The sequence below is a fragment of the Diabrotica virgifera genome, chromosome 9, assembly GCF_917563875.1.
Source record: "Diabrotica virgifera virgifera chromosome 9, PGI_DIABVI_V3a".
Lineage (NCBI taxonomy): Eukaryota > Metazoa > Arthropoda > Insecta > Coleoptera > Chrysomelidae > Diabrotica > Diabrotica virgifera.
Window position 1 is genome coordinate 34,383,716 of NC_065451.1, and position 72,089 is coordinate 34,455,804.

Here is a 72,089-nt window from a genome sequence, read left to right on the forward strand (position 1 = left end):
GCCGTCGATATTTTCCGAGTTATGGGGGAAAGAGTGACAGTTACAGCATAATTATTGAATTATCTCGTTTATTATTAGTTTTATAACAAAAATGTATCTATACAAAAATGAAGAAAATTAAATTTTATACAATTTTGATCTCTTTCATGTTTTTGCTAAAATCAATATTTCAGGTAGTACGTATGCTGTAAAGGCGCAAGCATAAGCCCTGATGGATTTGATAGCAGTGGTTTTTGTTCAATATCTCTTCAATCTCAACTTTTCGACAAAAATGGTAGGAACTGAAATTGATCCAAATAAATTGTGTTTACAATCATTATTATAATTTTCTTAACCATTTTTTTCGTATGGTCGATATTTTCCGAATTATTTGTACTTATTACAGTAGACGCCTGTATTTTTGACTCTGATGTTATTCCACGTATTTTTTTTTGTATTGTAAAACGACACAAATTCTTTTAACCACTTAAACTCCTGTGTTTTGGCTATCTGTGGGCAAATTTTCAGTCAAATCGAAAGACACGTGTTTTGGAAATGGAGGAAAATGTAAAAAACGATATTTTAATGTTTTCTATCCTAAAATTTGATCAAAAAGTTGTTTTTAATCAAAATAACTTGTTATGAATCATTAAAATAACATTTCTGAGTCACTACTATTAAAATATTATTTTTTCCATTGATATTTTACAATAAAAAAATGCAAATTTGTTTAAATAAATACCAAATCGCTATAAAATTTTCGTGGACCTCTACTTGTAACTTGTGAACCACCATTTTTATTTCACGCCAACGTGGACCCCCGTTGAGTACTTGTGGACCCCTGGGGGTCCATCTGGACCACTTTGGGAACCACTGCTCTAGTGTATTATTTCTCATTGCCTAAAAATATTATCAACAAATCGTTCATCCAATCCACATGGACGTCAATTTTTTTAAACCTGACAAGTTTTCCCTACCACAATTCCCACACCAGAAACATCTAAAATCTACAAACAAGTCAGGGTCTTTATAAATTCTGGATATATAGGCCGATAAATTCCCCATGTTATATTTTCTTTTCTATATTTTAGCAGTTTTCAGTTTTTTCATGGGAATCAACGTCAATATTTAATAAAGTCAGTATATCAACAAACCAACGCAAATGTTTGTATATGGCGGTAGTTAAAGTTTGGAATTCGCTGTGGGGTCATTAAAACTCGACTTGGTCCATTTTCAAATACCAAAAGTTGTGTAAATTTGTCCAAAAATGAAATATACGGTGACTCTTTATACGATTAATATTCAATTTAATGGTCACATAGTTTATTTAGACTGGAGAAACAAGACAATTTGACCACGGATGGATATATTGAAAATTAATGATGTGGTATAGAATTTGATAGCTAAAATAATTTATTTACTTTTCTGAAATAACTGTTTTTTATATTTGAATACATTCTATTATGGTATAACAAAGGCAAAAAAGAGAAAACGGGTTCATTTATTACCTTTTGTAATTTGCATTACAAACAATTTTATATTAAACATTTTTGATTGATTTTCTTAACTAATTTTTAGTATTACCATTTTTGACTAACTTTTAGTACCTACTATTTTATGACTCGTAATTTTTAGCATATATTATCTAATAATATATTATTTTTCTTACTTTATTGTTGTTGTTTATTTTTTTTTGTTTTAACTGAGATATTGGGTAATTAGTTTTATCGCCAACCGACACTAAAGTCATTCATTATTGTACTTATTTGCGGCAGTAAAGTACCACTTTATTGTAATGAAAGAAGAATTTTATTTTACCTGCCGCGGTTACCTAATCGATATTGAATGTAAGGGGCCGATGCCAATAATCGACTATTTATTTGAGTTAACTTACAATTTATTTACTTTACGAGGAAAACAACGAAAAACCCTAGATACGAAGTTACTACTTTTTAAACAATTAAAATAATTGAAATAAAAACATAATAAACAATATTTTAAATCCAAAACTTTCCCTTAATAAACTGCTTTCTGGTTGCATCCTGTATATCTGGCTTTTACAATATTTAAGTACAAGGGACGACGAAAATAGGAAAAAGCAAATGGGACACTTTGGCCATGCATTTACCTTCTCTCCGTCAAGGAAAAAGACCGAAAACAGTTTCTAAATAGTAAATTCTGAGCAAAGATGAAAAATAATAAAGGCAGTTTTTGTTTTTATTCGATTCAGAGTTGGACCACCATCTCCATATAGCTATATCAGCATCCCATGCATCTTCAGTGAAGCTTGCTTTCTCCAATTTTCGTCGTCTCTTGTGCTTATATATTGTAAAAGTCAGAGATACAGGATGCAGCCAGAAAGCAGTTTGTTAACGAAAAGTCTTGGATTTAAAATAGTGTTTATTATATTTTTATTTCAAACATTCTAATTGTTTAAAAAGTAGTAAACTTTGTCTCTAGGGCTTTTCGTTGTTTTCCTAGTTTTGCGAGAAATGTCGCTAGATTGCGTCTCAAAAGGTGGAATCGTTGTATCGCGATGGTTTCCCTTAAATAGGCAGGGTTGTTAATGTTCGCTTCAGAGTTGTGACTGCATAGCTTCACTAAAGATGCATGGGATGCTGAAATAGCTATATGGAGATGGTGGTCCAACTCTGAATCGAATAAAAACAAAAACTGCCTTTATTATTATTTACTTTAATTATTAAAAATATTGTACAAAATTTACCACATTGTTAATTAAATTTATGTCAAAAAGTGAAATTCTGCAGTACCTATTTTGTAATTATATTCATATAAAATAAATCAAGATTTTACCGATTTAGTAATTATTCAATATTGATAATTATCGATTAAAAATCGAAAGCGGCGATCATGCAGAAATCACCTGTCATCACTGTCATGAAATTTTTATTATGTCTAAAATTTAAAAAATTCTTAAATATCAAATTGTAAGTAAGTGTTAAAACCAATATCAAATTGTTGGCGATAAAATTTTGTATGCACCACGTCAGTAAAGACTCTTTATCGAACTCGTCTGTTATTCTTTTCGCTCGCTAACGCTCGCTCTGCTCATAATATCATACTCGTTCGATAAAGAGTAACTTTACTGACTTGGTACATAAATAACTAATATTCAATCTTTTATCAAACTTTTGTGCTCATTCTATACGTATTTCGTTACTATTTTTGTTTCTTCTTGCTTTGCTATCTAATACCTTTTTTACTAATGTTTTAATATTTTTACTTGTTAGCGAATGACGTTGTCTGAAACCAAACAGCGTTTCTCTCTTCTTCAAAATATATAAAGGAATTCTTATATGTTTGATTTGTTTAATTTTGTTTGTGCTGTCTTCTTTTTGTTATTACTTCTTTTTTATCTCACAATGACCAGCGAAATAAAAAAACAAACTTGTCATACCAAACGGTTGTTTCGATAGTCGACGACAGTTTAGATTGAGGATACGAGATATGTAGGCATTCAAAGACCAAGAGATGATACTATCAAATCATTATTTTTAGTAAGAAAAGAGAAAATCTAAGCGATTTATCGAAATTTCCAGGCATCTGTCAAACTAATCATCGAATTAATAACGGATGATGAATTAGGGCAAGGAAATTTGGAGCAGGATAAGGTTAAGGTGGCCACTGATCAGGTATATTACGAAGAAAATCCATCAAAAATGACCATCAAAAATGACTTTTCAAATAAGGATTCGTCGTCTTTTTTTTTCAAATGTATCCTCACAATCGAATCCACCGTTTTCAAGGTTAGTTCAGAGAAATAAGGAAAAAAAATAGCCTGTTGGTGACACAACCCCCTCCAGGCCGAAACTAAATTTTTTGAGTAATATGGACATCTATAATAATAACCTAAATATTTACTGCAGCCTATTTTGATGATATACATAGTTATAAACAAATGAAGATCAAAAAACGGTAAATTTTCGCTTTTTTCGTCTATTACTAAGAAAATTGTCATTTTAAACAAATTTTAGAGTAAGAAACTCATAAACGGTATAAAAAACTTCAATATGGCGTTTGCTTAATATGTCTATCCTTATTGGTTGCTTGGAAAATTGCAAAATAAATCATAAATTTTGAGTTTCTATAAATATTTATAACTTATGTAAAAATTAACTTAGAACCTTCTTATTACACGGAATGCTGAGACTTATGGTGCTTAATTCATACCCTAAATTTTGAAGAAATTGGTCAAATAGTTTAAAAGTTATTTAATTTGTTTATCCCAAATTTATTTTTTTTTTGCAACACTGTAAGTCAGAAAATGATGAAGCTACAGTAATACTTTGGATAGTTTATGGAAGAAGGAAATTTACAGTATTAATTTAATTAAAAAAAATTACAAGAAATAATCATAAAGATTGCAAGATTATTTTGGAAAAACATGTGAATTAAATAAATGGGGGGGGGGCTAACTTTGTCCCTAATTGTCCTAGGACAGATGTTTTTCTTTCTAAATGTGTATAAAAATTTAGTCTTTCTAAATATGGAAAAATAATTTTTCTACAAGTAACGGTTAAAAAGTTATTCTAATTGTTTATAAGTAAGCAAAAAATCGACATTTTTTCAAAATAATTTTACACGGTTTAAAATTATTTTTTGTCTTTTATTTTTAATAATGGTAATAGTATAAATGTTCTTCTTTCATAAACTGTCCGAAGTATGATTGTAGCCTCATAATTTTCTGACTTGTAGTGTTGCAAAAAAATGAATTTGGGATAAACAAATTAAATAACTTTTAAACTATTTGACCAATTGCTTTGAAATTTAAAATATAATTTAAGTACAAGAAGTATCAGCATTCCGTGTAATAAGAAGGTTCTAAGTTAATTTTTACATAAGTTAAGAATATTTTTAAAAACTCAAAATTTATGATTTATTTTGCAATTTTCTAAGCAACCAATAAGGATGGACATATTCTGCGGACGCCATATTGAAGTTTTTTATACGATTTATGAGTTTCTTACACTCAAATTTGTTTAAAGTGCTTAACTTTTTGGTAATAGACGAAAAAAGCGAAAAGTTAGCGTTTTTTATCTTCATTTGTTTATAACTATGTATATCATCAAAATCGGCTGCAGGAAACATATAGGTTAATAATATAGATGTTCATACTACTCAAAAAATTTGGTTTCGGCGTGGAGGGGGATGTGTCACGAGAAAAATCTTATTTCTCTGAACTAGGTCTACAGATAGACTTCCAAAGTTTAACGTACTCAAATTTTCAGTCAGTTTTCGAGATTGGCCTATAGTCCAGGAACTGAAGCTTTTCACCTCGCAATTTTTACAGAATGGATAGATTTGCTTGAAAATTTGAGAATGAGTAATGGATAGTGCAAGGATCAAAATGTATATAATGCCGCAAGGCGCTTTTACCATGGTGGTGGTTGCCACCTATCTCGGGGGTGGAATTTTTTTATTATATTTTGACCGGAAAAGTTGATAAACACATTCATTCTAAGCAAAAAATGTTTCATACATTTTTTTGATAAAATTAATAGTTTTCGATTTATTCGCTATCGAAAGTGTTAGTTTTATATCTAAGAAATCAATGTTTTTTGGTATAGGTTTATCATTTACAGTTTAGTCAATTTGTGCCGCAGAAAAAAAAATTTCAAACCAAGATCTTGACAATTAAATAATCTACAATTTCATATTGAATCATTTTTTCATATCTCTGATGCTAATCTTTCTATTCTGAAGAAAATGGCATTTTTTTTCAAACTACATAAATTCGTTATTCGCTTTTAACTCCAGTTTTTTAAAAACTAATCATTCTAAGCCAGTCTAAGCCAACTTTTAGAATCTATTATTAACACATAAATAAAGAATAATGAATAAGGCTAATGAATAAAAACACCGCTAACTTACATTATTATGCTTCCAATTGGATTCCTTTTTTATTTTTTCAAAAAAAACATATTGATTTTTTACCCGTAACTTTTTAATTTTTTATCTTAGAAAGTTTGGTGTTAAAGAATTTTATAAAGGTTTTTATGAGGTCTATAAGGCTATTAATATGAAATCTTTTTAAAATCCTTAGTCTCAAAAAGAAGTGACTTTGAAAGGTTTGGTAAAGGTGATTTTTGCATGTTATTACAAGTTTTAATTGTCAATAGCTCACTCAATTTTTGCCGTAGGAAAAATTTTGGTAAACCATATTCTTTGGAATAAAATAATCTACAATTTCATTTTTAAACATTTTTTCACATCTCCGATGTTAACCTTTCTATTCCGAAGAAAAGGGCATTTTTTACCAAACTACAAAAATTAATTATTCGATTTTAATTACATTTTATTAAAAACTAATAATTTTAAGCCGATTAAACTTCTAGAACCTATTAATAATACATAAATATAGAAGGCCAAATAGGGTCAATGACTAATGTTAATTAGGCTGGTGATAAGGGGGTTGTTTCCGATAAATTTTTTGCTGAAAAAATAGGGACTGACATTCTTTTCATTATAAGTTACTTAATTTTTGAGCTAGAGACTTTTTTTTTATTTCTGGAGATAGATATTTTTAAATATTTTAATATTAGTTTTAACGAGTTATCATCGAAAAATGCATAGTTTTCCCGTCGTTTGACTTTGAATCTACAATATTTAGCATTTGACGACGAAGAGCTAACGTAAAAAAACAGATTTGTTTATTTTTTGAAAAGGTACATTTTTATTAAGCAAAGTTGTTTTGATAAAACGAAAACTTTTTGAGTTATTAGCAGAAAACTGATTAAAAACATTGATTTTTTCGATATAAAACTAACACTTTCGATAGCGAATAAATGAAAAAGTATTTACTTTATCAAAAAAATGTATAGAACGCTTTTTGCTTAAACGGTGGTTGGAAACCACCCCCATGGTAAAAGCGCCTTTCGGCATCATATAGATTTTGATCCTTGGACTATCCACTACTTACTATCAAATTTTCAAGCAAATCGATCCATTCTGTAGAAATTACGAGGTTTTGTTCTATTTTAAGCTTCATTACTTGGACTATAGTTTATTTGATTTATTCAATAGAATTTACAACAATCACGACAATAATTTGCAGAAAGGGTCATAAACAAAAAAAAAGCAAAGAAGCATTCTGGTGACCGAAATGGAATACTGGAAAAGATACTATGGTCTGGAGAGGAGAAGAATGAAAATGGAAAAAGATTCCCTGCATGCAGTACACATTGAGCACGTAAAGGTTGGAATAAATTCATTTTCTCGAGAATGGACGATTTGGGAAAAAAATCCCGAAACAGGTCAATTTTTATTTTTAAATTACGACTTTTTGTCATATATGTCATACTAGTGACGTCACCCATCTGGGCGTGATGACGTCATAGATGATTTTTTTAAATAGGAATAGGGGTCGTGTGATAGTTCATTTGAAAGGTAATTTAATTCTCTATTCAGTAATATAAACATTTACATAACTATTTACACAGGGTGTCTAAAAAAAATTTTTTAAATTAATTTTATTGACAAAAAGAAGAATGCATGTAATTTTTATTTAGTCCAAAATACATTTTAAGGTTCTTAGAACACAGAAAAAAATGTTTATTTGAAAAATAATCATTGCTTTTCCCTTAAATCAAATGTTCAAATGTAAAAAAATTAAATGTTCAAAAAGAGGAAGGCGAGTGGGCGGCTAAAATGCTAAAACGATATTTATTTGTTAAATAAACTTTATTTCCTGTTTTCTGATAGCAGTAAAATGTATTTTGAGTTAAATAAATTACACACATTCTTCTTTTTATGTCAATAAATTTAATTTATATAATTTTTTTTGGACACGCTGTATAAATAATTATATTAATGTTTATATTAGTGAATAGAGAATTAAATTACCTTTCAAATAAGCTATCACACGACCCCTATTCTCATTTAAAAAAATTATAGATGACGTCATCACGCCCAGATGGGTAACGTCACTAGTATGACACATATGTCAAAAAGTCGCAATTTAAAAATAAAAATTGACCTGTTTCGGGATTTTTTTCCAAAATCGTCCATTCTCGAGAAAATGAATTTATTCCAACCTTTACGTGCTCACTGTATAGATGAGAGAAGACTAAAATGGTACGGTTACGTACGCAGAGCGGAAAACATGGATAAACAAGGTTGAAGAATGGACCCGATGATGAGATGATCTTGGATCTTGGAAAAATGCAGTCGACGAAGCCATCTCAAAGAAAGGATTGGAAGACGGAGGCTGGAAGATCGTAAAAAATAGATAGAGACCTCAGACAAGGTGGTTGTGTGAATAGAGCTATGTGGAGGACCAAAACGGCGCACTCGTAATAGGAAAAATCCGAAGAAGAAGAAGAAATTAGTGGACTAATGGAAATCTAAATAGTATTTGTTAATTATTGGTGTATTAAATAAAATTTTAACTAATTTTTTAAACGCTTTTATTTAGTTCAATAGTTTGCGTCAAATCTTTAGACGTTAATTTGAGTGCCTTTTCTCCAATGCAAATGAATGAAAATTTGCAGACATATGCACTTGCGGGAACAATACACGAATAATCAATAAAAACAGTTTTTATGTTTATTAATTGTTTAAATAAATGGAAGATGCTTAAATTCTCTTGTTTTTTACAATGTAAAAAGTTAAAACTTTTACGTGTTTTAGCTAATGATATGAACTATACATAATTTGACTTTTTACGTTAATTGTTTACGTTATGTTTCATTAATAAACAATAAAGTTTCAATTTTTTTGCCGATTCTGACTACTTTTCATGTTAGTACATCATATGTTTTATACATATTTCAAGAAATATGACGCTATATTTTAATGTTTGAAAAGTTTAAGACTAAAAAGTAAAAAATAAAAAAATATAAAAAAAAAAATTTAAGAAACGCTTTTCTTTAGTTACGAGTGACTAAAATTAAAAATATTATAAAAAAAATCAACTAAAAAGCAAAAAATAAAAAAAAAATGAAAAAATCCAACACATTCGTTAAAGAAAAGCATGGGGCGAAAACCGTTTATTCGATGAAGACGCGCCACGCTTTTCTTTGACGAATGTGTTTTTTCAGTTTTCTTTTATTTTTTGCTTTTTAGTTGATTTTTTTTTTATAATATTTTTAATTTTAGTCACTCGTATCCAAAGAAAAGCGTTTCTTAAAAATTTTTTTTTCATATATTTTTTTTCTAAATGTTTCTTAACATATAGATGAAGCAAACCATCTAGACCAGGGCGCAAAATATATTTGTAATTTATTTATGTATTAGACCAGGGTGCATCTGTAAAAATATTAGTACATTTGGACGTTGAGAGGTGACTCATATTTTTTGCAGAAATTGCTTGAAAATAACTCATATAATAATATTTGAGTTATCCTCCCACTCAAAAAGGTCCGGAACATTGTTTAAATAATCAAAATGTCAAAAAATGAAGGAAAAATTCGATTTTTTTCTTGGTTTTTTGATTATAACTTTAAAAGTATTCATTTGCGAGAAAAGTTGTACTGACATAAAAGTTGCGTATATATATTTACTACAATATAGAATTGGTTAAAAATTTAAACAATAGTCACCCTTGTTGCAAAATAGCAATGATTGCGAAAAAACCATACAAAAACAAGTATTCGCATTTTACGTTTTTAAACCATTTATGCTACACTTAGGACCTTCTGGTAGGGGAGCCCAAGCGGGGATTTTTGCAGTTACTCCAGCGCGTCAGATTAGCATATGGGAGAAACCTGATACCCTGCAGATGTACCTCTACCATATATTGGCTCTTAACACAGGGGAGTTCGTTAAGGGGGGCCCGAAAAAAAAATCTATCCTTAAAAAAACTCGAAATTGTCAGATTAAGATAAGGTAAGTTAAGTACATGCAAAAGAGTGTATATTTCAAAAATCTGACGATTTGAGCCTGGCGTAAGGAAATGGGTGAGTCCCAAAATTTCACAAGAAAAAAGCGAATATTTCGCGAAATGAATGACAGATCGAAAAACTAAAAAATATGTGCCCAATATTTTTTAAAAATCTATCGAATGATACCAAACACAACTTCCCACGGAGAGGGGTGGGGGGTAAATTTAATATTTTAAATACGAATCCCGCGATATTTCGCGAAATGAACATGAGATCGAAAAACTGTAAAATACACTTATTCAATATTTTTGAAAAATCTATCGAATGGTGCCAAACACGACCCCCCACGAAGGTGGAGTACTTAAAAATCTTAAATAGGAGCCCTCATTTTTTATTGCAGATTTAGATTCCTTACGTAAAAATAAGTAACTTTTATTCGAAACATTTTTTCGAATTATGGATAGATGGCGTTATAATCGGAAAAAACAATTGTTGGAAATGGAAAATTAAATTAAAAAATGGCAAGCGCCCACTAAAATGGAAAACTTTACTTAACTTTTTTTGGTTTTAGGACCTACTTTTCACAACCCAATAGGTCCCCAAAGCGCTCGAGTGACTGCACATTTAGCATACTTTGCTCCCCTACCATTCATATTTCACTCAGAAAAACTTTATGATACAGTAAAATAATGCGGTAAATTTCAGTAAGATCGGTTCAATAGATTTTGCAAAATAAATTCGAAATCCAGCTTTCGCAAAAAAAATTCATTTTTTCAAAATGTTACAGGACTGAAAATAAAGCAGATAGCAAGTTGATTTTTTTTTGCTTATAGAAATGTACTGTACCTTTCATTTGCAATTTTGCAGAATTAAAATCGATTAACACCACGGCGTCAGGAATTTTTTTAAATAAACATTAATTATTGGTGTTACGCGCAGGACAGCGGATAGTTTGCTCTGATTGGTCATTCCAATGACCTTTGATAATGATTGATACATTTTAATTTTTATTACATTTCGATGTAAATAAATAAATTTGTTTATTGCAAAATAAAAACACATACTCTATCCTTTGAAATAACACTTTTATTAGCAAAAACTTTCTTTGTTCATATATTTTAACTTAGAGAATAAATGTTTATTATTTTTAAACATATGCAATTGTTTAAACAATATTTCACAAACAATAATAAAATTAGTTTGATTTTTGTGGAATTAAAATATTAAAATACAACAAAATATAGAGTAAGAAAATAATATATTAGATAAAGATTGGAAGAAACTTTGGTGGAATCAACTTGTGTGAATCGAACACCGCTGTCCTGCGCGTAGCACCAAAAATTAATGTTTATTTCAAAAATTTTCTGACGCCGTTTAATTAATCGATTTTAATTTTGCAAATTGCAAATGAAAGGTACAGTACACCTTTATAAGTAAAAAAAAATTTTAACTTGCTATCTGCTTTATTTTCGGTCCTGTAACATTTTGAAAAAATGAAATTTTTTTTGTGAAAGCTGGATTTCGAAATTTATTTTGCAAAATCTATTGAACCGATCTTAATGAAATTTACAGTATTGTTTTACTGTATCATATAGTTTTTCTGGGTGAAATATGAAGGTCCTAAGTGTAGTATAAATGGTTGAAAAACGTAAAATGCCAATACTTGATTTTGTATGTTTTTTTTTTAGAAATTATTGCTATTTTGCAACTAGGGTGACAATTTTTTAAATTTTTAACCAATTATATATTGTAGGAAATTTAATTACGCAAGTTTTATGTTAGTACAACTTTTCTCGGAAATGAATACTTTTAAAGTTATAATCAAAAAACAAAGAATAAAATCGAATTTTTCCTTAATTTTTTGCCATTTTGATTATTTAAACAATGTTCCGGACCTTTTTGAGAGGGAGGATAACTCAAATATTATTATTTGACTTATTTTCAAGCAATTTCTGCAAAAAAATTTGAGTCACCTCTCAACGTCCGTCTCAAAACAGATGCGCCCTAGACTAATCGTCAATATCACGTTGTTAGGATTGTTGACAATATCACTTGTCACTACTAACTCGTTGAAATAAGCAATTTTTGGATCCCTTGACTAACGGTGTTTTTCGATAATTCTATCTTTTATTACGTAAGATATTTGATATTAGAATCATTTTAAAAAGAAAAAAAAATGCGTAAATCTGAGAATAATGTTTTTACAATTTTTTCGTTGCTCTTGCTATCACGGATATTCAATGATAACTTTTACAGATCTGCGTATTATCTTACCGTATGAATAATGCACGCTTGGATGACTACCAGAGGGAATATCGATTTATCAAAGTAATTCCTTTCCGATAGTATTAATTCATGAGACTATTACACCATATTGGCTTCAGTTTCAAAGATAATGGATTCCATTGTGAGTTGTCAAAAGGTCAGATAACTAGTCTCGAGAATACAAGAGGTTAACAGTTTAGATCTATTTTAATGGAACATGTCTACTAGGTAAAACTAAAACAATAGATGGGCTTTCAATAGTAAAGTAAACAAAATAAAAAAATATAAACCAATAGAAAAATATACACACAAATTGTCTGTACGAAGCTGGTTAATTAAGTTGATTAAATAAATTCGGATTAGTGGAATAAACATATCAAATTCTAAATACGAAGTATGCAAGAATGAACATGAAAGAAATAATTTGGCAGTTCATAATTTATTTTCGGTACAAAGAAATTACTTACTTTTTATGAACTTTTTAGAAACTTGAAACTTTTACAGATTGTAGCTAATTATATGAACTAGGTATAAATTCACTTTTTACGTTATTTGTTTACGTTATGCTTCATATATAAACAATAAAGTTTCAAATTTATCCAGTTTCTGTCCGATTTCTATCCAGTTTTCAGCGAAAATAATTTATGGTACCGCAGAGGGACGAATGCTGCCCTTAATATTATCGTGGGCTTCGACTGTCCATAAAACGCAAGGTTCGACTGTTGACTACGCTGCGCTGTCGTGAACTTGGGCCCGAAAATGTTTGCGTAAGGACAGGCTTAAAATCCTGCATTGAGCCTGCAAAGCTTACGTTTCATTGAGTCGAGTATTAAGGTGCGATCATTAAGATACGTATCCATACAAGGGTGAACCCCGCTCGGTGTAGCTGCTCAAATGGATACAGCATGCGCTCCCTTACATATAAACCGCAAACCGGTTGAAACGAAGAGTGTACGCGCCAAGCGGCGATCACCGACGTATCAACTAAGTGGAGCTACCACACCGAGCGAGGTTTGACCTTGTATGGATACGTACCTTTAGACGGCTTGCGCATCGAAGAACTGCATTGCGAGAAATTAACAGCGTCTACACCGTGCAATAGTCATTACAAGAGATGGAAATACTGCGAAAACTGTAATAGTCGTAAATAATGATTTTGATTTAAGAAATGTATGAAGAAATTAGAGAGAATGTAGAATGTATGTATCAAAAGTTAAAATAAATGCAAAAAAAGGTATTTGTCATATACCTACATCCTTTTTTAAACATGACGATATATTTTAATGTTTGGAAAGTGTAAGACTAAAAAGTAAAAAATAAAACAATATGAAAAAAATTTTTTTAAGAAACGCTTTTATTTAAAAGTAACATTTAATAAAAAGTTTTTGTCTTGGTAAAAGGTACATTAGTTTAAAAAGCCCCTATAGGGCTACAAACATGAAAACAAAACGTTTTCGCTCTGTAACAAGAGCATCATCAGTGTTACAAGAACATAGTGGGCCAACCAAAAAATACAAAGGTCAAAGCCTTTCAAAAACAGACTATAAGTCTTATATAGATGCAAACATTGCAAAATCCAAAGGATGGATAAAATTCCAATAGCTACGACCCTAGGGCAACATATGACTCCCACACGTGGTAAGCGGGTCAATAGGTAAAAATTAGGTATTTCTGTTACAAGAGGTTCACTTAGTAAACTTATTGACCCACTTAAGTGGGTCATAAGGTAAAAATTAGGTCATTCTGTTACAAGAGGTCACCTCTTGTAACAGAATGACCTAATTTTTACCTATTGACCCACTTACCACGTGTGGGACTCATATGTTACCCTAGGGCCGTAGCCATTGGAATTTTTTTATCCATCCTTTGGATTTTGCAAATGTTTGCATCTATATAAGACTTATAGTCTGTTTTTGAAAGGCTTTGACCTTTGTATTTTTTGGTTGGCTCACCATGTTCTTATAACACTGATGATGGTCTTGTTATAGAGCCAAAACGTTTTGTTTCCATGTTTGTAGCCCTGTAGGGGCTTTTTAAACTAATATACCTTTTACCAAGTCATAAATTTTTTATTAAATTTTACTTATAATTAATGGCTTTGCCAGCTACATGGCAGCCAGCTACAGGAAATTTTTCCTTGTGGCTTTTATTTAGTTATGAGCGACTAAAAGTTAAAATATAAAAAATCAACTTAAAAGCAAAAAATAAAAAAAATCAAACTTGACGGATAATTCGAAAAAGACGTTCGTTAAAAAAATGAAAAAATCTAACACATTCGTTAAGGAAAAGCGTGGGGCGCGTCTTCATCGAATAAACGGTTTTCGCCCCACGCTTTTCTTTAACGAATGTGTTAGATTTTTTCATTTTTTTAACGAACGTTTTTTTCGAATCATCCGTCAAGTTTAATTTTTTGATTTTTTTCTTTTTAGTTAATTTTTTTATATTTTAACTTTTAGTCACTCATAACTAAATAAAAGCGTTTCTTAAAAAAAATTTATATTGTTTTTTTTTTGTTATTGAATTATGCCAATTAGCGGGTAGATTTAGCATCGAGGCTCATTGCTCAAGTCATATCTTGCCTTGTAGAATCAACTGTGAAAATCGGTATTATTTATTACGAATAATGTGGCCGGAGTAAGCTAATTTTCTGTTCTTTACGGTGTTAATAATTTCTTTGTCTCTTCTTGGCCTCTGGAGAACAGTTATGTTAGTTGTGTGGTGTATATATGAGACCCTTAACATACGTCGGTAGCACTACATTTCAAACGCCTCTAATCGTGTTATGGCATCTTCTGTAAGGCATCGTGTTATGGCATCTTTTTACTTCGTGGAGGAGGACACTGAAGGCGTAGCATCTAAGAATTCTTATGCGTATATTGATACTTAAAGATAAGTTGCAGAGAATTTTCCTAAGACAGTTAAAATAACTTGTAGCGTTTTAAATACGAGTTTTATTTCATAGATATGATCCCAGGTATCCTTAATAGTGCAGCCCAAATAGCATATTTTAGTTACTCTTTTTAACGGTGTATTGTTTGTAGCAATTTGGGCGTTTATGTTGGTGATCTTACTAACGATCATTTTTCTTGTCTTCTTACAATTTAGTTTTAGGCCGTATTTGTTATATGTTTCTACAACATTATCCATCATTCTTTGGAATTCCTGCGCACAATCTAAATACAGCTATACTGTATCGTCTGCATATCTAATATTGTTTATAAGTTGTCCATTTACTGCAATACCATCTTCTGATTAATCTAAGACCTCTCTAAAGATGTTTCTAGAGTATAGCTTAAATAATGCTGGGACAGTATGCAACCCTAACTAACTCCTTTACCGACTGTAAATATTTTGGACAGTTCATTGTAGAATCGAACTGTTGCTTTTTTTGGAGGTATAAGATTCAGACCAGTCTTACATCCATCGAGTCCTGATGTTTTTAAGATATAGATTAATTTCCCATGTAGGACTTTATCAAATGCCTTCTCTAAATCAATGAAACATGCATACACATCCATCGGAGTTGACATATCTGGCTCTCTTTATTAGAACTTGCAAACTGAAAGAAGCTTCCCTCGTTTCGAGTTCTGCTCTGAATCCAAATTGAAGCTCAATCAAGTGTTCTTCTAATTTGGTGTATATGCTGAAGTGCATGATAGTAATGAGTACTTTAAGTACATGGCTCATCAAACTAATGAATCTATGTTCTTTTTTAAAGTGGAAAAATTTGGGTAGTTTTTGCTAGTAATGATATTAGTAACTCGTGCATCAAAACAGTCCAATCCCAAACTCTCAACATAAACCCACCATAATTCAAATTAAAACAGATGTGCAACCAAAAACAATCTCACTCAGGAGACGATTTATTTTTGAGAAATCCAACCTAACATTCATGGAGCCGGACAATAGTACATTGTTTCACGGTTTTTGCTCTAAATTTTAAAGAACCGCTTCTATTGACAAGAAATTTGGCATTCACATAGGTAATAATATGTCAAATAAGAAAAGTGATAGTGTGCCGATGTGTGCTTTTACCCTGGGGGTGAGTTTCACCCCTTCTCGGGGATGAAAAAAGATACCTTTGAAATAAGTCCGCAAATGGATAAACTTACTAATTCTGAGCAAATTTTGTTCTATAGCATTTTTTCACGAAGTTAATACCTTTCGAGGTATTTGCTAGAATATGTTCATTTTTTAACAAAAATCCCGTTTTTGTGCGGTTTTTTGCAAATAACTCAAAAAGTAAGTATTTTATATAAAAACCATTCTTAGCAAAAATATGGAATATAAAATAGTGAAAAAAATGGTGTATGTATGAACTCTCTAGGCCCAGTAAAGGCAAAGTTGTAGATAATGAAAAATAGGTTGATATATAACAAATTTCAAAGCAAATATTTCAACGCGAAATAACAAAAAAATAATGCATTTTTGGGGAAAACTCATCTCAACTTTTTTACAGTATTTAAAAAAATGTTATTTTTCTTTAAGTTTCTATCATCAAAAGTAATCAAGTTACACTTAAAATTAAGTTGGTTGTTTTTTGGAAAAAAAAGCTCGGGAAGATCACCTCCTAATTAGCATCTTAAATCAAATTAATCATTACCGCTTCACAACTTACTTTACTTATATATTATTTATATGATCTGTAAGTTTCATCGGTTCAAAAGGCTTATTTTTTTTTTATTTGTTTTAAAATGTTTTTTTTAATTTTTGTTTTGAAAAAAATGCCTTTTTTAAATAACTTAAAATTTGTTAGTGATACCAAAAATCATAAAGAGTAAAAAAATGTAGGTTTTACTACATTTTGGGTCTAAATATTTTGAATTTTTTTGTTTTTCTGTAAGGCAACCATTCAAGTCCTTTCAACCACAGCTCCTTCAAAGTATTCACTGATGAAACTTGGAGATCATATAAAAAATACTGTTATGCTCTATTTTATCTCTTTTATTATATAGATTAGCAAATTCTTAATCTAATTAATTACTCAATTATTTTAATTTCTGCCTATGTAAAAACAAAACCAAATTCAAATTAAATTTTCTAGTAAACTTTATTTTTAGGGCTAATTTTGTGTTCTATGCAATACCTTTCATTTTTGTGGTTTCTAGTATCTCTAATTGCTTACTCCTTCTGGGATAAAACAGGAAAATTAAACACATTTATTATCATATAAATCTAATCTATTATTTAAATAAAATCTAAATTTGTTGCAACAATTTCTTACTTAATAAATCAAGCTTTAATTCTGATGTCTCCTTGTTTTAACAAAAAAAAAATTATTTAAATAAATTATTATTTATTCATACTAAATTTAATAAAATTTACTTTCCTCCTTTAGAATTGATTACTTAAAGTTGGAATGACTAACTGAGTTATAGAACTGTTCAATACAAAAAAAATGAGGATATATGGTGTGGATATAAACAAGCTCTCTCCGTTTCGACAAATGATTTGACTAACCTTTTTGTTCCTTCACTCTTTTTTTTCCAGATTCCATTGTCCTTGATTCTCCCACACGTACTCTTTTGATGTTGCAAAAAGGTCCCTCTCGTCAAAACTGCTTCAAAAACAAACGAAAACAGGACTCGCTCTAATTCTTCACTCAGTTTTCTCCTTTCTCGATATCTTGTGCAAATAGATACCAATCAGCTACTCGTTCTAGACAGAACAAAGAAATCTTCCTCGGACCCAGGAAAATTTTACTTCTCAACCGGTCAACCATTTCGTTTCAACTTGATTCTGCTCGCAAAGGCCGATTTCACCACTTAACACTGACTTCTCACTTTTCAAAAACTGGATTGCTCTCTCCCGATATTCATCACATAGTGTCTATCTTTGCTCTCTGAAATTCCGACTCGACATTCTCATCCCTTCCATCGATCTTTCTCTACCAATCAAAAACAACCTCTCTACCCAAAACATCTATACCTACTTTCCTTTCCTAAGAAAACCAACTTAATTTGTATCCAACTTTCCATTTTGTTAAAATTGTAAGAGACATCAAATTACTATCGTTTTTTCAAAAAACTAAACAAAAGGCCTTGCATTCTAAACTCAATAAAATTTGTGTATGGTTTAAACCGTCTACGAATTATTTACAAAAATCCTATATTGATGTTTACAAAACGAAATAACATACAGTTTCCAATATTTTCGAACCATTGTCTGTAAATCATTTAAAAAAGAATGTGTGTGTACTTTGTACGCACGTAAGAAGTTATACTTCTATTATTATGATTTCATCGAAATGAATATACTTAACAGGTTATTTGTATTTTATTTAAATATTAAACTAACTTTCTTTACCTACCACTTTTAAAATTTTTTTATTAAAACGATACCAAAAATATAAAAAAAATATGAATCGCCCGGGATTTAAACCCGGGACCTCTTGATCTCTGATCACACGCTCTACCACTGCGCTATCTCCCTTTTGCTTTGACAGGTTACAAGATTTCTCATACATACTGACAAATTTGAGACAAAAATTCTTTAAATAATATACTTACTATTATTATAAAATATCTTATTCCCAAGGAAGAGAAATCCAAAGACACAAAAATTATAATAAATAATACATTTACTAAAAACACTAATATATTCTTTTCACACCTTTTCTTGCACTGATATATTTATAAATAACTTGAAAGATTCAGAAACTAAACGCGCCTAAAGAAGTTTTTCTCTCATTCGCGCCTAAAGAAGTATAACTTCAAAAAACCCATTAACGAAAACCACATTAACGATTTCACCTTCCCCGAAAAAGCACCGTTTATTAACTAAATTAGACTCTATACAATTTTTGGTCATATAAAGGGTGAAGAAAATAAAACAATTCTACAATACATACACGAGTTAAGCGACTTGTGAAGTGGTAACGATTAATTTCGTTTGGGATGCTAATTAGGGGATGATTTTCATAATTGTTTTACCAAAAAACAAGGGACTAACTTTATTTTGAGCGTATCTGCCTTACTTGTAATGCTAGGAACTATTTTAAAAAACAGAGAATAAAGCTTTTTTTAAACGATTTAAAAAAGTTGTAATGAGTTTTGAACAAAAAGTGCATCATTTTTGGTTATTTCAAGTTGAAATATTCGATTTGGAATTTGGCGAGTATTAACCCATTTTTCATTAGTTACAACTCTTCTTTTACTGGGTGTAGGGATCTCATACATACACCACTTTTTTACTTTTTTATGGGTTTTAGTTTTGCTAACAATGTTTTTTTCGATAAAATACTTTTTGAGTTATTTGCAAAAAACAGCCAAAAAACGGGTTTTTGTTTTTTGTTGAAAAATAAACATATTTACTCACAAATAACTCGAAAAGTATTAACTTTCTTTAAGTGAAGAAATGCTATAGAACAAAAGTTGCTTAGAAGTAGACAGTTTATCCATTTCCGGACTTATTTTTAACGTATATCTTTTCACCCCGAGAAGGGGTGAAAATCATCTTCAGGACAAAACACACATCGGCACAATATCATTTTTCTTCATTGACAGGTTATCTATGAGTTTGCCAAATTTCATGTCAATCTAAGCGGTTCTTCAAAATTTATAGGGTTTGAAATATGTTACCGTCAAAGAATGTACTACAAAATTTGTATATATTTATAGAACAGGCGGCATCTGTAAAAATATTAGTACATAGGCCCGGTACTTTATGTCTCGATTAATGCAATTATAATTATTATTATACTTATTTATAATTATAATAATACTTGTAATTGCATTTATTACAACTCAAGAGACCCTAAAGGGGTCCCGATTAAACCTCCTTTAACTAACGGGCTGTTAATCGTGACATAAAGTACCGGGCCTTAGATGTTGAGAGGTGACTCATATTTTTTTGCAGAAATTGCTTGAAAATATCTCATATAATAATATTTGAGTTATCTTCCCGCTCAAAAAGGTCCGGAACATTGTTTAAATAATCAAAATGTCAAAAAATTAAGAAAAAATTCGATTTTTTTCTTCGTTTATTGATTATAACTTTAAAAGTTTTTATTTCCTAGAGAAGTTGCACTGACATAAAAGTTGCGCAATTAAATTTTCTACAATATAAGATTAGTTAAAAATTTTAAAAATTGTCACCCTTGTTGCAAAATAGCAATAATTGCGAAAAAAACATATAAAAACAAGTATTCGCATTTTACGTTTCTGAACCATTTATAGTAACTACACTTAGAACCTTCATATTTTACCCAGAAAATCTTTATAATATAATAAAACAATACTGTAAATTTCATTAAGATCGGTTCAACAGATTTTGCAAAATAAATTTTGCAATTGAGCTTTCGCAAAAAAATTCATTTTTTCAAAATGTTGTGGGACTGAAAATAAAGCAGGCATTAAGTTTAATTTCCTTTTGCACATAGAAGCACACTGTAGCTTTCATTTGAAATTTGCAAAATTAAAATCGGTTTACTACCACCACGTCAGGATTTTTTTTAAAATAAACATTAATGTTTGGTGCTACGCGCAGGACAGCGGATAAGTTTGCTCTGATTGGGCATTTCAATGACCTTTGATAATGATTGACGCATTTTAATTTTTAGTAAATTTCGATATAAATAAATTAATTTGTTTATTGCAAAATAAAAACACATACTCTGTTCTTTGAAATAACACTTTTTTTAGCAAAAATTTTCTTTGTTCATATATTTTAACTTAGAGAATAAAAGTTTATTATTTTTAAACATATGAAATTGTTTAAACAATATTTCACAAACAATAATCAAATTAGTTTAATTTTTGTGGAAGTAAAATATTAAAATACAAAAAATTATAGAGTAAGAAAATAATATATTAGATAAATATTGGAACAAATTTTGTATTGGTGGAAATCAACTTGTGTGAATCGAACAAGGCTGTCCTGCGCCTAGCACCAAAAATTAATGTTTAACAAAAAAAATTCATGACGCCGTGATTGTTAATCGATTTTAATTTTACAAATTGCAAATGAAAGGTACAGTATTATTTTATATTTTAAAAAATTTTCAACTTGCTTTCTGCTTTATTTTCAGTCCTATAACAATTTGAAAAAATGAATTTTTTTGAGAAAGCTGGATTGCAAAATTTATTTTGTAAAATCTATTGAACCGGTCTTAATAAAATTAACAGTATGGTTTTACTATATCATAAGGTTTTCCTGGGTAAAATATGAAGGTCCTAAGTGTAGCATAAGTGGTTGAAAAACGTAAAATGCAAATACTTGTTTTTTATAGTTTATTCGAAATTATTGCCATTTTGCAACAATTGTGACGATTTTTAAAAATTTTTACCAATCGTATATTGCAGAAAATTTAATTACACAACTTTTATGTCAAAAAACTTTTCTTTTTTTTTTTTTTATTTACAATTTGCTTCAACCACAAGGGTTATTAGCAATGAACTGTATTTACATCAAATTACAAAATTTAGGTATATTAAATTTGGTTAATGAGTCCTATAGTACGTAAAAAATTAAGAGTCTTACATGAATTACTTTCACTTAAACAATCTTTAATTGTAGTTGGTAACTGTTGATGTTGCCGTTCTATAACGTAGAGGGGACAGTCTATTATTATATGTTGCACTGTTAGTTCACTATCACACACATAACACATCGGAGGGGCTTCCTTCTTTAATAAAAAGTCGTGGGTGATCTTCGTATGACCAAGTCGCAATCTGGACATGAGCACTTGGTCTCTTCTCTTTGTAGGATGTTTCGACGGTGATATACTTTGTTTGATTGTTCTTAATGTAGAGTTTGATTCGTTCCAATTTGTTTGCCATTTTGTCATGATCTTGTTTTTAAAATATTGCTTTAGATCAGTATGAACGCAAGTAGTTATGATGTCTGTTAAGGGATTCTCACTCGCATTTTTTGCTAATGTGTCAGCTTTATCATTTCCACTTATCTCGCAATGTGATGGTACCCAGAGGAACTGAACTAATCTTTGATTTTGTTGGCATATCAAGAGTTCCGCCTTAATTAAGAGGAGGATAGGATGTTTGGGGTATACCCGCCTCAAGGCCGTTAATGCACTTAGGGAATCGCTAATGATTATTGAGAATTTGATGTCATGTGTGTTAACAAACTTTAATGACTGGAGGATAGCAAAGAGTTCAGCTGAGAATATGGAGGTTTGGGGAGGGAGCTGGTAGGAACTGTTATAGTTATCTGTTGTGAAAGCCGCTCCTACTCCATTTGCAGATCTGGATGCATCGGTATAAATATGGATGTGATCATTAAAACCATTTAATATCTCTAATAATCTCTGATTGAAGATTTTTGCTGGTGTGTCACCTTTCTTGAATGCAGATAGGTTTGTATTACAAGCAGGGAGAGCAATTGTCCATGGTAATATGTGTTGGCTGACTTTAAAAGTATTGTAAGTGTGTGGAATTATTGTGTCTAAGCTCTGTAACGTTGCTCTCACTCGATGATAAAACGGAGGATCCAATCTTTTCCCACAATTAAATGTCGATGGAAATCTATCTGTAAATGTGTTTTTATAAACAGGTACATGTGGGTTAGTTGATACTCTTAAGGCATACATGAGGCTAAGGTATTCTCTCCTGAGTTGAAGGGATGGTTCGCCTGATTCAACATACATACACTCAACTGAGCTTGTGTAGTGTGCTCCCAGTGCAATTCTAATTGCTGAATTATGAACTGTGTCTAGCACTTTCAATAGTGAACCTTTGGCTGAGTTGTAGGCAACAGCAGCATAATCTAGTTTTGAACGAATTAGGGTTTTGTATACAGTCATAAGAGTTTGGAAATCGGCACCCCATTGTTTATGAGAGATACTTTTCATTAAGTTAAGGCCGTTTTGAACTGACAGACGGAGAGAGTGGATGTGGTCTTGCCAAGATAGTCGGCTATCCAGTTTTACTCCCAAGAAGTTGATCGATTCTGAATACTTTATTGGTAAATTTTTTAGGAAGAGTTTCGGTGGATTTACTTGTTTCTTTGGAGTTTTACTGAAGATCATTGCTTTCGTTTTAGTGGGTGAAAATTCTAGGCCAGTAGTATTCGACCAATTCTCTAGTTTGTAAATGGCTTGCTGTATATGGGTCGTCATTGTTGATATATTTTTACCACGACAGAATATAACAAGATCATCAGCAAATAGACGGGCTTTGACTAATGGGCTAAGTGACTTAGCGATGTCATTGATGGCAATAAGGAAAAGTGCAACACTAAGAGTAGACCCTTGAGGAATACCGTTTAATTGGATTTTAGAGTCTGAAAGAAAGTTGTCTATTCGAACTTTGAAGTTTCGCCTATATAAAAAATTATTAATAAACTTGATAATATTTCCTTTAATCGACCAACTTGACAGGATTCTTATGATATCTGATCTCCAGATTGTATCATATGCACGCGTTATATCAAAAAATACAGCCAGACATTCTTGACCACATCCAAATGACTCATGAATTACAGATTCAATATCCACTATGTTGTCTAATGTAGATCTGGACTTTCTAAATCTACTTTGTATAGGGCTAAGTAGCTGTCGATCTTCTAGGTACCACATTAGTCGGTTGCTTGCCATTTTTTCAAGTACTTTGCACATATTAGATGTTAGGGAGATTGGTCGGTAAGACTCTGGGTCCGATTTATTCTTGCCCTGTTTAAGAACTGGTACAATAATGGAATCGTACCAATCAATGGGGAAAACATTATTTGTCCAAATGAAATTATAAAGATCCAAAAGATATTGTTTTCCTTCCGTTGGCATAGCTTTTAAAAATGTCGTAGGGATGTTGTCAGGCCCTGGGCTAGTGTCTTTAACTTTGTTTAAAGTTTCTAACAGTTCATCCATCGTAAATATGGCATTTAGAGGTAAATTATTGTGGTCATCAAGATTTATACATGCATTATTAAATTTATTTTTATGGGCTAGGAAACTTGTAGATAGATTTTCGTCACTGCTATGTTGTTGGTATACGTTTGCTAGTACGGAGGCTATTTCTTGCTTAGTTGAATAAATATGGTTATGATGTTCTAGGTAATGAATGGTGTTAAATGATTTTTTCCCGTACATTCTGCTTATCATTTGCCAAACCTCAGAAGTCGGGGTAGATGAATTTAAAGATGATACATAATTTTTCCAGGCTTCTCTCTTACTCTTCTTTAAGGTGTATCTACAATACGCCCTTAATCTTTTGAATTCTAGCTGGTTATTTAAAGTTGGGTGCCTTCTTAATTTATAAAACGCCTTTTTTGACTCTTTAATTGCTGCTTCGCAGTGGGAATTCCACCACGGGACTGGAGCACGTTTTTTTGGAAATTTTGAATAACCTATGGACTCGTGAGCTATTGACGTTAAAAACTGTACGAGATGGAGTACTTTGGAGTTAATATCAATGTCTGTATCAAAGGGCTGAACCAACTGAGAAATTTTTTGTGAAATTAAAGAGGAATATAGAGACCAATCTGCATTTTTCAGACACCATTTATTGGATGGAATTGATGAGGAGATATGGTTATTGTTCGTAATTAGGATAGGAAAATGATCGCTTCCATGCAAATGGGATGTCACATCCCACGACAGAGTTGGTTGTAAGACAGGGTCACAGAGGGATAAATCTATTGGGGATCCATTGCCGGTGGAAATATTGAACCTTGTGATTCTTCCATCGTTAAGGATATTCATATTAGAATCTGTAACAATTTGTTCGATTTTACGTCCCAAGGAATCTGTTTTTTTACCTCCCCAAAGTATATTGTGGGCATTAAAATCGCCTATTATAATACGCGGTTCTGGAATTTGATTGAAGAGTTCAGTTATTTCTTTTATGGACGGGTCTAAGTTCGGAGGAAAATAAATATTACATATATTGACTTTGTGGGGGCCTTTTATAGATACTGCTGTTGCCTCCAACTCAGTTCTTAAACGTATTACTTCGGTATTAAATGAGTTATGGACATATATTACTACTCCCCCACTAGCATGGCTAGCAGTTATTCTGTTCTTATAGTACGGAGTATAGTTTCTTAAATTATGACAGTTATCTTCTTTGAAGTGGGTTTCTTGTAGGCATATTACAGATGGTTTAAACTTAGCTATAATTAATTTAAGTTCTTCTAAATGGGTGTAATACCCATTTAGGTTCCATTGCAGTATACAGTTGAATGTTTTATTAAATTTCAGCAGAGGCGTCGCTGCTGTATTCACTGTGATCAGTAGAGAAAGCGGATAATAATAGCTGTTTATTAATCTTAGTTTTTAATCTTGTACAGCGACTTTTCAGATACTTGGGAGTTAATGCTGGATGGATTTTAGTTAAAAAATTGAGTAGTCCTTCGATATCTTCTGTATACGTTTTTGCAATGCTGAGAGGATCTGCAGAGCCGTATGCATTTTCAAAGAAATCAATTAGTTCTTCCTGGGCTAAATATCCGTTGTCAGAATTATCTTGGAAAAAAGAACTAGTGCATTTAATAAGATCTTCTGCTAAAGTCTTATTATCTTCAGGAATAGTTTTTGCTTTCTTAGATTTACGCAGAGGTTCTTTAAATGGGTTCTGGTCTACTGATGTTGAAGGAGACGTTATTTCTGACACCGCTCGTTTAGACGATTGAGTGTCAGAGGGTGTAGGAGGTTGATTTTGGCTGTGATTATTCATTTCAACATTATCTGGCTGGATAGGTGTTTGAATGGGATTTGAATCAAATAGAGAAGTATTGGTTGTTTCTTTTGATTGTGGACTGGAGGATTGTTGCGAAGATTGTGAAGGATGGATAGTTGGCTGAGCATCTGTTATGATAGGGTGGCAATTTTGGATATAATTTGGTTGAGCAGTAGGTGATGAATTTTCGATAGATGTTTGAGTGTTTGTATTTTTTTTGCACTGAGAGGCTAGATGACCTTGTTCTTTACAAATGTAACAAGACTGTTTTTCAAGTGAAAAATAAATTCGATAATTGATTTGTTCATAGTTAATTAATATAGACTCAGGAATATTTTCCAGATTTTTAGGAGAAATGTAAGTATAGCGTCGGAAACTCAAGATATGCTTAAATAAAGAGTTAGTTGTACCTATTCTTAGAAAATCCAATGGAGTTATTTGATGAATTGCAAAATTTTGTAGTTGAGTCTCTATAATACTGTGAGGTATTGATGGGGGGACATTAGAAATTATCAGTTTTTCGCTTGGTGTGACTAACTTCCTGGCTTGGATACGTTCCTGATTGATTACTATTGTTCCATTATCTGTTCTTAAAAATTCGGTGACTGTTTCTTCAGTAGTAAAATATACGCAAATACGATCATTTACAATCCTGGAAATGGCGAGAATTTTATTGGGATCGACTTTAGTTGCTATGGCATTTAAATAATCTTCAATTTTTGTATTTGGAAGTGAATTGAATAAAATGGCTTGGTTTTTGCTTGCGAATTTTTTGTTAGGTTGAGTCAGAGCGGTTGAATATAATTTTGATTGATTGGATGGATTAATGACATCTTGAGAATTTTGAAGTTCAGAAGATCTCTCCTCTGAAATTTCCTGCATATTGGGCCTATGTTGCCTGATTACGGCCCTTGTGCTTGGAGAGGTTCATTAGTAATTAAGCTACTTAATTACCTCGTTACTGGTATTTATAACCGTTGTTTACTGTTTGTTGATTAAAAAATAGTAATAAAGATGATCTAACTTACAGTTTGATCCCAAAATCGGATTAAGCACTATATAATACACTATTATACCAACTTTGATAATTTTCTAACAAGTAAAACCACCTTAATTTTGATAAAAACTAAGAGCTAATCGGAAACACTGTTTACTAGTTAAGAAACCAGTTTCGAATCCAAAAAAAAAAAAAAAAAAAAAACTTTTCTTGAAAGTGAATACTTTGAAAGTTATAATCAAAAAACCACGAAAAAAAATCGAATTTTTTCCTTCATTTTTTTGACATTTTGATTATTTAAACAATAGTCTGGACCTTTTTGATTGGAAGGATAACTCAAGTATTATTATATGAGTTAATTCCAAGCAATTTCTGCAAAAAAATAAGAGTCACCTCTCAACGTCCATCTCAAAACAGATGCGCCCTGGACTATTAATATAAACTACAAACTACAAGCATTGGTGAAGGCAATCAAATTGGCGCTGGAGTTAAAAATGGATATACAATCGGTATATTCTTAGAATGAGTGAGAAAAATTACAAACAATATGAAAACTACTAAATACGTTACAAAATATTATGTAATAATTTTTAGGATAAATTACATAATAGTTAAAAGACATGTTACTTAATTCGTATGATAATACCTAAGCTTCATAATGAACTGTTTACCATTGTGTTGGTAGAAGAAATATTGTAAAAGACTCATCGCACCAAATAAGAGTCTCAAGAGCCTTTAAAATGTAAATTGTTGGTGTTAACTTTTAATCTATACCGCTTATCTGAATTCCAGCATTTCTCTACCGCAAAACTTTGTACATGGAACTTGGGCGTATTATGCGACGCTTCATTTAATTTTAGCCATTAGGCCAGTAAACTAACTTAAAATACAGCAATACCGTGTATTTTTTTATCGAAAAACCAGCGAGTTGCATGAAAATTTCGATATTCGTTCCTCTTATCCCCCACTTTACTTTTGAACTTGTGTCTTTGGTTTCTTTTACTTGGGGGTGAAAGTCACAGCTTCTCGATAGTGCAAAAACATACTTTTAAGATAAGTCCAGAAATGGATAAACCAACTATTTCTAAGCAACTTTCGTCCTACAAAGTTTTTGAAAAAAAAGGAATATTCATATTTTTAACGTGTTTACAAAAAGTTTTATTTTTATTTTTTATAAAAGTTTCTAGCAACCAAAATAAGCGAGTTAAGCTCAAAATAAAGATCTCTTTTGGTAAAAAAAAATCATAAAAACCTCCCCCAATTAGCACCCAAAAAATGATACCTACTGCTTTGCAATTGACATTATAGATGTATTGTTTATAATACATCCGTAAGTTTAACTGGTTCAAATTACTCATTTAAAAAAATTGGCTTTATATAGATACAAAAAAATCTAATTTGAAAAAAATGCATGTTTTTCGAGATAACTTTAAAAGTATTAGTCATTCGGAAAATTTTGAAGAATAGGAAAATGTAGGTTTTGCCTTTTTTTGGATATTTTAGATGTTATTGATTTTCTGTAAGACAAATACTGGTTAAGATATAGCTGTTAAAATTTTGCATAGCTAGTGATTAGTAACCCGTTGAAGCACTTTTAGCTGCAACCCTTTTAAAAATAAGGGCTTAAAAAAATAATATAGTTTTACTGCCCTTTAAAAAACCTACAAAATGAATTTTTTTAATATTACACAGCTCAAAAATAACCGAGTTATTATTAAACGCTTTTCTTTAGTTCAATCGTTTATGTCAAATCTTTCGACGTTAATTTTACTGCCTTTTCTTTAATGCAAATGAATGAAAATTTGCAGACATATATGCATTCACGGGAACAATACACGAATAGTCAATCATTTTTTTTTGTTTATTAATTGGTTAATAAAAAAAAAGATTTTGATGGAAAATGCTTAAATAGGGATGTTCACAAAAAATTAAAAAGTCATTTCAAACATGTAAAACGATTAAGAAACACCCTAGGAATAATTGTCCAAAATTTCAACAAAATTGAAAAAGCCTTTCTATAAAAAATCTTTATTAGAAATCTAGCATTATTTTAAATTTCAAGAACGCTTCTCTATTGACCTGACGTCACTAGTTGCATACCCCAAGCGCGCGCCATTCCCATAGTGTTACTGTTTACCTGTTTGACGTTTCAGGTCATTTTATTTTGTTCTCTTCTTGTTTTATCAGGGTTACAGTGGAGTTTTATAGTGAATTTGTTTAGTTTAAAGTGGATAGACTGTTTGTAAGGACATGTTTTGGGTGGTACAAAAATAAACAAATAAAATGGAAGAAGGTTTTCAGAAAGCCGATTCGTATCAACTACCGACTGTAGTGTATATGTAACAATGGTGTATGATTTATTGGCATCTTGTAAAAAAATAAATCTACCACAGCTTTACTGAGTGTATATTCCATATAATTTTCCATATCTTCTTTAAGCTAAAAAAATAGATGCTTAATACTCCACAAAAAAAAAATAGAGAAAGTTGTATGCATGCATTGTATGCATGCATATTGTATACATACATTGGCTGGTTATTACCTTACCTTGGTTAGGTGTATTCAAAATATTTTTATTCTTCTTCATGTGCCTTGTCCGTTGTGGACGTTGGCTATCATCATGGCAATTTTAATTTCATTGCGGCGTTTCTGAATAACTCGATCGATTTTGGTCCAAATCATTGGCGTAAGTTTTTAAGTCATGAGTGTCTTTTCTTCCGGGTCCGCGTTTGCTCTCTATTTAACTTTGCGTTATCAGTGGAGTATACGATATTTATCATGCCCCATGAGATGACCGAAATATTTAAGATTTCGTTTCTTAATTGTAAAAGAGATTTCTTTTTGTTTTCCCATTCGACGCAATACCTGTACGTTGGTGTGGGTCGCCAGGATATTCTGAGGATACTTGGGTACACCCACATCTCGAATGCATCTAGCTTTTTCATTATTGTTTCCATTATTGTCCAGGCCTCTGCGCCATATAGCAAGACCGGAAATAATAACATTTTAGCAGCCGCATTTTTAGTGAGAGAGATATTATGTCGCAATGGGTGAAAATATTTCTCATGCATGTTGTTAAATGTTGCTCTGTCCTTTTCAACTCTAGATCCAAGGTAAAAAATATTTTTGAACTTGGGTATTATACATTTTCATTTCAACCAATCTTTTCACTAAATTATTAATAATTTTAATATAATATAAAGTCATACCTACATCCACATGTAGTTATTTCAAGGTTTACTTTTAAGTACTGTATGTATTATTAGAATCTCGTTTTTAGGAATGTTCCAGTTTAAGGAATACAAATTTGAGGTCCCGAAACTTTTTCAATTACTCCTTAAGGGGGTAGGTGCAAAAGCTTGGTCTAATGCTATTTAAGTTCATTAATTTTTTTCGAATTCTGAGAAAACTAATAAGTATTTTTGAAAAATGTAGATGCAGAAAGAACAATTACATTATTACCAAGGGTCGAAAGTCTCTGGAAAACTTCTATAATGTTTATTTTAATAAGTTAGTTCTTTAAGTTAGTTATTTTAAGTTCTAGCTGCAACAAACCATTTCTTTTTCTCTTTTAAATTGGCTGAAACGGTCATAAACATCTTGTCATAACTGTTTTTTGATGTATTTACACACCCAGAAACAAAACACCACTTATTTGGCTTCATTTTTAATCATCAAATACGTAAAAAACTGCGCACATTCAAATACACTTCGTAAATAAGTATACAAAACTAGTCGTCGATCAAAGACGTTACGACTGCTGACGTCACAGACCGTAGCCTCGCTCCAGGGTACCGTTTTTCTAGCCTCCAAGAAAATAAACATTATGAACCCATTTATCTTAAAAAATATACATTTTTAAACAGTTTTATGATAGTTACGTTTTTATATACCTTGTAATCTATTGAATTTAACTCTATTTAAAAATTAGTGAACATCCCTATTCTCTTGTTTTTTACAATGTGGAAACTTGAAACTTTTAGAGATTTTAGCTAATTATATGAACTACACATAATTTCACTTTTTACGTTAAATGTTTTATTATGCTTCATAAATAAACAATAAAGTTTCAAACTTCTTGCCGATTCCGTCTACTTATTGCATGCTTGTCTATTACGGTTTTCGCCGTCTTTCCATCTCTTCTAATGCTTTACTATTGCACGGTTTAGATTTTGATTTAAGAAAAAAAAAATATGAAAAAAAACTTGATTTTATTTTAAGAAATGTATGAAGAAATTACAGAAAATATACAATGTATGTAACAAATGTTGAAATAAATGCAAAAAAATGTGTCCATCATATACATCCTTTTTTTTTAAATATGACGATATATTCTAATACTTTAAAAGTGTAATAATAAAATGTAAAAAATAAAAAAATATGAAAAAAAAATTTAAGAAACACTTTTCATTAGTTACGATTGACTAAAGTTAAAAATATTATAAAAAAAATCAACTAAAAAGCAAAAAAAAATCAAACTCGAAGGATTGATTATTCGAAAAAAACTGTTAGACAGATTAAATATACAAAAATCGCACACATTCGTTAAAAATTTGAAAAAATCTAACATATTCCTTAAGAGGATCGGTACGTATTTTCGGTTGCAATGCTATTCAAATGGGGATTAATTTTTTTCGAATCCTGAGAAAACTAATAAGTATTTTTGAAAAATTTAAACGCAGAATGAAAGATTGCGTTATTAGCGAGGGCCGTAAGTCCCTGAGAACTTCTATAATGTTTATTTAAATAAGTTACAGGGGTGAAAAACTAAGAGAAAATTTAGTGTGATTTTTAATTTCAAATATCTCATTCAAAGTAAACATTTTATTTATTCTAAGGGACTTTCGGCCCTCGGTAATAATTTAATCTTTCATTCTGCGTTTAAATTTTTCAAAAATATTTATTGGTTTTTTCAGGATTCGAATAAAATGAACACAATGCCGTGGTAATATTTTCCAAATCTATCTTTGTCTTACAACGCACTCAGCCGAATATAATATTGTCAGCATATATTGTCAGTCAGACACTGACAATCAGTGACAATTTTAAATATTTGACATTGCATCGGGAATATTTTGAGGTATTGATTAAATATTATTGATATATATAGTGTATTTGATAAATAATTGATTTAAGACGTGAACTTAATAAAAAGTTATTTATTGTGTATTATTTGTGGATGATCCAAGCAGAGAATACATCAGGATAATATATTCTGTGATCCAAGTATTTTGTTGTTAAAGATGTTCAAAATTGTAAGCGTTCCATAACAATATATTATTAAAAAATCACTTTAACACTTTTCCTCTTTTCTCAAGGTTGAGTATTAGTTTTTGTTGTACAAATAAATTATTACAATCACTGAATACATAGTTAGTGAAAAAATTATCACATTTATTAACTGAATTAATAATTTACAATTATAAAAGTAACAGTTTTCCAAGAACATTCAAAAGCCATCTCTTTAAATTAATGATGACATTTTCAAGTAGAATGACATTTTAGTAATGTTTACATATCCATACCAGTGTGAATTTTACTACACGTAATTTGCCGTGTAAAGACAGAAGAAGTAGGGATACACGTAAAATATTTGCGAATTATGTACCCATAGCCTTAAAGAAAAGCGTGGGGCTCGTCTTTACCGATTTAACGGTTTGAGGTCATTCGTTAAAGAAAAGCGCCCCACGCTTTTCTTTAACGAATGTGTTAAATCTTTCCAATTTTTTAACGAATGTGTGAGATTTTTGTATATTTAATCCGTCTAACAGTTTTTTCGAATAATCCTTAGATTTTATTTTTTTTTATTGTCGCCTTTTGGTTGATTTTTTTATAATAATTTTAATTTTAGTCACTCGTAGCTAAGGAAGCGTTTCTTAATTTTTTTTCATATTTTTCTATTGTAAGATATACATAACGTGCTATAGAACCTACTTTTTATGAGCTACAACTTTGCTTCTACTGGGTTTACAGACTTCATAAATACAACACTTACTTTTTTGGTTTTTATTAGCTATATTTTTGCTAAGAATATTTTTTCCGATAAAATACTTTTTGAGTTTTTGCGAAAACCCCCTGAAAACGTGTTTTTTTTTTAGTGTGAATAACGATAAAAGTAAACTGCATACCCAAGGCTTAGCCAAGCCAAAAGCTTCGCTAAGGCTTGGCTAGAATCAAAATGAAATATTCTATTTTTACTGTAATATTTTTTTGTTGAAAAATGAATATTTTTACTGGCAAACAACTCGAAAAATAGTGACTTGATGAAAAAATTGTATAGAACGAAACTTGCTTTGAATTATTTAATTTTTCCGTTTCCGGACTTATTTTGAACGTATGTTTTTGCATAATCCAGAAGGGGTCACCCTCAACCACCAAGTAAGAGCAACCAACGGTAAAAGTCTATCTTTGAAGTGGAGGATAAGTAGAACAAAAATCCAAATGTTCATGCAATTCGGTGACGACACTGAAAATTACAACGTATCGTCGCATTTCACGTTAATTTCCTGGCCTAATGGAACCTCAGCGTATTATACGGCGCTTCATTTAATTTTAACCATCAGAGGTTTTTGATTGCAGACAGTCTCGTAATCACTATTGATCTCCTTATAATTAATATTTTAATAACTTTTAATTGGTTTGTGTATTTACTTGTTGTAGAAACAGTTTATTACTTTTTAGCTTTTTTTTTTGGAGACGTAGATAAATTCACTATTTTCGCTGAAAAATTATTTACTTTTATTTTAAAATAATTGTTTAGCCGTTTAGCGTTCCGATTTCCGGAGTTGAAGTATAATTTGGGATTATTTTGTTGGTGTTTGATATCATTCGCTAGAATTTTGAGAAATATGGAACACTTATTTTTTAGATTTTCGGTCTGATATCCATTTCGCAAAATATTCGCTTTATTTTTGTGAATCTTTTTAACCCGCTCATTTCCGCCCAGCTCCGCTAAAATCGTCAGATTTTTGAAACATGTACTGTTCTTCAAGCTCTTACTTACCTTGTCTTAAGACCGTATGACACTATGCATTTTCTTGTCGATATCATTTCTGATATCGCTTCTGATACATATGTCAAAAAAATGCATAGTGTCATACACAGATACAAGAAACACAAACACAGATACCTGTACAAGAACTGCCCCAATTTCTGCGCAAAGAGCAAAACGTAAAACCTGCTGGTAAAACATTTAAATCATAGATAAATAATATAGTACATCTAAATGTCATAATGGCGGCTGAAAATGAGATCATATGATTTATTTCTTGATGAATTTGAAAAATATTGCTCTACATCCCACCAGATTGAAAACAATGGCAACCTTCTCTGGTAACACCTCCGAGGCCTCTACAATTTGCAAGCCATTGCAAATATAACTGGTTCCCATTGGAAGGTTCCCATTGTTTTCAATCTGTTAGGATGTAGAGTAACATTTTTGGATGTTGTTTTATGTGCTATTAGATTGAAAACTTAGTTTTTTTTGCTAGCAGTTGCCGCTAGGGCATCTCTGCCATTTCGTTCGTTGCAATCCGTGACTCCACGTCGGGGTTTGTCCTAGTTGGGTCAGAAACAGCAGCATATGTGTCTCCTGATGAGAGACTAATAAGTTTCGAAACCGGAAGAGGTGCATGCTGCACTCTTTGATTGAACTGGAATGATGATGCAGCTGTAGTTTCGTGTTGCAACGAAATTGAAAATGGTTATTCATTTTTGAATTTATTTGTGTTTTTGTAGGTATTATTTATAAATCTTTTATTGGTACTTAATAATATATGGACTACTGTTCTAGTAATAACCATATATTTAGCTCCTAGTAAAGTTCAAACTATAACTTTGGATTTCATTGTGTTGCATAATTTTTTAATAGAGGAAAATACAATAGTTCCTAATTTGGATCAAACTGAAGATAATTCTAATGCAAATATTTTATCACAAATATCAAAACAAAATAAAAACACAAATAATCAACCTCAAACAGTCAACTTAAAAATTCTGGTTAACATTGAAATTTTAAATTTATAAGGTTTAAAAGTTTATAAATTTTATAAAATCCTTAAAATCAGCTGTAGACTGTAGACGCAGTACTACCATACCAAATGTAACGTGACACAGGGTAGCAAACAAAATTTTGACCAATCACGTGCCGAATTACATACAATTTTCGATACAAGAACTTGCATAGTGTCAGGGCACAAATGTACGTACAAGAAACGATACAAGAGAATGTATATAATTTTCTAATATCAGAAACGATATATAAGAAATGATACAAGAAAATACGTAGTGTCATATGTCCTCTAATCTCACGTTTTCGAGTTTTTCTGATAGATTTATTTTCAGAGTGCCCGTACTCCCCTGTATTAAGAGTTAATAAATGGTAGGGGTACATTTAAAAAGGGAGGTAGGTTTCTCCCAATGTGCTTCTCTGAAGGTACGTATCTATACATGAGCGCTCCGTGCTCGGTGTAGCTGCTCAAATGTGTACGGCATGCGCTTCCCTAGATATAAACCGCAAACCGGTTGAATCGAAGAGGGTGAGCGGCGAGCACCAACGTATCCACTATGTGGAGCTGCTACACGGAGCACCCACGTACAGATACTTAAGGTACGTATCCATACGTGGGTGTTCCGTGCTTGGTGTAGCTGCTCAAATGAATACAGCATGCGCTCCCCTTCACATAAACCGCAAATCGGTTGAATCGAAGAGGGTGTATTGTAACTGTCCGTCACATTACTAAAGTATTTTTAAAATCTTTAATTATTTTTATAATTATTACCTTTTAATCTTTTAACTAATTTCTATAATTTCTCTTAATTAACTATTTATAATTAGTATCTTCTCTTATATATTTAAAATTCTTTTGGTGACGTCACACTTCGGTGTTTGCGGAACCTACGTGTTGGATTGGTGTCCCTGACGTTTGGTTCGTGTTCTGAGAATTTGACGTCTTGCTCTGTGAAGGAGCGATACTTCACTTGGCTCGTGGCTGTGGGTAAAGTCGGTGGCATAAATGGCGGGTTGATAATTCCAACTAAATTATGAAGGCTGTTATTCAATGCCTCCAGTACAATTCTAATAGTGAAAATTACCAACTGTTGTCTGGAGTAAGGAGACAATAAGGAGATTCATACCACTGTAAAAGTAGTATTTCGTTACATCGGCTTCTCCAACGAGAAGCTATTTTCATTTCTGTCATATTAGCTATAATAGATAATTTTATTTCTACTTCTGTTGGAGTTTATTTTTCAACCAACTTACCTTTTCGCTCCCTTTTACCAATACAACAGAAGTTCCCTTTTTTGTTACAGTATCCAATATGTGGAGTTGCTACACCGAGCAAGGAGCACCCACGCCCCGGAATCTTATATGAATAAACTGGGGAATTTCCCAATCACTTTCACTACGATCAGCTAATAAAGAGAAATGACAGCCTATCTCGCTCACGAAGACTTTAACGATCATTTATGTTAACACCATATCTGAATGTCACAAATAAAATAATCAAACGAGGCTTAACGGGCTTAACTCGGCAATGTCAATTCTGTCAAAAGTAATGACAGTTAGTGGAAATAATTTTCCATTAGTTTACAGTTTTTATTGTATTATCTTTAACGATTTATTCGTAGTTACTTATCCTTCGTTTATAAAGTTTAGTTTTGTATTAGTTACGAACGAACTTTTGTGTTGTGTTAATACAAAAACTAAATATGGTTTATTATTGTTGTGTAGCGTTGTGTACAAATCGTAGAAAAGCTAGAAAAATGCATAGGTGAATAGTAATTAGTTTATAACTGTTTCATCTGAAACAACAAATAAATACACGTACCTATATTTAGAAAACATTGTCTAACTTTTTTATATTCCTTTTCCTTACTTGATTTCACAGCAAAAATAACATATTTTGTAACTTAAAAATTCCGAATAATTTATGAGTATTACTTAGATATTATTTAAATAACATACTTTAACAAGCTTAGTAAGTTCTGGTATTTTATTTTAATAATATAGGTGAGATTATTTCTTGTAAAATAATAAGATATTTTAATTAGTAACGGCAGGACCCGCAAGAAGCGCTGAACGGATGAAATTAATGTTTGTCCATTTTAATTTCCCGCCAAATGTTGATAAGTAATCACTACGGTCGCAAGTGGCGCATGGAACCAGAGTTGTACAGTGAGTTGCCTATCTATCCGTATATACTATATTACACTTCTCAACAATTGAAGTGGATATTATGAAAATGTGTATTTTATTTTTTGTTCATAAGGTCAAATAGAAAAATGGAGTAATATAAATAAAGATTTATTTTTACTTCGTGTTTTCATACAGATGAACCAAAGGAAAGAGATTCTTTAAGAAAAAAAATAGAAATTAAAAAAAATTGTAAAATTAACAATCTAAAATTTCTATTCCTGTTCAATTTCTTATATCCCGAAAAAAAAAATTAATAGTGTGTGGGTCCACCTCTGTGTCGCCTTAGCGCTCTAACTCTATTTGGTAGACCTCTTATTAAATTATTGATGAACTGCTGCGGTATACGTTCCCAAATCGCGCGTAATGTATTGGCCAATTGATCTACGGTTTGGGGCGGTTGAAGGAGCCTGTTTTGTTGCCTAGACATTTCGGCCCAAACATGTTCAATGCAATTTATATCAGGTGAACACGGTGGCCACTCCATTCTTGTAATGCCATGAGCTTCTGTACACTCGTTGACAATTCTCGCACGGTGAGGGCGAGCATTATCATCAATCAGAACAAATTGTTGGCCTATTGTACCAAAAATGGAACAACTATTGTTACTATGACTCTGTATCGATATCGTGTAGCAGTCATTGTCTCATTAATTAAGACGACTAAGTCCGTGTGACCGTCAAAACATATGCCTCCCCACACGCAAACGGATCCACCTCCAAAAAGAGTGGTTGGGACTCTCAGATTTTCATTGTAACGCTGTCCTCTTTCCCTCCACACCAATATTCGGCCATCATGCGTATACAAACGAAATCTGGACTCGTCAGTAAAGAGACAATTCCTCCAATTTTCGAAATTCCACTGATAGTGTTCTATCGCCTAGCGATATCTGCATGCACGCTGCTCCCTAGTTTTACTGGAAATCGCTCGTCCAGTAGCATGCCTGAAGATACTGTTAATTCTGGAAGCCGTGAATGTTGGGTTTCTTCTTGCCGTCAGAACTACAAAACGGTCTTGCCGACGAGTTGTAGATCATTCTCTTCCTCCTCCATGCCTGTATGTTGCAGATCCAGTTGCTACATACCGATTCCATGCACGACTTATCACACTTTGCGACACATTTAGCCTCTTGTTGAGTTATGCCTTGTTGGATCCAACGAGCTAATTGCTCGAGATGCACTAGTTCTAAACGTCTTTGTGGCATAATGTTTTTGTTATAAATAGATTTCTTTACTTATTGACACCTGGTAAAGCCAATACAAGCACTTTTATACGAATGATATATTCATGTTTGGAACAATATTTCTCTCTTTGTACGAGATAAGGGCCGATAAGAATATGGAGAAAAACCACATGCAAAAAATATTGGCAATAAAGATAGCATATAGAGTATAGTACAGGCAATTCTTTTGTTTTATATGTTAATTTTAGGAATTTTAAAATTATCCACTTCAATTGTTGAGTAGTGTATTTATCTATGGGAGCACCCACGAATGGATACTTTTACCTTGATGCGCTCAAGTAACAGCAAGAATTGCTTGGGTCCCCTATTATAATAATATCTAAATATTAAACAATTTTATGTATTTAATATCGTCGAACTTTGTTTCATCGACAATAATTCAATGTGATGAATTTCACCACAACTAATGCGAGTTATAGCTTATAAGTAATGTCAAGTAAATTACTTAAATTAAATTATCTTTAAACTAAATTGTAATTCTACAATATTTTCGAAATATCATTTGCTTTATTTGTTCTAAATGCAATAAATAATTCAATAAACTGATTACCCTATTATGGGGACGGAAAAAATTGGGTCATTGGATTTCCATTAATTATAAACAACAAAAGGTAATGTAATCCGCAGTATCAGTCCTTTTTTGTTAAGTCTCATAAAAAAAGGGTTTTTACTACTTATCACTAACAAGAAAACGTTAACGATTATTGGGAGCTGCGACTTTATCGTTGCTTTTATGTTATTTAATCTAGAAAGATAATAAAAGAAAAAATAACAAAACTAAAAACAGTTAATTTAAGAATTACTATAGAAAAATCTATATAATACAAATTCACTTCCCCGTAGATGTAGAAGAAAAAACAGAAAAAGAGATAATATAGTTTCACAATGGATTACAAAAGGAACTAAATGAACCTAGCGAAGAATACAAATCAATAATAATAATAAGGGGTAATGGGAACGATAGACTGGACAAATATCATAATAATATGTAGAGGAATAAACTGCATAGGAAAATATGGAGATGAAATCGTAAACAGAAATGGAATAAGGATGATCAAATTATTCAGAAGGAATGATCTAAAGATTGGGAATACCTAATGGAACTAACAAATAGAAGCTAAGTACAACTATGTATCAGAAAAAACAAATTCTAAACGTGCAATAGACCATAATGGTAACAAGGAAAAATTAATAAAGGTAATACAAAAAATTTAAAGAAAAATGGAAACAGAAATAGGATTATAGGATAGGCTAGTCGTAGCAAAATGTATAGTCAGACTTATCTATCTATCAAATTAACCTTCTTCGGTCCATCTTTGGACATATGCCTCCCCAATCCTTTTCCATTCTTCTCTGCCTGTCGCTACAGTCATCCATCTAGAGCCCACGTGCTTCTTGAGATCATCTGCCCATCTCATTTGGGACTGTTCTGTTTCGTTTATATTTCCAGAGTCTCCAAGAATTTTGTTCCATCGGTCTTATTTTTGTCTTATTATATTGTGGTATTGTGTCTGGCAAATCTATAATTCAATTTTGCAAACTTCTTGTTTAACATCCTTAAATTTTGTTATCTCTCTTACCCACTCGTTTTTCTTTTTATCCATTAGTTTTATGTGCAACATTTGTCTTTCCATTACTTTTTGCATTTTTATGATTTTTTCCATGTTTGCTTTTGTAAACGTCCACGTTTGGGAACCAAAGTGAGAACAAGGAGTACGCATTGAGTGTGCACTTTGGTCTTGATGTTGTGGATATCTTTTGTTTTTAATGATGTAGCTTAATTAGACAAATGCTGCTCATGCCAGTCTAACTCGTCTTTTGATCTCTGCTGTTTGGTTTTCCTTGTTAAATTTTATAATTTGACCCAGACATATATAATCGTGAACTTGTTCTATTTCATCTTGTCTGATCCTCATTGCCTCGCATACCTCGAAAGACGGGAAAGCAGTTGGACCTGATAAAATTCCTGTTGAGTTACTCAGATTGATAGATGAAAAGGGAATTACGATACTCCAAAGATTTTTCAACCAAATCTATAAAAAAGGAAAATTCCCTGTCCAATGGCTTGTATCTACATTTATCCCTTTGCCAAAAAATAACAACGCAACAAAGTGTCAAGACCACCGACTGATAAGTCTGATGAGCCATTCTTCAAAAATATTCCTCAAAGTTCTTCACTACAGAATCTCCACAAAATGCGATAAGGTTATTGGTTGCTCACAATTTGGATTTCGAAAAGGCCAGGGTACCAGGGAAGCACTAGTTGCAGCCCAAGTGCTAGCTCAGAACTGCTACGATCAAAGGAAAGATATAATGATGTGCTTTATAGATTATGAAAAAGCCTTCGATCGAGTACAACATCATAAACTCGTATATATACTAAAACAACTCGACATAGATCAAAAAGACATTCGTTGCATAGAGGCTCTTTACTGGAATCAAACAGCTGTCGTCAAGGTGAATAATGAAACATCGCAAGTTCAAAAAATTCTGAGAGGTGTAAGACAGGGATGCATTCTCTCCCCACTACTGTTCAATCTATATTCAGAAAGTATCTTCCAGGAAGCTCTTGAGGAATGCGAAAGCGGCATCAAAGTAAATGGTACTTGGGTCAATAATATACGATATGCGGATGACTCGGTCTTAATAGCAGACAATATAGAAGACCTCCAAAACCTTCTTAATAAAATTGGAGAGCATAGCGAGAACATGGGACTTAGCATCAACATAAAAAGACGAAGTTCCTTATAATCAGCCGTCAATTGTGTCAACATCAAAATGCAAGACTAGCATATAACAACCAAGATGTAGAGCGCGTAATAAAGTTTAAGTACCTGGGAACCTGGCTATGTGAAGACTGGATGTCGGATATGGAAATTAAATGTCGGATAGAAAGAGCCAGGAGTGCATTCATGAAATTCAGAAACGTCTTTACGAACTCTGAATTTGACCTAAACCTAAGACTAAGATTCACAAAATGCTATATATGGTCGGTGCTCCTATATCGCATGGAAGGATGGACTTTAAAAATAAACACAACAAATAAGCTAGAGGAATTTTAGATGTGGATCTATCGACGAATCCCTAAAGTTACCTGGACCGCAAGAATAACAAATGAAGAAATCCTGAGAAGAATTGGTACAGAACGACAACTGATGTGCACTTGTGCACAATTAAACAGAGAAAAACGGCATACCTGGGACACATAATTAGAAATGAAAGATATCAGTTTCTGCAAACCTTAATTGAAGGAAATATCGAAGGAAGAAGAGGAGTGGGCAAGAAGAAAATGTCATGGCTCCGTAATGTCAAACAATGGACAGGACTAAAAAACATAGGAGACCTAATACATACTGCAAGGGATAGAGAAAAATGGTCAAACGTGATCGCGAACATCCATTAGTGGATTGCATAAGAAGAAGAAGAAGATCCTCATTGTGATGTCCTCCTCTGTATTTGTTATAATTTTTGTCTTGCTGTAATTCATATTAACGCCTATCTTTTCAGCTTCTATGTCCAGTTCTTTCATCATTTCAAACAATTCTTCATAGTAAGACCACGAAGAATATCTTGAGGCCACGAGAATACCTAATTCTGATCTCTATTGATAAGTGGAAACATCATGCTACTATCTCTGTTAGTATCTCTCGCTAATATTTTAATCTATATATCTATCTATCTATCTATCTAATCAGCCTGAAACGCCCAGTTCTGGATGAATTTATTTTCCTGCCTTTAAGACCGATACCCAGCATCTGTCTTTCCATTGCTATTTTTGTGTTTTGGATATCCTGTCGATGTTTTGCTTTGTGACTTTGTGAAAGTACATATTTCTGTGCCATATGTGATAACTGGTAATATACACTGGTTGAATACTTTCGTTCGCATATATTTAGAGTAGTTTTTACAATACAATTTTACTAATACAATTGCTTAGGGTAGCTAAGCTACCACCAGGTTTTCAAACTTTTGAGGGTATTGTTTTGCACGTCGCAAATAAAAAACCAACGTCGAAAATGATAAGGGATTAGCGTTTCTAAAATATGTAAATGAATCCTATTGTATTGCCCTAACTTTTTGATCGAAAATAAAGTTCTCAGGATAAAAGCTACGTCTAATACGTTTTAAGGTACCGGAGACGTGACTTTCAGAAAGTTTTGAGGCGAGATGATGTTAAAAGGATAAACAAGGGTTTAGTTCGAGAGTTAGAGCGAGACTGTAATCGTTTACTTAAAGAAGTAGTGTATTTTTCTATAAGTAAGTTTTTTAATAATTGTGTAGTACACTTCGCGTCATAAAAAACTGGTACACTATTTTTTCACAATGTAAACCTGTGTTCAGAGTGGACACAATGGCTCGTGAATCACGGCGTTGTTGCCATCACAGATAACGGAATTGCACTAAATCTAAATACAAAAAATAACGTTCAAGAATGTATAAAGTTATTATAGACAGGTATTAATTTTATCATTAACAACAAAAAACCGTATCTAATAAATTTAATAACCAGAGAAATGATTGAGCTCATCTAAAAAAATGCACGTATAACTGACAAATTAAACGATTAAACACATTGTATAGAACGGACTAGGTCCAGTCCGCATCTAAACATTCCGTATATGTATTTGGACCATAGGAGTTTTCTATTGGTTCGTTGCAGCACGCGGTAATATTTTAACCAATAGGCGGCGAGGTTCCAGATGCATATACGGAATGTTAGTCGGTCCCAAATTCATATACGGAATGTTAAATATCGTACACCGAAAAAGATGAGTTTTTTTAGAGTCTTTTAAAAGGAGATTGATTTTAAAATACTTGTTATTGTATTATTAAATTAAAATAAAACAATTATAGTATTTCGAATGTGATTTGGTGCGAAATTCATATGCGGAATGTTAATTATTCGTAGACCAAAATAAATATATAAACCAGAATAACTAATATTTAAAACACAACCGCAAACGTTATAACCAAGTTAACATTTTATTTTCGTCTAACAGAATTGAATTGAATAGCTGAAAGAGATCTAAACATACTTAAACACGTGCAAGTCATTAAAAGTTCTGAGAAAGCGAAACCTTAGTCAAATAAAGAAATATGTCTCTAAAATCTATATCATCCCATTTATGAATTTCGCACCAAATAGGTACCTAATCATTGTTTTATTTTTCTTTAATAATACATCAATAAAATAGGTATTCTAAAATCAGTCTCCTTTAATTGATTAATAAAAAGTCCCATTTTTGGTCTACGAATAATTCTAACGTGCTATGTACTAAGAGTATAAGTCATAAAAAAGATTTTTCGAGGTTCTTCTATATTTTGAATTATATAATTAATAAGGTATTACCAAAGTAGAAAGTAAAATAGTTAATTACTAATTTATTAACCATATTTCGTCACTATTTTCATATTTCGTTGTAATAATATTATTTCATCAGTGCTAAAAAAGACTTTGAAAAGTCCTAATAAAAAAATTTCATTTTTGACTTATACTCTTAATACTCTTAATACATAGCACTCTAGAATTAACATTCCGCATATGAATTTCACACCAAATAACATTCGAAATACTATAATTGTTTTATTTTTATTTAATAATACAGTAACAAGTATTTTAAAATCAATCTCCTTTTAAAAGACTCTAAAAAAACTTATCTTTTTCGCTGTACGATATTTAACATTCCGTATATGAATTTGGGACCGACTAACATTCCGTATATGCATCTGGAACCTTGCCGCCTATTGGTTAAAATATGACCGCGTGCTGCAACGAACCAATAGAAAACTCCTATGGTCCAAATACATATACGGAATGTTTAGATGCGTCCAGTCCTCGATGACTTATTTAATTACTTACGCCAGTTAATGGGACCAAGAATAGGATATTACCTCCGAATTCTATCCTACTGCATGAATTTTAATGAAATTTTGGGAATAGCCTTTACTGATCTCCTAATTCAAAGTCTACCCTATGCCGATGTGTAAAATGGGGTGGTTTCCACCCCTTCGTAGGGGTGGAAAATTTTTTGGTTAAAATTACCACGGAATTAGCTAGAAAACCCAATTCTAAGCAAAAACTGTTCTATAATTTCTTTTTTAAACTCAATACTTTTTAAGGTATTTATGGTTGAAAATTTTCCATTTTCATTGAAACATTTCAAAGGGTTTTTTGCGAATACCTTAAAAACTATGCATCTAACTAAAAAAACTGTATTGAAAATTTTTGTAGGTTATAAAAAAACAAATAGACACTTGCCTTCATAAATCTTCTAGTTATAATACAAAAAGAGATATGGTAGGTAGGTGAAAATAGTTTGTTTTTGGGTACATTCTCCAATTGGTGTATTCAACTTGAAATAGCAGAAAAACGGTCAATTTTAGGTGTGTAATGCTACCAATACCTTTTGTAGTGCTTGAAAAGACCTTTAAAATGAACTATATTAAAGGTCCATTACATTAATACTAAGCGAGATATGCTGCAAATAAAATTGATAACTAATGTATTTTAAGAAAAAATGAGAAATAATTTTAACCCACATCCACCAAAATATAAATGCATAGTTTTCCTTCTACAATACCTTTTATTATAGTGTTATTTCTATGTTTAAAAAGTAAGGGGTTTAAAATGAATGGTTTTGGAAAAAAAGATCAAATAATAGAGCACATTTTTAAATTTTCTTAAAACTCTTCATTTTTCTCCATGTAACTTAAAAATGATAAGAAATACAGTAATGAAAATAAAACAGAAAATTTTTATCTGAAAAAGCCCTACATTTTTGTGTGGTATCTTTTTTCGTATCTCTTATCGTTTTCGAGTTACATGGAAGAAAAGAAGATTTTTAAGAAAATTTAAAAATGCGCTCTTTAATTTAATCTTATTTTTTTTTAAACCATTCATTTTAATCCAGCCCAACTTTTTGAACATAGAAATAAAACTATAATAAAAAGTATTGTAAAAGGAAAACGATGTATTTAAATTCTAATGGATGAGCAGTTAAATATACTTCTAATTTCTTCTTAAAATACATTAGTCATTAAATTTTGCAGAATATCTCGCTTAGTTTTCATGTAATCGACAATTAGTATTGCTCATTTTAACACTAGAAGCACCAGAGCGGTCATTTTGACAGTTTTCTATTTTTGACACTCTGTTTTACTCATTCATAGTTATTTTAGAAACTTAATAATTTATGACTTTTCCTAGATCTATTTGAAGATTATAATTTCTCTTTTACATCTACTTAGCGGAATTACTTTTTTAGATATGCTAATGTCTACCTAGAAGCACCAGAGCAGTCATTTTGACTGCTTTCCCTTTTTGACCCTCTGTATTACTCATTCATATTTATTTTACAAAATTTATAATTTGGGAGTTTAATATTTTTTGGAGGATTATAATTTCTCTTTTACATGTACTTTTACAGTATAATTACATTTTGAATAATATAGTTAATGTCTACCTAGAAAAATTTGGTAGTAATGACAAGGTATTCTACATTTTGTTCTATTTTTCTGGGAAGTTTTTACTTATTTTATGTATAAAATGCATCGAAAACATTTATTAGGTAATTTGAGTATACTCTTTGCAAGTGGTGCTCAATATGTATTTTGATTTTTCATTATGATCTTTCTCTTTTCTGCTGTTATCACGTCTCGTCGATATTTGATTGAGCAATAACTATTGGAGTATTTACAGAATTTGTCAGATAATGAATATGAAGTAGAGTCATGTAATGAAAATATATCCAATAATGAAGAAGACTAGTATGTGCCTGATAAAGTTGATCAAGGACATTCATCGGGTAGCGATTCTGAAGATGAAGTTGAGATTGAGGATATGATCAGTACTTCTGCTTCAACTTCGAATGTTGACTTCAATACCTCTTTAGGAATTATTACCAACCAGGTAAGAGGAATTCGCGGAAGCAGTTTAGAGAATTCCTCCATCGACACTATAGGATGGGAGTTACTTTGCAATAACGCTAATACACCAGGTTAGCAACTATATTATAAGTATTAGCAGCTTCACTAGCTTAGGTATATGTATGTATTCACTTAGGCATATAATATTTTTGAGCATATTATTTTTTTTATGTGCCTATCCGTGATGAATGTTGGCGACCATCATGGGAATTTTTACCTTATCCGCAGGATGTTCTTCTTCCTGGGCCCCGTTTTCCCAAATATTTCTCCTTGCAGGATGGCTTATAGAAGAGTATATCTTGATTCATTTCGCATATTGTGTCCAAAGTATTCGAACTTTCGAGATTTGATGGTGGTACCTTTCGGTTCTTCTACATTCTTCTGAGGACCTCCTCATTTGTGACTCTCCGATCCTTTTGTGGCTATTCTCCGAAATAGCCACATTTGGAATGCTTCCAATTTTCTGCACATATTCGTTGTTCAAGGTCAACGATTCAACACCACAAAAAACAACAGAGAAGACGTAGCAGGTGAAAGTGAAAAACATGTGAAATTTGTCATATACATAAATGTAAATAAAATTTGTGTGGGTCTTGTACAAGCAAAATTGAAAAAATTTGCTACTGCATAAATCGTGCTTAAATAATTAAATAATTCATTTAGATTAATTAAACATGTCTTTTATTATTAGTTATTAAGTCAGTCAAAAACGGCTGGCAATAGAAATTCTAATACCCGTCATTTTGACCGCTGCGGTGCTTCTAGGTATGCAGAAATGTTGGTGCTTCTAGTGTTAATGGTCTTTTCAAGCACTACAAAAGTTATTGGTATCATTATACACCTAAAATTGAGAGTTTCTCTGTTATTTCAAGTTGAAGACACCGATTTGAGCATTCAGCAAAAAAAACAGGACTCTTCTTATCTACCATATCCCTATTTGTATTTTAACTAGAAGATTTACGAAGGAACGAATTTGTTTCTTTATAACCTAGAGAAATATTTTATATAGTTCTTTTGTTAGATGCATAGTTTTTAAGGTATTTGCAAAAATCCGTCCGAAAGGGTGTCATTTTTCAATGAAAATGGCCAATTTTCAACCACGAATAACTCAAAAAGAATTTATTTTTCAAAATATAATCATGGAAAAGTTTTTGCTTAAAATTAGGTTCTCTAGCCTTTTCCGTAGCTATTTTAACCAAAATATTTTTCACCCCTGAGAAAGGGTGGGAACCATCCCCAAGATAAAAGCGCATATCGACTTTGTTTCTTGAGCTATTCCCTACTTACTGTGAAACTATCAAGTAAATCGATTTAGTAGGATGGAATTCGGAGCCAAATACCCTCATTGACTGCCCTAACTCGACATCAGCCAGATATGACAAGTTGGTCAAAGTAAATTTTTAACGATGCCACGTCAGTTAGTCTGTCCGCTATAACTTTTCCCATGCGGTACGATTCATTTTTAATCAAATTAAGTCAAAACATAAATTGAAACGAACGTCGATGTGTATATACATTTTGTATACTGTATACTCTACAGTTCGTTCATAAAGTAACGCATAAATTCGTTATTTCGTAAACCGGCGACTTTAAGGGAAAATCCCGAAACAGGTCGGTTTTTATTTTTAAATTACGATTTTTTGGCATATATATCATACTAGTGACGTCATCAATCTGGGCGTGATGACGTAATTGATGATTTTTTTGAATCAGAATAGGGGTCATGTGATATCTCATTTGAAAGGGTATTCAATTCTCTATTCACTAATATAAACATTAACATAATTATTTATACGGGGTGTCCAAAAAAATTTTCCAATTTTTTTAGATAAAATTAGTTGACACAAAAAGATAATAAATGCATGTAATTTATTTAATTCTAAATACATTTTACTTCTGTCAGAAAACAGAAAAAAAATTATTTAAAAAATAAACATTGATTTTGCTAAAACGAGATGTTCAAATTCCAAGAGGCAAGTGGGTGGCAGATTTAACATTGAATTTAAGCGAAAAACAATTTAAGCGAAATTTAAAAATAAAATCGACCTGTTTCGGGATTTTTCCTTAAAGTCGCCGGTTTACGAAATAATGAATTTATGCGTTATTTTATGGACGCACTGTATACTACACACATCGGCGTACGTTTCACTTTCTGTTTTGACTTAATTTGATTGAAAATGAATCGTACCGCATGGGAAAAGTTATAGCGGATGGACTATAAATAGGTAAGTGTGATAAAACGAGAACAATTTGCCGGAATAATAAGCTTGGCCGAAGATGAAAATTTAGCAGTAAATTTAATTAACTCAGTGTCCAGAAGATTAAAGCAGTGATTAATAATAATGGAGCTATAACAAAATATTAATATTTCAGCAGTTTCGAATTTTATTGTAATACATAGGAATTCCATACTTGTTCACTGTAAAAGTTGTTCATTTTGTATTAATTTCAAATTATAATTTTAATTTTTCTAGTGTGTATTATTTATTCGAATATTCCACAACTTAATACAGTTTTGTGCTATACTTTACGAGAAACCAATCACACCTCTCGATTTGAAATTAAACATAATAATTTAAAAAAGAATGTGTGTGTACTTTGTACGCACGTAAGAAGTTATACTTCTACTACATATTATGTGATTTTTAAGACAATACCAAAATTAAAAAAAAAATAAAAGAATAAAACGCACACAAACACATTGAAAAATGCCACAAAGAAAAAATGATTTCTAAACGATAATTGTTGGCAAGAATTTTAAATACGCATTTTCTGCAAAAAAAAAATTATATAACAAATATACTTACAATCATAAAATGCATAAAAAAATAAAAAAAAATAAAAACTTGCATCGGGAATCGAACCCGTGAATTTCGGGGCGCTTTGATTCGTAATCGAAGCCTAGACTCACTCGTCCAATTCCACATTATTTGTCATGTGGAAAAATAGGGTAACTGAACGTCTTACTGTTTGACAGTTGTTTTGAATATAATTAAATTATGTAGTTTAAATTTTGTGGAAGAAAATATTAAAATATAACAAAACAGTAAGAAAACAATCTATAAGATGAAGATTGGTAGAACTTTTGTTGGTAATCAAATTAAGTATGTAAATCAAAGCATTACATACCTACTAGATAAATAAATCTACGCTAAAAAATCATAATTTAAAAATAAAAATCGGACCTAATTTGGGATTTCTCTCTAAAATCCCCATTCTTGAGAAAATAAATGTACAGTAGGGCGTCGATTATCCGAACGTCGATCAACCGAACGACCTCTTATTCGAACTATCGACTCCCGCGTCCCGCACTCGAATACCCAGCAGAATTGACGTTTAAAATATCTTCAATTTTCTTCAATATTGTATCCAAAAATAATTATGTTGTTGCAAAGACTGCACTTTTTTGTTTAGTTGCTAGTTGTCATTATCAAGATATAAATAAATATGTAGGTATATAAATATGGCTTTTATTCACTTGTGGATAAATATGTATGACAATAAATATGTATCAATATATTGTAGTTCGATGATCCGAACAAATCGGTTTTCCGAACACCTATGTCCCCCAATTAGTTCGGATAATCGACGCTCTACTGTATTTCAACCTAATCCAAATGTATAATTACAATATGATTATAATAAAAACTATTTACCAAATTAGAATGAGTTTTCCTTGTCCAAAATAGTCCAAAAGTCCAAAAATATAGGTTTTTGAAAACTATTTAAAAAGGCAGTATGACTATTAGCTAACTTTTGTTTGTTGTTTCTTTTCACACAAATTTTAAAACGCAACAACCATAAATAATCTAACTACATCTGTGCCACAGCCGCCGTATTGAATAATTTTTGACATGTCATTTGAAAATCCAATCAGAACAAAGTTATAATGCGCATGCGCCGGGATCATAGGTTTTAACATATAAAAATTCACCCTCATATCGCCGGTAAAGAAGTATCATTTCAAAAAATACTAGATTTGTTGTAAAAGGTATAGTTTAAAATACCCTAAAAAAGGGTTACATTAAAACAGAACCTTTTCGGATTAAGAAATCCATGATCGGTGTTCTAAAAGCCCTAAAATCAAGTATAACCTAACTAATTGAGAAAAAGTTAAAAAAATTGACAGAGGTTTTAAAAAACAAGAGGCCACACTTACAAAAAATAGCATGCCTGAGCCACCAAAATGTGTTGGATAAAAACCCTCTAAAACCTAACCCAAATTTTTTTATGTATTTTGACCCGTAGAACACGAATTTTTTGGGTAACAGTTAATCCGGATATCGATAAGATTGTTAAAAACAAAGAACTTAAGGAATTACATAACATCGATTTTTCGCAAAAAAAATATTTTTTGGTATATTTTTTGGGCCATTGTAAGCAAAAAATGTTCTTACAATTTTTTTCGTAGGATGCATAGTTTTCGAGATAAACGCGGTTAAACTTTCAAAAAATCGAAAAATTGGAATTTTTGAGCCCGAATAACTCTTGACTACAAATAAAATAGCAATTCTGCTTACCGCATTTGAAAGTTTAAGTCAAATTCTATCGGTTTTTTTATTTTCATTGCTAAAAATTATTTTTTTTTTATTGTTAAACAAAGCTATAAACAGATAGTGCTTGAGTGATGTTTTCAATGCATGTCCCATTTAAATTCGAACGATAGTCTACAAACAGGCAATTTATACGTAGCATGCATTAAAACGCATGCATTAGGCACGGGAAACACTATTAGCCTAATAAAATAAGAAAAAATCAATATGTAAATTCGTACAGGTTAAAACAAATTTTATATCAAAGTTTAGGTGGGTACAAAAGATATTTTCAAGAAAGTGTCCAAATCATACAAGGGGATCATTGTTTAAATAATTAAAAAGGGGTCATTTTTGCAAAAAAATTACTTTTTAACTGCTGGGGTCATTCGATTACCAACGAAGGTCTAAAGGATTTTTTCTGCAAAGTTGAAGAGCAAATATTTCTCATAAGACTTACTAAATTAAATTTGACCCCCTATTTATTTAAATAATTATATATAAAACTTTAAAAAGAAATTTGCAAAAAATTATTTTTAGCGTTTTAAATAAGCACTATAAAATATCGTATTTTACAGACTAAGTTGCGCTATGTTACCAGTATCAAGCAAAAAAAAATTGGTCGAAAAATATTTTTTGAGTTGAGTATTGAAACAGTTTTTGAGATATTGAATTTGTTTATTAAATGTTACTATATTTTCAATTACAAAAACGCGGTTGTTGCCAAAGAAATATTCACCTGCTTAAGATCTCAATATTTTTATTTTTATGTATATTTTCGACAAATGTATTGATAAGTTCAAATTTCAGTTAAACTCACCCCTAAAATGGCATTTGAAAATTATTCAAATTTGTTTTTTTAATAACGTTGCGAAGATTAAGTATTTTGAAATGGCGTTTCGATCATTGGGTTCCTGGGATTTTTTTACTAATTAACAAAATTTTTTTGTCGTTTTTCTTCTTCTTTTTCTTCTTGGAGTTATATTAATACGGGACCTTTTAGGGTTAATTTTATTAAGAATGTCGAATCTCTGAGTTGTAGATTCTAGACCTAAAAATATTAAGATTTAACTAAAATCTTTTAAATAAAATGTGGCTACTTATTGAGTTACAGGGTGTTGTATTTAAAAATTTAAAAATTATTGTTACCAAGTACTTTAAAACTATTTGACGTATCCTTATCATACTTGGCAGAAAGTGTGGCTATTATACACCCTATTAAATTGTGATTAATAAAAGTTTCTAGCTAGTGCCAGAGACGTACGACAGGGGATAGTGAATGATTGACCCTTCCCAAATTCTACGCCACTGAGTGAATTACTATTGTAGCGAAATTTTTCGATTCTCCAATACTTTGTATGTAAATAACTTTATTGGTATTGATAAAGTCATCAGTTTGAGAGATATTGGAAGTTTAAAATGAATGAATGAATGAATGAATGAAAATAACTATGCCGTTTCATTTTTAACGTCCAATATCTCGAAAACTAAGGACTTAATCATTACCAGTAAAGAGTATATTATTTACATAGAAAGTATTGGAGAATCGAAAAATTTCGCTAAAATAGTAATTCCCTCAGTGGCGTAGAATTTGGGAAGGGTCAACCATTAACTGGCCCCTGTCGTACGCCTCTGGTGGTAGCTAGAAACTTTTATTTATCACAATTTAGTAGACTATATAGTACCCACACTTTCTGTAAAGTATGATAAGGATACGTTAAATAGTTTGAAAGTACTTGGTGAAAATAATTTTTAAATTTTTAAATAAAACACCCTGTAACTCAGTAAGTAGCCACATTTTATTTAAGTTATTTTAGACCAATCTTGATATTTTTAGGTCTAGAATCTACAACGTAGAGATTCGACATTCTTAATGAAACTTAACCCAAAAAGGGCCCGTAGTAATACAATGCCAAGAAAAAAAAAGAAGAGGAAAAAAAGACAAAAAAATTTGTTAATCAGTGAAAAATTCCCAGGAACCCAATTATCGAAACGGCATTTTAAAATATTTAGTCACCGCGACGCTATTAAAACAAAAAATTATAAACAAATTTGAATTATTTTCAAATGAAATTTTAGGGGGCAGTTTAATTGAAATTTAAATTCATCAATACATTTATAGAAAATATACATAAAAATAAAAATAATAAGATTTAATACAGGTCAATATTTCTTTGGCAACAACCGCGTTTTTGCAATTGAAAATATAGTAACATTTAATAAACAAATTCAATATCTCAAAAAATATTAAGTATTTTTCGACCAATTTTTTTGCATAATACTGACAAACATAGCACAACTTATCCTGTACAATAATATTAGTTCAGAGAAATAAGGAAAAAAAATAGCCGGTTGGTGACACAACCCCCTCCAGGCCGAAACCAAATTTTTTGAGTATAATGGACATCTATAATAATAACCTATATATTTCCTGCAGCCGATTTTGATGATATACATAGTTATAAACAAATGAAGATCAAAAAACGGTAAATTTTCGCTTTTTTCGTCTATTACTAACAAAATAGGTATTTTAAACAAATTTGAGAGTAAGAAGCTCATAAACGGTATAAAAAACTTCAATATGGCATTTGCTTAATATGTCTATCCTTATTGGTTGCTTAGAAAATTGCAAAATAAATCATAAATTTTGAGTTTTTATAAATATTTATAACTTATGTAAAAATTAACTTAGAACCTTCTTATTACACGGAATGCTGATACTTCTTGTACTTAAATTATATTTTAAATTTCGAAGAAATTGGTCAAATAGTTTAAAAGTTATTTAATTTGTTTATCCCAAATTGATTTTTTTTGCAATACTGTAAGTCAGAAAATGATAAAGCTACAGTAATACTTTGGATAGTTTATGGAAGAAGGAAATTTACAGTATTAATTTAATTAAAAAAAAATTACAAAAAATAATTATAAATATTGCAAAATTATTTTGCAAAAACATGTGAATTAAATAAATGGGGGGGCTAACTTTGTCCCTAATTGTCCTAGGACAGTTGTTTTTCTTTCTAAACGTGTATAAAAATTCAGTCTTTCTAAATATGAAAAAATAATTTTTCTACAGGTAATGGTTAAAAAGTTATTCTAATTGTTTATAAGTAAGCAAAAAATCGACATGTTTTTTCAAAATAATTTTACACTGTTTAAAATTATTTTTTGTCATTTATTTTTAATAATGGTAATAGTATAAATGTTCTTCTTTCATGAACTGTCCGAAGTATGATTATAGCCTCATAATTTTCTGACTTGTAGTGTTGCAAAAAAAATGAATTTGGGATAAACAAATTAAATAACTTTTAAACTATTTGACCAATTGCTTTGAAATTTAAAATATAATTTAAGTACAAGAAGTATCAGCATTCCGTGTAATAAGAAGGTTCTAAGTTAATTTTTACATAAGTTATGAATATTTTTAAAAACTCAAAATTTATGATTTATTTTGCAATTTTCTAAGCAACCAATAAGGATGAACATATTCAGCGAACGCCATATTGAAGTTTTTTATACGATTTATGAGTTTCTTACACTCAAATTTGTTTAAAGTGCTTAACTTTTTGGTAATAGACGAAAAAAGCGAAAGTTTAGCGTTTTTTGATCTTCATTTGTTTATAACTATGTATATCATCAAAATTGGCTGCAGGAAACATATAGGTTAATAATAGAGATGTCCATACTACTTAAAAAATTTGGTTTCGGCCTGGAGGGGGATGTGTCACGAGAAAAATCTTATTTCTCTGGACTATATATCTTATAGTGCTTATTTAAAACGCTAAAAATAATTTTTTGCAAATTTGTTTTTAAAGCTTATGTAGAATTATTTAAATAAATAGGGGGTCAAATTTAATTTAGTAAGACTTATATGCGAAAGATTTACCCTTCAGCTTTACAGGAAACAATCCTATAGACCTTCATTAGTAATTGAATGACCTCAGCAATTAAAAAAGTAATTTTTTTGCAAAAATTACCTCTTTTTAATTATTTAAATAATGATCCCCTTGTATGATTTGGATACTTTCTTGAAAATATCTTTTGTACCCACCTAAACTTTGATATAAAATTTGTTTCAACCTGTAGGTACGAATTTACTTTTTGATTTACATGTAGTGTAATTTTATTTTACTAGACTATATTTGTTTATAGCTTTGTTTGACAATAAAAAAATTAATTTTTAGCAATGCAAATAATCAAAACCGGCATAATTTGACTTGAGCTTTAAAATGCGGTAAGCAGAATTGCTATTTTATTTTTTAGTCAGAGTTATTCGGGTTTAACCCGGCACCTGCCACGTGGCTTTATAAGGCGCCAACTGCCACGTGGGGTGCTCACAGCACCCCTTAAAAATTTTCTGTGATCTACTTGTTTAAAAAACAAAATAATATGTTGAGTAACACAAGAATATAAATAAACATGTTTTATTAACTTATTAGCCACTAATATGTTATAAAAGGTAAAAAATATAATGAAAAAGGTAGTATAAGCAAATTAGCAAGTACCAAGCCATAATAAATGAAGTCAAGTAAAATATCTGAAAAATTTAAGATTTAGTGAGTATAGAGTCTATATTAATAATTTAAATCAGATATTTCAATAAAAAATGTAACTTTGACCTGTTTATCAAATATACAAAAAAAAATTTAAAACTTAAAGTGCCAGATGATGACACCCCAATTCGACTTTAGAGCTATAAGTTCAGAATGACACTAAATAACCACTTCAAACACTAACACATGTATGGTATATAATATTATAGAAAGCTACTATGACGCACAGCTCGCTTACCAAACTTGAAATACCAAATATTTGATAACAATATGTTATGGGGTGCTGGTAGCACCCCACGTGGCAAGTGCCGGGTTAAAAATTGCAATTTTTCGATTTTGTTTATTTCGAAAACTATGCATCCTATGAAAAACTTGTACAAATACTTTTTGCTTAGACTGACCCAGAAAATACAAAAAATGTTTTGTTTTGCGAAAAATTGCTGTTATATAATTCCTCAAGTTCTTTGTTTATAACAATCTTATCGACATCCGGATTGACTTTTACCCAAAAAATTCGTGTTCTACGGGTCAAAATACATAAGAAAAACTTAAGTAAGTCTATCTGAATAAAGGAGGCCGTGACAGGACTAGTATTAATCGTATATACAACAAGACAACTCATAAAAGAAAAATGTGTGTAAAATTAACTGTGCTTGAAATTGTATATTCCTTGGAATACTAATTATCCTGAGTCTTTTTGGTTCTCGTCTTAGGTTGAGGAAAAGGGACATCCACAACAATTATATAAAACGGGTTTTTGAATGTTTCGTTGAATTAAAATTTGTTTTACATTTTTAAATTGATTAAAATCCAGCATATCATTGTCTTAAAAACCGTCATAAGACTCTTTGACAAACTAACCTTTTAACTTTTTCTCGCGGCTTCTCAAATTTGATTAAAATGTTCTTTTATTCAAGGAACGTTTTATCACTGTTCGTCATCAGGGGCTTAGAAAACGTTTATAAGAATAAAATTCTGGTCCCATTCATGATATGTAAATTAGATTTCCTCGGAGAATACGCCAACATTTGGATTTTTACTTTATTTCGTGACGAATGCTGTATATTAATAAAAGAAATTGTATTACAATTTTGGTTTTTTGAATGTCGTTATACAGTTTACATTAAAATTTAATAAATTAAATATGGTACTCTACACCTTTTAAAATGATTATTAACATTACAATAGTAAATGTGACGGCAGTTTTGATGACCTTAATCACTGGATGTTCCAGTGTCGGTATAATCAAGAAGCAATAAAATTTTTATTTGAAGCCATCTCCAAACAAAAAATCATATTACCATTGAACGTCGCTTCTCTCCTATACAGGGTGTCCCGGAAAATAGTGCGTTCCTTTAAGGTATGGATAGAATACACAATTTAGAACAAAAAATTCCTATAACATTTTTTTCTAAAGTTAACCGTTTCCAAAAAAAAGATTACATTGGTTTCCATATACCTGAATTTTAATCTTCAGAAAATTAAATAATCTGGCAACATGTTACGCACTGGTGAATAAGAACTCGTTTGTGTCTTACTAGTCTGGGCTGATTATCGGAGAATATGCCATTTTTGGGAAAAGTTATTTACCAGCAATTTTATTGCTGGAATCGAATCTTATGATTGTATATATTAATAATATAGATATGCAAAGTCCGCAGATAGTGTGCTACTTTTTTTATAAACAAAATGGCGCCCGAAAATCGTGTTTTTTTTTTCAATTTTTGCTCTATAACTCCAAAGATTTTAACTTTAGACCAAAAACACTCAAAAAAAATTCACCGCAATTAAATTCTGCACAGAGACGTGTTTTTTTCGATTTACTTCGACAAAAACTTTCCCCGGAAAAAGCGGGTTCTTCCAACAAAATCTTTAATTTTCAACTAAACTTTTAGATAAGTAGTTGTTAATCAATAATTAAATAACTTGGTAACGTAAAAGCCCTTTCCGTATATATTATATTTCCAGAAGTCGATGGAAATTTAATGAACAGTTTAGCAACAATTGAAATGTTAATTAAAAATTTACGGTCGCTATAATAACGACAATAATTACGATGCATAAGAATAACTATGATTTTTTTATAAAAAGACACTATACCCATCTAATGTACTTTACAGAATTGAAATTGGAGTATTTAAGCGGCCTCAGGAATATTTTAAAGTTATAAACATTTTTTTGGCTTATAAACAAATAGAATATCTCGGGAAATATTAAACTAAAGTAAATTGTGAAAACGGTAATCGAAAGACAGCGGCAGGGCGCTTCTTTTAAAAGAAAAAACGTTTAATTATGTGACGACTGGTTCCTGAGATACAGCCGGTCAAAGTTGACCGAAATTTACGGCAAAGATATAAACAATAGGATCATAATTTTTAAACCATCACCTTTTTATTTTTGTCCTCTTTCTCCACACCAATTTTTATATCTTTAAAATCCTCATAACATATATTATTATAATAAAAACTATCGATAATACGTGTGCAAATTGCCAAAAATAGCAAAATTCCAATCAAAAATTAGGTTGGAGAAAATGTAACCCTCAAAGTTCAAAATCGGTATACGTTAAAAAAATGCATTTTCTCGGCTTCCCATGGAGCAATTTGCTTCATTCTTTTTTTGTTCTTAAGTAACTCGAGTAGAGCCATCGAACTGACGCATTATTAAATGTCAAACTTGCTTTTATTTTGTTATAAAATTTATTTATTATAACACAATATTTTAATTTGTTTAAATAAAAATTGTTTAAATAATTATACAGCTTTCAAATGAGAATATTTATGTTTTTAACTTTAAAAGGTACACTTGTAGTAAGTTTATCTAAAAAAAAAGCCTACAACTGGAAAAAATATGTAATTTTCTGTTCTTATAAATAAATTAATATATTATAACAAAACAAAAGCAAGTTTGACATTTAATAATGCGTTAGTTCGATGGCCCTACTCGAGTTATTAGGGAACAAAAAAAGAATGAAGGAAATTGCTCCATGGGAAGCCGAGAAAATGCATTTTGTTGACGTATACCGATTTTGAACTTTGAGGGTTACATTTTTTCCAACCTAATTTTTGATTGGAATTTTGCTATTTTTGGCAACTTTCACACGTATTACCCATAGTTTTTATTATAATAATATATGTTATGAGGATTTTAAAGATATGAAAATTGGTGCGAAAAAAGAGGACAAAAATAAAAAGGTGATGATTTGAAAATTATGATCCTGTTGTTTATATCTTTGCCGTAAACTCCGGTCAATTTTGACCGGTTGTATCTCAGTAACCACTCGTTATAATTAAGCGTTTTTTCTTTTAAAAGAAGCGTCCTGCCGCTGTCTTTCGAATACCGTCTTCACAATTTAATTTAGTTTAATATTTCCCGAGATATTCTATTTGTTTATAAACCAAAAATTGTTTATAATTTTAAAATATTTCTGAGGCCGCTTAAATAGTCCAATTTCAATTCTGTACAGTACATTAGATAGGCATAGTGTCCTTTTATGAAAAAATCATAGTTATTCTTATGCATCATAATTATTGTCGTTATTATAGTGACCGTAAATTTTTAATTAACATTTTAATTGTTGCTAAACTGTTCATTGAATTTCCATAGACTTCTGGAATTATAATGTATACGAAAAGGGCTTTTATGTTACCAAGTTATTTAATTATTGATTAACAACTACATATTATCTAAAAGTTTAGTTGAAAACTAAGATTTTGTTGGAATTACCTGCTTTTTCCGGGGAAAGTTTTCATCGAAGTAAATCGGAAAAAACACGACTCGATACAGAATTTAATTGCGGTAAATTTTTATTTGAGTGTTTTTGGTCTAAAGTTAAAATCTTTGGAGATATAGAGCAAAAATTGAAAAAAACACGATTTTCGGGCGCCATTTTGTTTATAAAAAAGTAGCACACTATCTGCGGACTTTGCATATCTATATTATTAATACATACAATAATAAGATTCGATTCCAGCAATAAAATTGCTGGTAAATAACTTTTCCTTGTATTTTGCTAATTCGCCCAGAGTATACAGTATTTAAAATAATCCAACCTAATTATTTTTGTTTACTATATTTTTTTTAAACTGTAGTTGAAATATGGCATCATTTTAAACGAATTATACTTACATATTTTAAGATGAAAACACATGTTTTAAATGAACCACCACTTTTGCGAACACATGAATTCATAGAGTAACATGCACTCATACGACGAGAAATTCCAGCAAAACATTTTGAAAGAATTTTAGTAGGTATTATGCCTCTCCATTTATTGATCTGCCATAAATAAACAACATATCATAATATTACTCATGAACACACGATTCAAAAACATTTTCGGCGTTGACACTAAAGAGGATTCTTCCAAATTATCTGTTTACTAAACATGGGACTATTTACGTTTAGATTTTTGTACTTCACAGAGTTGCCAGATTTGAATTTGCGTTCCAAAATGTTTTATAGCTTTTTGGTCAAACGGTTGAATTTAGAAAAAAATGTTATAAGAGTTTTTTGTTCTACATGGTGCCTTCTACCTATACCTTTAAGGAACGCACTATTTTCCGGGACGCCCCGTATTTAAGCAGTCATGACCCAACCATTAGAACAACTTTATGGGAATTTTTCAAACGGACCAAACGGAAAATTTAAACCTCCTCTTCAAACAGTGTTGCGTGAATCCGAAATGTTAGGGCCGTAGTTGTATTTTCCTACTGTCTTTCCTTTTATGTTATTTACCTTTAACCGTTGCCTGGATTGTCTGTTTAAAAAAAAGTCGCTATGACGGGCACTTTAGCGTGAAGCGTGTGTCCATGCGTTTCCTTGTTGTACAATCTTCAATAGTGTTTTCAATGGAAAGGTTAGGAAATCGAGTGAATGTGCGTAATGGAAATTGACCGGCATAAACTATATATTATTTTTATTATTTTACTGTATATACATGTAAATATTATAAAATGTAATTTTATACTTATTAATAAATTGTCTGGCTAAATAGGTCTTGAACCTAAGGCAAAAAAAACATTACAATATGATCAATAAGCAATTTTTCTCTAGTAGGGCAGTCAATGAGGGTATTTGGCTCCGAATTCCATCCTACTATATCGATTTACGTGATATTTTCACAGTAAGTAGGGAATAGCTCAAGAAACAAAGTCTACCCTATGCCGATGTGCGCTTTTATTTTGGTGGTGGTTCCCACCCCTTCTAGGGGGTGAAATTTTTTTTGGTTAAAATAGCCCACGGAAGAGGCTAGAGAACCTAATTCTAAGCAAAATCTGTTCTATAATTATTTTTTGAAAACTCGATATTTTTGAGTTATTCGTGATTGAAAGTTGGCCATTTTCATTGAAAAATGACACCTTTTCGGATGGATTTTTGCGAATACCTTAAAAACTATGCATCTAACAAAAAAACTATATAAAATATTTTTGTAGCTTATAAAAACACAAAGAGAGTCGTTCCTTCATAAATCTTTTAGTTATAACACTAAAAGGGATATGATAGGTGAGAAAAGTTTGTTTTTTTTTTTGGTGCATGCTTAAATCGGTGTATTCAACTTGAAATAACAGAGAAACTGTCGATTTTAGGTGTATAATGATACTAACAACTTTTGTAGTGCTTGAAAAGACCTTTAAAATGAGTAATACTAAATGTCGAATACATTCAAACTAAGCGAGATGCAAGAACTATGCTGCAAAAAATTTGATGACTAATGAATTTTAAGAAGAAACGAGAAGTGTATTTAATCCCTCATCCATTAGAATTTAAATACATCGTTTTCTTTTTACAATACTTTATATTATAGTGTTATTTCTATGTTCAAAAAGTTGTACTGATTTAAAATAAATGGTTTTTGAAAAAAAAATAAGATTAAATTAAAGAGCGCATTTTTAAATTTTCTTAAAAATCTTACTTTTTCTCCATGTAACTTGAAAATTATAAGAGATAAGAAAAAAGATACTACACAAAAATGTAGACTTTTTAAGATATAAATTTCGTTTTTGTTTTTTATTACTTTATCTCTGATCATTTTCAAGTCACATGGAGAAAAAGAAAGATTTTTAAGAAAATTTAAAAGTTCGCTCTATAATTTGATCCAATTTTTTTCAAAAACCATTCGTTTTAAACCCGGCCAACTTTTTGAACATAGAAATAGCACTATAATAAAAGGTACTGTAGAAGAAAAACGATGCATTTACATTCTGGTGGATGGGGGTTAAAATTACTTTTCATTTTTTCTTAAAATACATTAGTTATCAATTTTTCTTGAAGTATATGTCGCTTAGTTTGAACGTAATGGACCTATAATGTTGCTCATTTTAAAGGTCTTTAAAACACTACAAAAGGTATTCTGCCCTCCTAAGCCAAAAGGGCGTATCTCAAATTTTTGTTATTTTCTGTTCTTTTCGCTTTAGTGTTGCTGTGTACTAACCGGAACATAGTACTAAGCGAAAAAGCCGTATCTCAATTTGAAACAGGCTAAAAACGCTAAGAAAAAAGGCACATCTCAATAAATTGTTCAGATCGTAAGCCAAAAAGTCATATCTCAAGTTACTTAGCAAAAAAGGCCTTTCTGTGAGTTAAGGCACTTTGTTTTAGAAACAAATAACCTGAAATGACAACTTTCCTTAGCGAATAGGACCTATCTCTGAGATATGCCTAATTCGCTAAAGATTGTAACACGTGCCAGATGGCGAGGTTAGCGCGAGAGTACCTAACTCAGCTGTTTCATTTTCATTTGAGTCTCAGTCGTCTCAGTGTTTGTAGTTGGAGGTTATGTTTAGTGTTTGTAGTTGGAGGTTATGTTTGGTGTTTGTGACAATTGCTAACTTTTAGTTGCTTTTGTGCAGAATCAAGTCTAGATTGCAAGATTGAAAGGTAAGTACCTAGTAAAAAACTACAAATTTACTTTCATTTTTTAATCAACCTAGGGTTGAATTGTTTTCGTATATTAAATGGTTGCTTCTAATCATATTTAAGTTACAGCTTTTAGTACTTGCCTGACAACTACGAATTATGAAGAATATACCCATGACCCATATAAAATATAAAACCCATGAGATTAAATCTGCCATATTTACACATAGAGTATCTGTGTAAAATGAAACATTTGTACCAGTGGGAAAAAAAGCAAGAACATTGCAAACCTTTTGCTGCTGTGTGGCACGATGGCCTGTTTGGTCGGACCAAAGACGAGTTAATCAGTACTTTTAACCAATTTCTTCTGTTTAAAAGGGATTTGGAAAACATAACAATATGGTTAGATAATTATTGTTCATCTCAAAACAAAAACTGGTGTCTATTTTCTGCTTTGTTGTACCCAATAAATTCAGATGAAATAAACACTTTACGAGTAACTTTAAGATATTTTGAACCAGGCCATACATTTAGGGCAGCAGATTCGTTCCATCACAGAGTAGAGCTGTCCATGACACGTAGGGGGAACATATTATATGACTTTACAGATTTTGTGACTGCAGTCAAAAATGCATCAATTGGAACTGATGTTCATGTCATGGACTTTAAATCTTTGTTGTTTGGGATGACTTATCATCTCAATACAAACTCAACAAAATTGTACCACGACCGTACCTGCATGACATGGTAGAAGTAGTTTTTTCAAGAGGTAAACAGTAAATTAAATACAACAATTTCGATGGAAAGGAGTACAAGGAAATTAATTTTCTAAACTCAAAAATCACAAAAAACCACATTTTCCCTAAACCGAAGTCTCAAGTAACTTATAAGGGAATATCTACTGAAAAGAAGAACAACATAATCAAAAACCTAGGAGCAATTAAGAAAACCACGGATGAAGTTTTGGGAAAATCTTCCAGTGTCTGATTAGAACTGTTAATTTGTGGAAAAGTTTTTTTTTGCTTTAACTGAGTGTGTAAAACATTAAAAAAGGGCTGTTTAATAAATTTTTCAATTTTAGAAAAAGTTTTGCTATTTAATTAAATCTTTATTGAATTCAGTCTATTGTTGGTTTCTGTATTTATTAAGTTAATTATTTTGGTAAATGTGTTTAAGTTTCAAGTGTTCGGAAAACTCCCTTAAAAGTAATTAATAGTGTTAGCACTAAAAAGGTATCACACTAACTGATTTGTTTTCGATAGAGATGCCCATTTCGATTAGTGAAATTTATGATTTATACTAAGCAAAAAAGGCTTATCTCATTGTTTTGTTATAATTAGTAACAAATTTTAATAAATTCAGTAATGTAAAATATAATTGTATTATAAAACACACTTTAAGGCAGTTAAAATTGAAAAATATTGAAAAAGTGTGAGTGCTGATGAAAATATAACAAAAGTGTGAATTGGGAAAATTTAAGTTTTTTGAGATACGCCCTTTTGGCTAAGGACACCTAAAATCGACCGTTTTTCTGTTATTTCAAGTTGAATACACCAATCTGAGCATGTACCAAAAACAAACTCTTTTTACCTACCATATTTATCTCTTTTGTAGTATAACTAGAAGATTTATGAATGCAAGTGTCTGTTTATTTTTTTATAACCTACGAAAATGTTTTATATAGCTTTCTTAAGTGAGATGCATAGTTTTTCAGATATTCGCAAAAAACCGTTCGAAAAGGTGCTGTTTCAATGAAAATGGCCAATTTTCAACCACGAATAATTCAAAAAGTATCGAGTTTTCAAAAAAAAGTTATAGAAAAGTTTTTGCTTAGAATTTGGTTCTCTAGCGAATTCCGTGGTTACTTTAACCAAAAAATTTTCCACCCCTGAGAAGAAGTGGGAACCACCCCCAAGATAAAAGCACACATCGGCATAGGGTAGACTTTGAATTAGAAGATAAGTAGAGGCTATTCACAAAATTTCATTAAATTCTTGCAGTAGGATAGAATTCGGAGGTAATATACTACTATTCTTGCTCCCATTGACTGGCGTATAGGGAAATTAGTACCATGATAGAATTGATTCAAAAAATGACATAACCCAGACATCCAAAGTGAAAGTTATCCTCCAACACCAAATTGTTCTATAAGGTCCATATAATGTTCAGAAAAATGTCACACCTTTTTGAGCGTCGGGTTTGGGGGGGGGGGAGGGGGGAGAATCGGTAAATTCGTAGCTTTTTAAGTCTTTCGCCAATATTTCTAAAACTATGAGGTTTAGCATGAACAACCTTCTATACAAAAATGATGTACATTAAATTTGAAATAAAAAAGGTTCGATACATAATCCTTCTAAAATGAACGGTTCCAAAGTTACGGAGGTAGTATAGTGTAATTGGTCTAAAAAAAGGCCTAAACCAGACATCCAAAGTAAAGTCGGGGAAAAGTCGGTAAATTAGTAGTTTCTTTACGTTTTTCGTCAATATTTCTAAAACTTTGTTTAAGCGTAAACAATATTCTATACAAGAACGTTCTACATAAAATTTAAAACAAAAATGGTCCTATCCATAATTGTTATAAAGTCAACGGTTCCAGAGTTACGGAGGGTGAAGTAGGAGGTTTTCGAAACTTTTTATATTTTTTGGGCAATTGATGATGATTTTGGGTGGTGAGGTTGACGTTTCTTCAAGGGCTTATCACTAACATACCATCGGCTACTGAAATAGCAAATCCTGTTAAAGAAAATTTCTTTCAATCAGTAAACATATTATAAATTGCCCAAAAAATATAAAAAGTATCGAAAACCTCCACTTTTCACCCTCCATAACTGTGGAATCGTTGATTTTATAACAATTATGTATAGGACCTTTTTTGTTTTAAATTTTAAGTAGAAAATTTTTGTATAGAACACTGTTTACGCTAAAGCATCTTTTTAGAAATATTGACGAAAAACATAAAAAAAAACTATTATTTTACCGATTTCTCCCCCATCTCCCCCCCAAACCGGACGCTCAAAATGGTGTAACTTTTTACTGAACAATATCTGGACCATATAGAACAATTTGGTGTTGGAGGAACACTTTTACTTTGGATGTCTCGGTTAGGCCTTTTTTTGACCAATTATACTATACTACCTCCGTAACTTTGGAACCGTTCATTTTATAAGAATTATGCATAGGGCCTTTTTTGTTTAAAATTTAATGTAGAACATTTTTGTATAGAAGGTTGTTCATGCTAAACCGCATAGTTTTAGAAATATTGACGAAATACTTAAAAAACTACGAATTTACCGATTTCTTCCCCCTCCTCCTACCCAAACCCGACGCTCAAAATAATGTGACTTTTCTCTGAACAATATTTGGACCATATAGAACAATTTCGTGTTGGAAGATAACTTTCACTTTGGATGTCTGCGTTTGGATCTAGTTATACCATACTAAATGGCTACTTCAAAATTAAAACTTTAGCTACCACTATCACTTGCTTAGTGCGTGGGACTAGCAACCTCACCATCATTCCTCATGCTACTTGAAACACTGCAAGGTGCCCTTTGCTCCACTGGGAGATGTATGATATATGATGATGATGATCACTTGCTTAGACTATAACTAGTTTAGGGTTTGCTCACCACGGAGAGCAATGGATTGTATCCTCGCTCCGACCCTTGCTCCCTGGTATTTATATTCATTAAATCTCGCATTTAAAATAATGTATTTTAAACTGCCGAGATATTTTTTTTATGCTTATATTTTGTTTAACAATAATAAATATGTTGATTTTCATCCTTTTTTCTATAAAAAATATCGTTGTTTTGACTTCTGAGTGATACTAGAGCTGAGTGATACTGAGTCAAAGATCATTAAAACTAAAAGAAACTTGACAGCGTTACCTCGAGAAACTCATAAGCTAATAAACTCTTTTTGAATTTTTTGTCTAACATGATCCAATGATAAATTCTGATGTCCACCGCAAAATTCATTGTTCATTGTTTTTATTATTCAATATTTTTTCTTGTTTTTTTTTTTAATATTCTTTAAATTGTACTTAATATGTTTGTTTAATATAAAAATAAAATTATTCTCTCGTACTTCGAAAAAAATCACAAAAGTGTGCTTAAAATGTTGATTTAAACCCCTACGGCCCCCTTAAGGATAGCTATGAGACTATTTTGATAGGCAACCCATGCTAGTCGTGTTTGTCTATGTATGAAATTTAATAAAAAAATGTTTTATCCGGCAGGCAGATGGGTACAATTCGACCTCCTATTCGGATTCCGTATTATAGGTAGTTGTGAATATTTTTGCTTTGATCCGATAAAGAAATTAGTAATATAGTTTTGTAAAAACCAATATACAAAATATCAATATTTTTAATTAGGTACTTTCGCTAAAAAAATGACATCTACCAGAAACAGTTATATATACTTACAACTGTTAAAATAACAAAGCTATTAAAGTAAATAGTCAATTATATTATGATCTTTCATGTCCAGCAACATAAAAGTACAGCCATATTGTTTGCGAAATAATTAAAATGACGTCATGCTGTTTCGGCAATTTAAATAATTGATTCCGTTCGTACGTCATTAGTTTTTTAATTAATAAACGATAAGGATCATCAATATTTATAATTATATTTCATAAATTACATTTGCTGTCACTGTAGTTTAACTATAAATAAATTAATAATTATGGATTATGCTGATAAAATTGTCAAACTATATTGACATTTTAAGTTTGGCTAATAATGTTCTGTTGCCCGTAAATTAACGACATCTTCAGTTAGAGTTTACCGTATTTAGAAATACAATGAACTGGTTACAGGTGCCTATCATTATTATGACTTTAAGTCTGCTGATTTTCATATATGATAAATAGAGAGCGGAATATATGCAACACAATATTACCAAAATATGCGCATATATATATATATGCATTACCTTTACTACAAATATGCAGGTATTTTTTCTAAATTTGTTTAAATATGCAAATGCATATTAAAAATTACTCAAAAATAAAACAATATATTAAGTCGTAAGATCTTCAGAAAAGTTGCCTTCAAAAATACGTACAACTTTCCTCAAACAATCGAAGCCCTCATTTTTTTCTAAAACATTTTTTAATTTATTTCTAATTGTAATCCCTGTATTTCCGGGAATTTTTTGACAATGAGCAGAAAAAGTGTTAACAACATTAACCGAATCACTTAACTGTAAATTCCTTTGTTCTAATGACTTTATTAGATCTGGTAAAGAACTAAAATTAACTTTTATGAACATAAGTTATTTAGCAATTTGTACGTTACTTAAAGAACAAAGTACGTTACTTAAGCTGAAGAACAAAAGCAGAATTGTCTACAATTTGATGGATTTTTGTATTTTGATGCTTCTCTCTATGTCCGTCTTTATAGAAGTAAAAGCGAATTTGTCGAATAAAAACACTCTTTCCAGAAAAATTTCTTTTGTGGGACATGATGCTTTTGTTTGTCAGTTCCTCATTTAAAAAATAAAATGTGAAAATGAATGTAGCTTACGATTTTGGAACAGGCCTTGCAAAATACTTTGTCTCCACTTAGCTTTAACTCGGGAAAACACTTTATCCAAGCACTTTTTTGAATGGTAGATATATTTAAATTTAATATATACCAATCACTTAAAAAACACTAAATACGATACAACGTTTACTTTAAACAAATGTTGGCCGGAAACTGACAAAATAATTATTAGACCCTTAAAAGCAGGTAGGTACCTACGACTTGCTACGCTAATAAAATAATATTTTTCTGGGAACACCCATAATTGTTAAATTCAGGTAGTAATGGGAAAGTCCAGATGAGCGATAGATAGATAAATAACGAGCTCGTTCATATCGAAGTTATAAAATTCCAACTAAGAGAGGAAAATTTTAAACTTTTATATAATTTATTTTTAAAATATGCAAAATAAATCGTATTTAGCTTAAATATGCGATGTTGTGTTTGTTGTCTGAAAATATGCAATATATGCATCTATATGCACTTTGCATATATTCCGCTCTCTAATGATAAATAAATGGTGGCGGTTAGTGGCACCTGGGGAATGCCGACAGAAGTGATTACTTCTTATAGCGCAATAATACTAAGTGGATTAATGAAATTGTTTGATTAAAGAGATGTTTAGGTACCTTTTTTTGTCTATAGGAGATGAGAGGCGCGATCCACCAAATGAAAGATAATAAAGCGGCTGGCCTGGACGACATACGAACAGAACAAATAAAGAACTTTGGACTAAAAACCATAGAGTGGCTCGTAAAAATGATGAATTGTTGCATCCGTACATTACAAATCCCCAAAATCTGGAGGAAAGCTAGAGTGGTAGCCCTCTTAAAACCAGGGAAGGATCCGGCGGATACAAAGACCTTTAGACCTGTCTCTCTTTTGTGCCACCTTTTCAAGGCATTGGAAAGAATGATACTGAACCGGATCGCTGAACATGTGGAGACTAAAATTATTCCAGAACAAGCAGGATTCAGACACGGAAAGTGATGCTGCAGTCAAATTCTTAAGCTCACCCCACATATTGAAGATGGTTTTGAACGGAAAGAAATAACAGGAGTAGCGTTCATAGACCTAACTGCCGCCTATGACACAGTTAACCATTAACGGCTACTCGCAAAACTCTACGAAACTACAAAGGATTTCCGACTGACAAGGTTAGTGAAATGTCTCCTCCAGAATAGACGCTTCTACGTAAGGCTCCAGTTCAAGAACAGTCGGTGGAGGGACCAAAAAAATGGGCTACCACATGGAAGTGTCGTCAAGCCGATTCTATAGGACATAATATATACCAACGAAAAAACCCATACACCAACAAACAAGGCAATTTATTTACGCTGATGATACAGCTGTGGCAGCTCAGGGAAGAACCTTCCATGAAGTCGAAGTGAAACTGACAGATGCCCTGGGAGACTTAGCTCTATACTACGATGAAAACCATCTGAAACCCAATCCCACAAGGACCCAGGTATGTGCTTTCCACCTTAGAAACAAGCATGCCCGAATGCAGCTGGAGGTGGAATGGCGTGGTCAGATGTTGGAACACAACGAGATGCCAAAATACCTTGGCGTCCATCTGGAGAGAACTCTGTATTACCGAGACCACTATAAAGAAGTCAAGACGAAACTAAGTGCCAGAAATAATATCATCCGCAAGCTAACTAATACAAAATGGGGGGCACACACACTCTCCGCACTTCTGCCTTAGCATTATGTTTTTCGGCCGGGGAGTTTGGAGCACCAGTATTTGCAAACTCTGCTCACGCAAAGAACGTCGACGTGGCTCTAAATGAAACGGTTCGTATAATATCGGGTTGCCTGAAACCGACACCTATCGAAGAGGTATACCCCATAGCTGGGATTGCTCCACCACCTATCAGGAGGAAGGTCACGTCAGAGGTAGAACGAAAAAAGCAGGAGACGGACCGAAGACACCCCTTATGTGACCACCAAACTCAGCCAAGCAGACTAAGATCTCGGAAAAGCTTCCCGAAAACATCCAAGATCCATCCCCGAAGCGCCAGAGACGCGCCTAATACACCTATGGCAAGCGTCAGCTGCCGCGACACATTTTCCTCACTCAGAGAAAATGGCTGCTGGACACAGTTCACCGTATCCGACTTGGAAAGCGCTAAACAGACTAAGAACCCGCGTTTCACGTTGTGCTGGTAACCTGAAAAAATGGGGATATCAGGAGGACGATACCTGCGCCTGTGGCGCGGTTCAGACCAGCCGGCATCTACTATCATGCACAGAGATGAGAGACCTGCACAGAAGAAGACATAATTATAGAAAATGACAGGGCCATCTATGTAGCCAACCATTGGAAATACATAATTTAAAGTTGTTGGTGTTCCGGACACGGAAAGTAAGTAATGAAATTGTATTCTTGAAATAGTGGTGAACCCTACTCCTTCGTTCAGATAATGAACCATGTCTAAGATTAGAATCGTGTGAAAATATGTCCACACAAATTAACCAGCTGCAACTGCTAGTTTACATAAAAACAATTTGTTTTAGCGACGAAAATATTTTTCCCTTCGTGGAAAGGTGAGGTACACGACTTTGGTAAAAACACACTCAATTTTCAGAAAAGTTAATGTTTGGACAAGTATTTTGGGAAACCACATAGTTGGATCTGTTTTAGCAATGCTAGCTTAACCGGTGAAGTGTATCTGGAGATGTTACAAAACGAACTTAAGCCGTAATTCTTGAAATTCTGGAAGAAAATCTAGATGAAATCGGTAACTTAGAAGTAAAGTTTCAATAAGATGGTGCTCCTGCACACTATTACGGCGCAGAAGACTTAGATGAGTAATATCGTGCTAGATGGATTGAATGATGAAGTTCGATAGAATGGCGAGCTCGGTCACAGGACCTCTCACCATTATATTTTTTTCAGTAGGGTTACTTGAAATCAACTCTTTATGCTATAGCATCTTACAGAATCGACATTTTAAAACAACAATTTTTGGAGAATGAAGGGCAATTTCCCCTGACACGTTTAAACAGTATAACAAGACTTTGGAAATATAATGCATTACAGTCAGGAAATAGATGCAGCACATTTTGAATATTTAATATAAGAACTGGTCCGTAAATCTTTATTAATTAAATACAAAACTACAATTTCATTTCACTTATTCATCAAAATTAGCTTAAAGCCAAATAAAATTGCTATGATTAAATAAGTATTATCAATACCTTTTGTTTAATCTCAAATATTCAATGTTCATATTCGATATTAAACAATCTATTTATCACCCCGTATATCACATTAACGCAATTTATTATTATATTTATACATGTGTGGGTTGCTAATTAAGTTAACTAATTGCAAATCATAAACAATGTTTTTGGCTATGGCAAAATAATTTGGCTGACTAAATAAAATCCTTTGTTTGTTAGATGCGTGGGCTATAACCCAATTCATATTGCCGCAAAGAAAAAGCATACATTTAGATTCAATTATTTCAAACAATCAAGATGTTGATTTAAATACATTCCTTTGATTTACTTCAAACAATCAACATGTAGTTTCATCCCCCTCCAGGCCGAAACCAAATTTATTGAGTAGTGTGGACATCTATATTAATAACCTATATGTTTCCTGCAGCCGATTTTGATGATATATATATATATATATATATATATATATATATATATATATATATATATATATATACATCCTACTATCAATTTGGCATCGATACATTATGCATTTACCATCGATTTGGCATCGTCTTGCAAAGTGGCATCTGTATATCGATGCCACTTTACACTACCTTAATAACTTTATTCCTGTACTTGCTACCAGAAGTCTAATCAGCTCGGTAGTTAGAGATTTGATTCCTTGATGTTACTTTAATATATCAGCTTTCCTTGTTTACCTCTTACTAAGTTATATAAGTTTATTCCATAAAATGTTTGAGTCCAAAATGATCGTACAGTGAAAATATTATATACATTTAGTTCAGTGTTTTACCGTTTTGTCGCTGCCGTTATATACATCAAAATGTATATCCCACTTTCATTATCAATCATTTTGGCATCAGAAATTTGGCATCACTGTTGAATACAATATTATTCACAACGAAAAATAGACAATTTGAGAATGTATATATTATTTTCATAAAGAAATCAGTCTGGCATCATGTTTTATTGTTTTCACCCAATTTTGAAAAAATGTGAAAACTTTGTATTATCCACGTCCGTCTGTCCGTCTGTCTGTAACCACAACTCCTCCGTCAATATACCAGCTAGAATGACAAATGAGGTATCAAATGAAAGCTGATAATCCAAGGATGGTACTAAAGGTGAGATATTTGACCTTGGCGGTCTGTCCGTCGGTCTTTACGACCGCGAATATAACTCCTCCATCATTATACCAGGTAGAATGACAAATGAGGTGTCAAATGAAAGCATATAATCCAAGGATGGTACTAACGGTGAGATATTTGACCTAGGCTGTCTTTCCGTCGGTCCCTCCGACCGCAAATATAACTCCTCCGTCATTATACCAGGTAGAATGACAA